General features: G+C 43.5%; 1 protein-coding gene across 1 annotated transcript; it reads right to left on the reverse strand.

Moving 5' to 3' along the window:
* Positions 1-15,683: 15,683 nt before the first annotated feature.
* Positions 15,684-53,541, reverse strand: MED16 (mediator complex subunit 16). The gene is made up of 14 exons (XM_073594055.1): positions 53,188-53,541; positions 49,413-49,520; positions 49,138-49,307; positions 48,580-49,011; positions 42,483-42,588; positions 37,243-37,398; positions 36,902-37,110; positions 35,251-35,457; positions 34,946-35,156; positions 34,728-34,861; positions 22,744-22,936; positions 22,454-22,667; positions 22,270-22,353; positions 15,684-16,104 (listed from the first exon to the last, which is right to left on the reverse strand). Exons 1-14 carry the CDS (start codon positions 53,321-53,323, stop codon positions 15,978-15,980), a joined length of 2,487 nt encoding a protein of 828 aa, XP_073450156.1. The 5' UTR covers positions 53,324-53,541; the 3' UTR covers positions 15,684-15,977.
* Between the last annotated feature and the right edge of the window lie 11,381 nt (positions 53,542-64,922).

A 64,922-nucleotide genomic window follows, 5' to 3' on the forward strand; every position in this document is an offset into this window, starting at 1 on the left:
TAGGTGACTGTATACGATCCTTTGTACCGAGGGGCTGTCAATCTGATACCATTGGTTATTTTGGATTCATTTTGAGGAACATCTACACCCATGTTATGTGTGTTTGTATAATTATCGCTATACGCTGAGATCCAATCCCATGGTTGGCGGCATCTGTGTTTCAAACAGATTCATCTTTTCACATTGTTTAGTCACTTGTTCACAACGGAATTATTATATATTATTTTTTTTATTAGTGACAACATCATTATATAATATATTTTGTATATCCTTAGTTACTAACGCTGGTTTGTTGTTTTAAATGTACATTACTTTGTTTCTAATCTCTTGATTTTTTTTTTTTTTAAATCGTGGCATGATGTGTGGCTTTTTGTGATCTGTTGTTAGCATGCTTTACTTTGTCAGACAGCTTCTATTTCTGCGAGTTCTTGATTCAACATGTCTGGCCGCAGTCAGGCCTGAGTGCGGCAAGTGAAATTTACCTCAGCTTTCCAAAAAATTGTGGTTAAATCACAGTTCATTCATGGTTCAGCATGGGAGGGGGCAATTACTTTTTCACTTAGGGCCAGGCCCGTTTGAACAGCTTTTTTCCCCTTAATAAATGAAATAATTAAAAAAAGGCATCTTGGATTTACTCGGGTTATCTTTGTGTAATATTAAAATTTGTTTGATGATCAGAAACATTTAAAGTGCGAGAAATATGCAAAATAAAAATCAGGAAGGGGCAAATACATTTTCACACAACTGTATGGTGTTGCTCATTGCCAATTCATCAAAGGATGCCTAAAAGTGATGGAGTACATTAAGTATTTAGGGGGATGTTTTTAACAGCTGGGTTCTGGCTCCATGCTCAGTTTTTAAAAGCTATGGGTAGAACATCGAAAACACACCAAAAAAAACACTATTAGGGGTATTAGGGGTCAAGACAGGAAATCTGGACCTTTTGCTTTTTGTTAAAACTACCTGGAATAAAGCAGTAAAGGGAGGGAAAAAAAAAACATTAAAAAAAAATAAAATAAAATTTTGAGAAGCCCTGAACTACGAGACCCTTACGAACACCCTCAAAATAACTCCATCAAGAAAACTAGACCTCCACCCAACATGGTATTTATTAACCACTTACCAACCGGCCCATAGCCGAATGACGGCTGCAGGGCGGTTGGATAACTCTGGGTGGACGTACTATGACGTCCTCCCAGAATACCCGAACACATCCGTGACCGCCGGGTCCAGGGGACCCGGCGCATCACGGATCCCGGTAAATGGCCGCTGATCGCAGCCGTTTACCATGTGATCGAGCCGTCAAATGACGGCGGGATCACATGTAAACAGACCGGCGTCATCTGATGACGCCGGTTCCTCTCCTCCCCTCCTGTGTACCGATCGGTACACTGTGAGCGGGGAGGGGGACGGATGGATGTCTGCAGCGCTGTGGGCTGTATGTGTAGTGCCCACAGCGCTGCACAGAGACATCCATCCATGCTCAGCCATCCCTCACTACTGCAATGCTGTGCAATACTCTGCATTACCCCCACAATACTCTGCAATACCCCCACAATACTCTGCAATACCCCCACAATACTCTGCAATACCCCCACAATACTCTGCAATGCTGTGCAATACTCTGCAATACCCTCACAATACTCTGCAATGCTGTGCAATACTCTGCAATGCCCCCACAATACTCTGCAATGCTGTGCAATACTCTGCAATGCCCCCACAATACTCTGCAATGCCCCCCGCCATACTCTGCCATGCCCCCCGCCATACTCTGCCATGCCCCCCGCCATACTCTGCCATGCCCCCCGCCATACTCTGCCATGCCCCCCGCCATACTCTGCCATGCCCCCCGCCATACTCTGCCATGCCCCCCGCCATACTCCGCCATACCCCGCCATACCCTGCCATGCTGAGCCATGCTCAGCTGTACTCGCCCTCTGTATGTGGCCAGGCTGTGGAAGTCTCACACATGGGGTATCGCCGTACTCAGGAGGAGCAGGAGAATCTATTTTGGGGTGTCATTTTTGGTATGTACATGTTATGTGGTAGAAATATTGTATAAATGGTCAACTTTGTGTTAAAAAAAAAAAGCGTTTTAACCACTTCCCACCCGCCCGCCGTCATACAACGTCCTTGACTTTGTGCGGAGATATCTGAATGATGGTTGCAGCTACAGGCATCATTCAGATATCAGCTTTTTCATCCGGCGATTCCCTACACCATAAGAATGATCATAGCAGCTGTTCCACTGCTTGATCGTTCTTACGGGAGGCGAGAGGGGACGTCCCCCCTTCCCGCCGCCTTGCGGTGCTTCTACCGACTCACCGCTACGATCGAAGCCAGGATCTTTTTTTTTTTTTTTTTAATTTCAGGCTTCCCAGCCTAGAGGTGAGATGTGGGGTCTTATTGACCCCATATATCACTGTAAAGAGGACCTGTCATGCCATATTCCTATTACAAGGATGTTTATATTCCTTGTAATAGAAATAAAAGTGGTCAAAAATTTTTTTTTTTGGGAAAAAAGCATCAAACTAAAATAAATAAAGTAAAATGAACAATAAAAAAAAAAAAAAAAAATTTTTTAAAGCGCCCCTGTCCCTGTGTGCTCGCATGCAGAAGCGAACGCATACGTAAGTCCCGCCCACATATGAAAACGGTGTTCAAACCACACATGTGAGGTATCGCTGCGATCGGTAGAGCGAGAGCAATAATTTTGGCCCTAGACCTCCTCTGTAACTCAAAACATGTAACCAGTAAAAAATTTTAAAGCGTCGCCTATGGGGATTTTTGAGTAGCAAAGTTTGGCGCCATTCCACAAGCGCGTGCAATTTTGAAGGGTGACATGTTGGGTATCTATTTACTCGGCGTAACTTCATCTTTCACATTATGCAAAAACATTGGGCTAACTTTATTATTTTGGTTTTTGTAAAGCACAAAACAGTTTTTTTTCCAAAAAAAACGCGTTAAAAAAATTGCTGCGCAAATACTGTGCGAGATAAAAAGTTGCAACGACCGCCATTGTATTCTCTAGGGTCTTTGCTAAAAAAACATATATAATGTTTTGGGGTTCTAAGTAATTTTCTAGCTAATAAATGATGATTTTTACATGTAGGAGAGAAATGTCAGAATTGGCCTGGGTGCTCCAGAACGCCTGAAGGTGCTCCCCTGCATGTTGGGCCTCTGTATGTGGCCACGCTGTGTAAAAGTCTCACACATGTGGTATCACCGTACTCGGGAGTAATAGCAGAATGTGTTTTGGGGTGTAATTTGTGGTATGCATATGCGGTCTGTGAGAAATACCCTGCTAATATGACAATTTTGTGGAAAAAAAAAAGTAAAAAAAAAACCTTGATTTTGCAAAGAATTGTGGGAAAAAATGACAACTTCAAAAAACTCACCATGCATCTTTCTAAATACCTTGGAATGTCTTCTTTCCAAAAAGGGGTCATTTGGGGGGTATTTGTACTTTTCTGGCATGTTAGGGTCTCAAGAAATTAGATAGGCCGTCAGTAATTCAGGTGTGATCAATTTTCAGATATTCGCACCATAGCTTTTGGACTCTATAACTTTCAAAAAGACCAAATAATATCCACCGATTTGGGTTATTTTTACCAAAGATATGTAGCGGTATAAATTTTGGCCAAAATATATGAAGAAAAATTACTAATTTGCAAAATATTATAACAGAAATGAAGAAAAATGTATTTTTTTACAGATTTTTCGGTCTTTTTTCTTTTACGGCGCAAAAAATAAAGAAACCAGCAGTGATTAAATACCACCAAAAGAAAGCTCTATTTGTGTGAAAAAAAGGACAAAAATTTCATAAAGATACAGTGTTGCATGACTGAGTAATTGTCATTCAAAATGTGAGAGCACCAAAAGCTGAAAATTGGTCTGGTTAGGAAGGGGGTTTAAGTGCCCAGTTGTCAAGTGGTTAAGGTAAAATAGCTGGAGCTTAACTAGAAAACATTGCCATAGTGTAGTTTAATAGATATTCTATAGTTTATTTTGTAAAGGCATCGTAACAAGAGCAGGTATGTGAAAATAATTGATGACTAAAATAGCGTTATTATGTTGTATAGGAAGTCAGTGAGGAGTTGATCGAAGAATCCAACGTACAATAATACACTACCTGTGACTCTCCCTAAGGGGGAAGAAGAAGTCCATTACCTTAGGACACTAACTTAAAACTGAGGCAAACGGAGTGGGGTAGGGTTATAGGGGGATGCACAGGGGGGCATGGAACCGCCTCAAATTGTAGCAGGAACCAGACAAAATTTGAGCGGCGTATAAGCTAAACAAGAGAAACCAACTGTTTTAATGTTTCCACACTTAAAGGGGAGTTCCGGCCACACTTTTTTTTTTTTTTAATTGATCAGAGCATAATAATGCATTATTACATTAAAAAGAAAAGCAATTATAAAAAGTTTAATAGTGGATGTCGCTAAAATATATATTTTATACTCACAAGTTTGTACCTCCTGTTCTGGCCGATGCCATGATAGTGGGCATGTGAAGCCCAATCGATAACTCTTCCAGGATAATCGTTGGAGATGTGCATGCTGGGTAACCAGCATGCACCTCTCGATCTGTGCGATTCACTGACAGCCATAGCGCCGATTGTGTCTAAAGTTGCCATAACGGGAGGCGACGGAAGAAGGTCCCGCCTTCTTGTTATGGCAACTGCCTTAAATTGCGTCATTTCCTGTCGGGAAATAACACGATTTTTGCTCACAATACTGCCCACAGACTCCTGGGAAATGACTACTCACATTTCCCAGGAGCACAGGTGAGGGAGGAAGTGACGAGGAGCTCTGCGGACCAGGAAGTGGCAGATTAGGAGGACTACATAGCAACAGGGCGTTTCTGGTAAGTATATAAAAAAAAAATTTCCTCCAGATGTTTCTTTATAGGTGTCTGATTATGTAAAAAAAAAAAAATTCAGGGTGGAACTCCGCTTTAACAGCCTGGATGGAGAAAACTTCCCCTGCAGGCTACTGTACTCTGATAGCTGCTAACCCACTGGTTTGAACTCTAAATCACCAGTAGGCAGAGATATGCAAGTATGCACTAATTACATTTGCTGGATATCTGATCATGGCCAGGAATTGATTTGTTGAGGTCAGAGACAGTCGGGTGCCTACAATTTTCAGAAGGTGGTCAGGAATGGAACAAGTCACAAAAAGCAAAAAAACAATGACTTACAGAATAAACATATTCATAATAAAAAATATCACGTCACATTCATAAAGCAATAAAAACTAAAAGGTAAAAAATGGGGAAGGAATTTCCGCTAAATATTCAAATGAATTGACAAATGACAAAAGAGAAACAGCTGCTAGCTCAGGTCAATAGATATACCAAATAATAAAAAAAAGGTGCAGCGCTATCATACATGATTGAATTGATATACAGTAGGGACGGAAAGTATTCAGACCCTCTTAAATTTTATACTCTTTGTTAAATGATTGTAGAAAATGGCTGCAATATAAGTTAATTTTGTTTCCTCATTAATGTACACACAGCACCTCATATTGACAGAAAAACACAGAATTGTTGACATTTTTGAAGATTTATTAAAAAAGAAAAACTGAAATATCACATGGTCCTAAGTATTCAGACCCTTTGCTCAGTATTTAGTAGAAGCACTCTTTTGATCTAATACAGCCATGAGTCTTTTTAGGAAAGATGCAACAAGTTTTTCACACCTGGATTTGGGGATCCTCTGCCATTCCTCCTTGCAGATACTCTCCAGTTCTGTCAGGTTGGATGGTAAACGTTGGTGGACAGCCATTTTTAGGTCTCTCCAGAGATGCTCAATTGGGTTCAAGTCAGGGCTCTGGCTGGGCCATTCAAGAACAGTCACGGAGTTGTAAAGCCACTCCTTCGTTATTTTAGCTGTGTGCTTAGGGTCATTGTCTTGTTGGAAGGTAAACCTTCGGCCCAGTCTGAGGTCCTGAGCACTCTGGAGAAGGTTTTCGTCCAGGATATACCTGTACTTCGCCGCATTCATCTTTTCCTCGATTGCAACCAGTCGTCCTGTCCCTGCAGTTGAAAAACACCCCCACAGCATGATGCTGCCACGGCCATGCTTCGCTGTTGGGACTGTATTGGACAGGTGATGAGCAGTGTCTGGTTTTCTCCACACATACCGCTTAGAATTAAGGCCAAAAAGTTCTATCTTGGTCTCATCAGACCAAAGAATCTTATTTCTCACCATCTTGGAGTCCTTAAGGTGTTTTTTTTAGCAAACTCCATGCGAGCTTTCATGTGTCTTGCACTGAGAGGCTTCCGTCAGGTCACTCTGCCATAAAGCCCCAACTGGTGGAGGGCTGCAGTGATGGTTGACTTTCTACAACTTTCTCCCATCTCCCGACTGCATCTCTGGAGCTCAGCCACAGTGATCTTTGGGTTCTTTTTTACCTCTCTCACAAAGGCTCTTCTCCCCCGATAGCTGTTTGGCCGGACGGCCTGCTCTAGGAAGGATTCTGGTCGTCCCAAACGTCTTCCATTTAAGGATTATGGAGGCCACTGTGCTCTTAGGAACCTTAAGTGCAGCAGAACTTTTTTTGTAACCTTGGCCAGATCTGTGCCTTGCCACAATTCTGTCTCTGAGCTCTTCAGGCAGTTCCTTTGCCCTCATGATTCTCATTTGCTCTGACATGCACAGTGAGCTGTAAGGTCTTATAAAGACAGGTGTGTGGCTTTCCTAATCAAGTCCAATCAGTATAATCAAACACAGCTGGACTCAAATGAAGGTGTAGAACCATCTCAAGGATGATCAGAAGAAATGGACAGCACCTGAGTTAAATATATGAGTGTCACAGCAAAGGGTTTGAATACTTAGGACCATGTGGTATTTCAGTTATCTTAATAAATATGCAAAAATGTCAACAATTCTGTGTTTTTCTGTAAATATTGGGTGCTGTGTGTATATGAGGGAACTTAAATGATTTTAGCAAATGGCTGCAATATAACAAAGAGTGAAAAATTTAAGGGGGTCTGAATACTTTCCGCCCCCACTGTATGTAAATGAATGTGGCAATCAAAAAAAATATATTATCTAATTTGGGGAAGCTGGACTTTCTTCCTATGTGCACCCCTGGTTCCTTTCACGTATGGCTGCATGGCTGTCATCCTTCTGGGATGACAGCCATGGAGACCAATTTGATGCAGTGTGCGGTGTATGGTCTGAGCACGGACAGGCTGAACCCCCACCCCTTCAACCTTTTGGAGCAATGCTGGCAGCACTCATATGTCTATTTCCCAAAGACAACCTCTGGATGTGATGCTGAGCATGTGCACTCAACTTCTTTGGTCGACCATGGCGAGGCCTGTTCTGAGTGCAACCTGTCCTGTTAAACCACTGTATGGTCTTGACCACCGTGCTGCAGCTCAGTTTCAGGGTCTTGGCAATCTTCTTCTAGCCTAGGCCATCTTTATGTAGAGCAACAATTATTTTTTTCAGATACAGAATAAATGTATTCATAACAAAAAATATCAATGTCACATTTATAAAGCAATAAAAACGAAACGTAAAAAACGGGGAAGGAATTTGCGCTAAATATTCAAATGAATTGACAAAAAGAGAAACAGTTTCTAGCACAGGTCAATAGATATAACAAATAATAAAAAAGGTGGAGCTCTATCATACATGATTGAATTGATATATCTCTAAATGAATGTGGCAATCAAAAAAAAATATATCATCTAAAAAAGTTAAATAATAAAAAGTCCATAAACCATCAAGGAATATTCAAAAGGAAAGGTGAAGCTAAAATCCAGTGTTTCAATTAAATCCAGCATATAAAAAAGGTGAAAAACATGAAAGGAAGCAGGGGTGCACATAGGAAGAAAGTCCAGCTTCCCCAAATCCTGTGTGTAAATACCTCTCTAGTGACAAGGAAGGATAGCAGTTTACGAGAACAAATTGGCTTCCAACCTAATGGAAAAGCCATTAGCGCAGTAGGGAGGAGTATCCCAATGAATCCACAGAGGTGCTGTCAAGTCCTGGTGTATCTTTCTATCCCAGCCTCTCACAGATGAAATATGCATGAAAACGAAAAGAGGACCATAGCGCGATACTGTATAAGCAATTTAATAGGTAAAAAGGCAAAGTACACTCACATCGTCAATGATGCAAACGAGCATGGAATCAAGCAAATGCTGCAGCAATTGCGAGACAGTGTGTGGAGCGGCCGTAGGAGCAAGGTAGCATCACGTCTGGTCCCACCCACCGCGTTTTGGCATATGGTTGACGTCGTCAGGGGCTAAACCCCACACATTTCTCCTTCACTGCAAAGCCCTGGCATTTTGGAAAAGTTGCTTGCCCGTTTTCAGAGTTCACTGACTGGTTTAGAAAGTTTAGTTTATTTCAGATCAGCAACTCAAAAGTTAACAAACGGCAGACTTCATATTTTGCTTGGTGAAAAAACATCATAAAGCAAAACACCTATGTTTAAGGCTTCTTACAGATGTATTCTATTTAAAGTGGTTCTAAATGCTGGAGGTTTTTTATCCAGCTCCCCAGATTCCCCCCCCCCCCTTCATACTTACCTGAGCTCGATCTCGAACCAGCAATGCGCACAAGAGCAGCGGTCTCTACCTCCTCATTGGCTCAGATACAGCAGCGGGAGCCATTTGCTGTTGCCAATCGCAGGCAGCATACAGGTGTGGGGCAGAGCTGTGCTTTATGTTTCTATGTACTGACTGGTTGCCAGAATTCCTAGCATTTCCTCCAGGCAGAGTCCTTGTAAGTCAAATTCAGGAACTTACACTAGTTGCATTTTAACCACTTCAGCCCCGGAAGGATTTACCCCCTTCCTGACCAGAGCACTTTTTACAAATTGGCACTGCGTCGCTTTAACTGCTAATTGCGCGGTCATGCAATGCTGTAACCAAACGAAATTTGCGTCCTTTTCTTCCCACAAATAGAGCTTTCTTTTGATGGTATTTGATCACCTCTGCCGTTTTTATTTTTTGCGCTATACACGGAAAAAGACCGAAAATTTTGAAAAAAAATGATATTTTCTACTTTTTGTTCTAAAAAAAATCCAATAAACTCAATTTTAGTCATACATTTAGGCCAAAATGTATTTGGCCACATGTCTTTGGTAAAAAAAATGTCAATAAGTGTATATTTATTGGTTTGCGCAAAAGTTATAGCGCCTACAATCTAGGGTACATTTTCTGGAATTTACACAGCCTTTAATTTATGACTGCCTATGTCGTTTCTTGAGGTGCTAAAATGGCAGGGCAGTACAAAACCCCCACAAATGACCCCATTTTGGAAAGTAGACACCCCAAGGAAATTGCTGATAGGCATGTTGAGCCCATTGAATATTCATTTTTTTTGTCCCAAGTGATTGAATAATGACAAAAAAAAAAAAAAAAAAAAAAAATTACAAAAAGTTGTCACTAAATGATATATTGCTCACACAGGCCATGGGCATATGTGGAATTGCACCCCAAAATACATTTAGCTGCTTCTCCTGAGTACGGGGATACCACATGTGTGGGACTTTTTGGGAGCCTAGCCGCATACGGGGCCCCGAAAACCAATCACCGCCTTCAGGATTTCTAAGGGCGTACATTTTTGATTTTACTCCTCACTACCTATCACAGTTTTGAAGGCCATAAAATGCCCAGATGGCACAAACCCCCCCCAAATGACCCCATTTTGGAAAGTAGACACCCCAAGCTATTTGCTGAGAGGCATGTTGAGTCCATGGAATATTTTATATTTTGACACAAGTTGCGGGAAAGTGACAATTTATTTTTATTTTTTTTTTTTTTTGCACAAAGTTGTCACTAAATGATATATTGCTCACACAGGTCATGGGCATATGTGGAATTGCACCCCAAAATACATTCTGCTGCTTCTCCTGAGTATGGGGATACCACATGTGTGGGACTTTTTAGGAGCCTAGCCGCGTACGGGACCCCGAAAACCAATCACCGCCTTCAGGATTTCTAAGGGTGTACATTTTTGATTTCACTCTTCACTGCCTATCACAGTTTCGGAGGTCATGGAATGCCCAGGTGGCACAACCCCCCCCCAAATGACCCCATTTTGGAAAGTAGACACCCCAAGCTATTTGCTGAGAGGCATGGTGAGTATTTTGCAGCTCTCATTTGTTTTTGAAAATGAAGAAAGACAAAAAAAAAAATTTTTTTTTTCTTTTTTTAATTTTCAAAACTTTGTGACAAAAAGTGAGGTCTGCAAAATACTCACTATACCGCTCAGCAAATAGCTTTGGGTGTCTACTTTCCAAAATGGGGTCATTTGGGGGGGGTTTGTGCCACCTGGGCATTCCATGGCCTCCGAGACTGTGATAGGCAGTGAAGAGTGAAATCAAAAATTTACGCCCTTAGAAAGCCTGAAGGCGGTGCTTGGTTTTCGGGGTCCCATAAGCGGCTAGGCTCCCAAAAAGTCTCACACATGTGGTATCCCCGTACTCAGGAGAAGCAGCAGAATGTATTTTGGGGTGTAATTTCACATATTCCCATGGCATGTTTGAGCAATATATAATTTAGTGACAACTTTGTGCAAAAAAAAAAAAAAAAAAATTTGTCTCTTTCCCGCAACTTGTGTCACAATATAAAATATTCCATGGACTCGACATGCCTCTCAGCAAATAGCTTGGGGTGTCTACTTTCCAAAATGGGGTCATTTGGGGGGGGGTTTGAACTGTCCTGGCATTTTATGCACAACATTTAGAAGCTTATGTCACACATCACCCACTCTTCTAACCACTTGAAGACAATGCCCTTTCTGACACTTTTTGATTACATGAAAAAATTATTTTTTTTTGCAAGAAAATTACTTTGAACCCCCACACATTATATATTTTTTTAAAGCAAATGCCCTACAGATTAAAATGGTGGGTGTTTAATTTTTTTTTTTCACACAGTATTTGCGCAGCGATTTTTCAAACGCATTTTTTGGGGAAAAAACACACTTTTTTACATTTTAATGCACTAAAACACACTATATTGCCCAAATGTTTGATGAAATAAAAAAGATGATCTTAGGCCGAGTACATGGATACCAAACATGACATGCTTTACAATTGCGCACAAACGTGCAGTGGCAACAAAATAAATACATTTTTAAAAGCCTTTAAAAGCCTTTACAGGTTACCACTTTAGATTTACAGAGGAGGTCTACTGCTAAAATTACTGCCCTCGATCTAACCGTCGCGGTGATACCTCACATGCATGGTGCAATTGCTGTTTACATTTGACGCCAGACCGACGCTTGCGTTCGCCTTAGCGCGAGAGCAGGGGGGACAGGGGTGCTTTTTTTTTTTTTTTTTTTTTTTTCTTTATTATTTTTTTGCTTTTTTATCTTATTTTAAAACTGTTCCTTTCATTTTTTTTTTTTTTTAATCATTTTTACTGTTATCTCAGGGAATGTAAATATCCCCTATGATAGCAATAGGTAGTGACAGGTACTCTTTTTTGAAAAAATTGGGGTCTATTAGACCCTAGATTTCTCCTCTGCCCTCAAAGCATCTGACCACACCAAGATCGGTGTGATAAAATGCTTCCCCAATTTCCCAATGGCGCTATTTACATCCGGCGAAATCTAAGTCATAAAATGCTCGTAGCTTCCGGTTTCTTAGGCCATAGAGATGTTTGGAGCCACTCTGGTCTCTGATCAGCTCTATGGTCAGCTGGCTGAATCACCGGCTGCATTCTCAGGTTCCCTGTTGAGACAGGAGAGCCAGAGAAAAACACGGAAGACGATGGGGGGGGGGGGGGGGGCATTCTCTCCCACTGCTTGTAAAAGCAGTCTAGAGGCTAATTAGCCGCTAGGATTGCTTTTACATGAAAGCCGACCGCTGGCTGAAAAGAATGATACCAAGATGATACCTAAACCTGCAAGCATCATTTTGGTATAACCACTCAAAGTCGTGAATGCTGTACCTGAAGACAAAAATATGGCTAACAATAAAGCACAGTAAATGGTAAAGTATAAAAAATTGCATACCTGAAAAGCAAACATGATAAAACATAATAACAATAAAACATTGCAGAATAGAATACAGTAAAAAAGAGCAGAACAATAGAGAGAATAGAGAGAGAGAGAATAGAGAGAGAACAATAAAACGACAACTATTACTTTTTATTTTATATTTTTGTTTGTGTTTTTTTTTTTTTTTTTACACTTTTTTTGTAACTGTAACTTTTATAACTGTAACCGGTTCCAGGTTCGGGTCTCTCAAAATGCGATGGCATCTTGGGAGACCCTGTGAAAGTGTGCCTAGTCTGTGCAATGCTGTACCCTACGCTAATACTCAGCTAGTGAATGGTAGCATTCAAAACATTCACCAATGCAAAGACCAGGATTGTCAGGACAGGAGGGACAATAATAGCGGGTGTCACGCCTATATCCGCGCTTACTGCAGACACGACATCTTTTTTGGGGGTTCGTTGGGTAGGGGTACTCGGGGGAGGACATAAAGAAAATGCCTCTCATGCAGCCGACTGCATTTGGTTGGGGATGTGAATGGGGAAAGTACGGGCGCTGCAGAAGTGGTGGGTTCCCAATTAGAATTGGCGAATGCAGCAGGAAGGGCATTATGGGCACGACGGGCCTGTGTTTGTCTTCTTTGTGGCAGCGGGACACTACTTGTGCTTGCCACCTCACCAGCTTGAACTGCACTTATGGGACTCGCCACGTCACCAAGTGTTACTGCAGTGCTGGTTTGACTATGACCGGGGTGTACTAGGCCACTGGCGCTTGCCAGTTCACCAAAACGCTACCAAAAAAACTGTTAACGATCGCAGGGATCAGGCCTGACTCTGCGAACGCTGCAGTTATGCGTTTAGAGTTTTGTAAGTGACAGTGATCGATCGATACTGCACTTGGGTGGGCTGGGCTGGGCCGGGCGGAGGGGCAAAACGCAGGTGCTAGCAGGTATCTGGGCTGATCCCACTAACACTGCGTTTTTGGGAACCCTAAACTGCTGGGGATGCCAGTATAGATCTGATCGGATCAGATCAGATATTGATCAGTTCAGATACTATACCACTAAGGGAGGTGTACGGTGCGTGCGTGGGTGTTAGCGCTACTGGCACTAACCTGACGCTGCCTGGGGCTGGTGCTTGCCAGTTCACCAAAACGCTACCAAAAAAACTGTTAGCGATCGCAGGGATCAGGCCTGACTCTGCGAACGCTGCAGTTATGCGTTTAGTGTTTTGTAAGTGACAGTGATCGATCGATACTGCACTTGGGTGGGCTGGGCTGGGCCGGGCGGAGGGGCAAAACGCAGGTGCTAGCAGGTATCTGGGCTGATCCCGCTAACACTGCGTTTTTAGGAATCCTAAACTGTTGGGGACGCTAGTATAGATCTGATCGGATCAGATATTGATGCGTTCAGATACTATACCACTAAGGGAGGTGTACGGTGCGTGCGTGGGTGTTAGCGCTACTGGCACTAACCTGACGCTGCCTGGGGCTGGTGCTTGCCATTTCACCAAAACGCTACCAAAAAAACTGTTAGCGATCACAGGGATCAGGCCTGACTCTGCGAACGCTGCAGTTATGCGTTTAGTGTTTTGTAAGTGACCGTGATCGATCGATACTGCACTTGGGTGGGCTGGGCCGAGCCGGGCGGAGGGGCAAAACGCAGGTGCTAGCAGGTATCTGGGCTGATCCCGCTAACACTGTGTTTTTGGGAACCCTAAACTGCTGGGGACGCTAGTATAGATCTGATCGGATCAGATATTGATCCGTACAGATACTATACCACTAAGGGAGGCGTATGCTGTGTGCGTGGGTGTTAGCGGTACTGGCGCTAATCTGACGCTGCCTGGGGCGACGCATATCACCGCCGGGCGATCAGGGGGCTAAACCTTTATTCGGTAATAAACGGCGGGTGCCCTGACACTATAAAAAATAAACAAACTAACCTGCGTCACCCGTAACGGTTATACGGTGATCAGTGGTGAAAGGGTTAACTAGGGGGCCATCAAGGGGTTAAAACATTTATTAGGTAGTATATGGGGGTCCCTGTCGCTATAAAACGCTGACGGCGAACCTAAATATTTACCTCACTAACTAGCGTCACCAGCGACACTAATACAGCGATCAGAAAAATGATCGCTTAGCGACACTGGTGACGGGGGGTGATCAAGGGGTTAAAACTTTATTAGGGGGGGTTAGGGGGGTACCCTAGACCTACAGGGGGGTAATACTAACTGTCCTAACACTGTAAATGTCACAAACTGACACCATGCAGTAATCAGAAAAAAAAAAAAAAAAAAAAAAAAACCTGCTGGTGTCAGTTTGTGACAGGGGGGGGGGGGTGATTGGGGGGGGATCGGGGGGCGATCGGGGGGGGGATCGGGGTGTTTTGTGTGCCTGGCATGTTCTACTGTGTGTGTGTGTGTTGTGCACTCACATTGCAGTCTTCTCTCCTCGGCCCGGAACGGAAAATACCGAGCCGAGGAGAGATGACATCATTTCCTCTGCCTCTGTGTACAATACAGAGGCAGGGAAATGATCCCATTGGCTGAGAGCGATCGCGAGGGGGGGGCCACGAATGGATGGCCTCCCCCTCACCTCCGATCGCCGGGGGAGATTTGCCGACCGCCGCTGGCACCGGGGGGGGGTCCGATCGGACCCCCCACCCGCGGGCAGGCAAGGACGTACATGTAAGTCCTTTTGCCTGCCCGTGCCATTCTGCCGACGTATATAGTCGTGCGGCGGTCGGCAAGTGGTTAAAATACTATTTTAATACATTCACAAGTACACCAATTAGTGTTTTTTAATTTTTGTCTGGAGTTCAACTGTATATGAGCACTTTTACATAATAGTCCTTGGGACACAGCTGATCAAAGATCAGGGTACGGGGTAAAGGGCCAATCACAGCGGCTCTTTACCAAGTGATCAGCTGTGTCCAATAATAGCACGATTACCATGTAAACACAAGCCGGTTATCGGCATTCCTTTCCTCACGCTGACAATGTGGGGAGAATATAGCTGGTAACCGACTTGTGTGAAAAGGGGCGTCTACACTGATAACCAGGGCACTGATGATCAGTGACCTGATTGTTAGTGCAGCCACAACAGTGGCCATCAGTGACGCCTATCAGTGCAACCTCATTAGCGCACACCAGTGAAGGAAAAAAAAAATTACCTGTTTGCAACATTTTATAACAAACTCTGAAGTTTTTTTTTTTTTTTTTTTTTAATTTTCCGTCTTCTTTCGTTTATTTAGCAAAAAATAAAAAACCCAGCGGCAATTAAATATCACCAAAAGAAAGCTCTATTTGTGTGAAAAAAATGATAAAAATGTCATGGGTACAGTGTAGCATGACCACGCAATTGTCATTCAAAGTGCGATAGAGCTGAAAATTGGCCTGGGCAGGAAGGGGGTAAAAGTGCTCAGTAGGCAAGTGGTTAAAGATGCACTTTATCCCTCTTTTTTTTTTTTTTTTTAAATGTACCTTCAAACATATATCATTTTTCTGTGCACCCCTCAACTGCTAAATAGGCAAGTGCTGAAAAGACAGGTTAAATCTGTGAGGTGGCATAGGTAGGTTGTAAGAATATATTTGTACCTAAAGTTTCTTACACAGGTGTGTAATGTTGGCCATACAGTAGGCAATTTAGTGGCACAACAAAATGAGGCCAGTTTACCTTTACACTACCTTAATCTGAGCTTCCTTCATTCTTTAGGTTCACAATTTTATTGTTAACAGTTTATTTACAGTACAACTGGCATTTACAGGATGGTGCTCTTTTAGAAAAGAAGAAACAAAAAAATAACCATGGCTGCAGAGGAATATTAGTCTCTGTACAAAAAAGGGTTATCTCAGTTTCTTTGACTGTCATCCCCACTGTAGAAGTAGTTTGGCTAGTAGGCGACACGTACTTTCAAGTAGCGGGGAAAAGGGTGCAGGCTCATATTCCACTTCTCTAGCTTCCCAAACCATTATGAAGGTTGAATTTTGCAAAGGAAATGTCAAGAGTAAGTATGGGGCATCTTTCTCCAAAGTCCGCCACATAGACAGGTTTTAATCCAACGCTGCTCCCACTGCTTCACTGCAGTCGCCTTATTCGGAGACTTCAGCATTGTTACACAGCCACACCTGAGCAAAAAAGGAGACACAATTTCTTCCATAATGGCAATTAAATTACAGTACTAAACATATAACTATATATACACGCACATCCTGAATAATAAAAATGATATGACATAAAAATGAACTCACTTATACATAGAACCTGTACCAAGCTTAAAACAGACCTTTCAAAAAGGGAAAAAGGGGATGCCAGGTTTCAGTTGTTTTGGTATGACTTACAGCTTTAAGTGATGCAAGTGGGCAGTCACACAAATAAAAGTGTATGTTTGTGTGGTTGTGTGTATAGAGCTTCAAAGGATTTTTAAATGTGCAAGTATCTGCCAAAAAACTTTTGCCTGCTCCAGTTAAGCAATATGAATTGGTTGACTGCTCCAGCCTGTGGCTGTAAAGGAGCAGAAACAGACTGATAAGATCAGCATGTTCCTTTTCACAGTATATGCATGCAGCACACCCGACTGGTTCCCAGAATTGCTACCACCTTCTCCAGGCAGAGTCCCTGTAAGTCAAATTCAGGAACTTTGAAATTATTGTTTACACCTCAAGCTATAGATTTAATAAAAATTTGTGATTAATAAAAGCTGCTCCCCTCAAAGTGTAGACAATGCTAACTTAAGTGATTTCATTTATTCATATTAACGTATTAAGCATGGTGCACTTTATTATGCATATCAAGTTGTAATTGCAAAGCCTTATTTGATGTTTGTGACATTTCACCGATTATTGCCAGCACTTTAGCGCCCCCTACCATTGGTAAAAATTCAGGAACTTACACTAGCTGCATTTAAAAATAATACTATTTTAATAAAGTCACAAGTACACCAATAAGTGTTTTACAGAGGAGGTCTAGGGCTAGAATTGTTTCTTTTGCTTTAACGCATGCAGCGATGCCTCACATGTGTGATTTGAACTCCTTTGACATATGTGGGCCCGACTTACGTATGCGTTCCTTTCTGTGCGCGACCATGCTTTAAAATTTTTTTTTCTTCTTTATTTTGATTACATTTTTTTATTTCTACACTTTAAAAAAAAAAAATTTGATCACTTTTATTCCTATTAGAAGAAATGTAAGCACCCCTTGTAATAGGAGGAGTGCGTGACAGATCCTCTTTATGGAGAGATGTGGGGTCAATAAGACCCCACATCTCTCCTCCAGGCTGGAAAGGCCGAGATAAAAAAAAAAGAAACCTCTAAGCCTTTCCAGCCGTGTCCTCGGCTTTATTTACTTCCACCAGCCCGGACGTGATGTCATAATGTTGCGCCAGAAATCTCTATGGCAAACTTCCGGCCGGTGACAAACTCATTCTCCGGTTTACCGATCGCACAGGTGAATCACCGGAGGGCAGTTGGAGGGGTCATCCCCTCTCGCTGCCTGTAGGAACGATCAAGCAGCTGAACTGCCACTACTATTGTTCTTACGGTGCACAGAATCGCCAGCGAAAAAAAAAAAATGATTATCTAGATGATGCCTGTAGCTGCAGGCATTATCCAGATATCCCCAAAGTACATGACATCATATGACCGTCCTACATGTGCCCCCTAGTGGAGCATATATGACCGAACACGCTTTGGATTTCTAAATGGAGAGCTGCAGCTGCAATCTACTGGATTACGTTTTTCTAGACCATTTCCAACTATCGCACAGTAATTAGACAGCCTTTAATCTTGTATAGATATCTGCATTTTTAGTTGAGAAGAGGGAGAGGTCCCAGTTTGTTAGATTCTGGGCATTTGTTCTACTGTGGAACACACAAGGGGTAAGGTAGCCAATGCAAAAACTAAATCCCCAAAAATATAGCTCTTTACTTTGACTTCACAAGCAGTGGTGTCATCTGTCACCTTACGCATTCTTCACAGTAAAAAGCAGAACAGGCCAGAAACCATCACTGCTTGGCATAAAACCAACAATGACAGGTCACAACTATGCCATACACTTACAGGAAAGAATACAAAACTGGGATCTCAAGGAATGTTTCTGGGACATCACTGGGTAAATGTATTTTAACTACTTCCATACCGGGCATTTTCACCCCCTTCCTGCCCAAGCCAATTTTCAGCTTTCAGCACTGTCGCATTTTGAATAACAATTGCGCGGTCATACTACACTGTACCCAAATGAAATTTTTATCATTTTTTCCCCACTAATAGAGCTTTCTTTTGGTGGTATTTGATCACCCCTGCGATTTTTATTTCTTGTGCTATAAACAAAACAAGAGTGACAAGTCTGAAAAAACACAAAATTTTTTGCTATAATAAGTATCCAAATTTTTTTTTTTTTTAAACAAATTCTTTCCTCATTTTAGGCCGATACGTATTCTTCTACATATTTTTGGTAAAAAATATCGCAATAAGCGTATATTTATTGGTTTGCGCAAAAGTTATAGCGTCTACAAAATAAGGGGATAGACTGATAGCATTTTTATTATTATTTTTTTTTTTACTAGTAATGGCGGCGATCTGCGATTTTTATCGTGACTGTGATATTGCGGCGGACACATTGGACAATTTTGACACATTTCTGGGACCATTCACATTTATACAGCGATCCGTGCTATAAAAATGCATTGATTACTGTATAAATGTGACTGGCAATGAAGGGGTTAACCAGGAGGGGGTGCTGTAGGGGTTAATGTGTTGCTAGGGAGTGATTCTAACTGTGGGGGGGAGGGGATTCACAAGGGGAGGAGACCGGTCAGTGTTCCTCTGTACAAGGAACACAACATCAGTCTCCTCCCATCTGACAGGACGTGGATCTGTGTGTTTACACACACAGATCCACGGTCCTGCTCGGTTACCGGGCAATCGCGGCTGCCCGGCGGACATCACGGCCGCCGGGCACGCGCACCGGGACCCAAGTGATGCGGCGCGCGCGCCCCCTGGGCTGCCTGGAGGGCTGCGCTGTCATTAGACGGTGGCCCAGAACAACAGCTGCACCGTCCCTCCGTCATATGACGGTGGGCGGGCAGCAAGTGGTTAAAGAGTATTTCCAGGCAGCCAGTAAATCCGAGAGCTATAAAGCAACCTTTCCTGTGAGACACACGAGTGCTGCAATTTATAATTCCCTTCTAATGATGCTGGTTATCTAGCAAATACACTCATCAAACCTTTGAAGTAAAGTTTGATTTAATGACTAGGAACAAGTATCCACTTTAGGAAAGTCAATATAAAATTAGACATCCTTATCTGACCACATTTCAAGAAAGCAAAATGTATTCAAGAGGAAAACAGGGTGGCCAGAAAAATAGCATGTTCAAAATGTGAAGTAGCAACAGCAGCCTGCATTTCTCTCAGAAAAGTTTTTTTTAAATGCCACTCAGAAATGCAAAAGTCTCATTTTTCTTTAACCCCTTCCCGCTGAGCGTACGCAGATGTGCGTACTCGGCTTTCCGGGGTTATACCGGGATGATGCCCGCAGCTGCAGGCATCATCCCGATACCGTTGTTTAGAGCGGGCGATCAGCTATCAGAGTATAACAACCGATGCGGCTAAAAGCCGCTCCCCCCCCCCTCCCGCCGCTCTTACTGGGCCTCCCGTTCGTTCGGGAGGCCCGGTGACCAATCAGCTGCCTCCGGCGGCTGGGGGCGGGCTGGAACGAAGCCGTGGGTGGCTTCGTTCCAGCCTCCTAATTGTAAACACTGAAGCAACGTCATGAGGTCACTTGCCGTTTACTCGGCTGCCAATAGTGCCGGTTTTAAAAAAAAAAAAAAAAAAAAAAAAAAAAAAACACAGTATTCAGAATCGCCGTTTTCGGCGATCTGAATACTTTGAAGTACAAAGGAGGGATCGGGGGTCTTTTACTCATAAAGAGTACCTGTCATCACCTATTACTGTCACAAGGGATGTTTACATTCCTTGTGACAGCAATAAAAGTCATCAAAAAAAAAATTTTTTTTTTTTTTTTAACCGCTTCCCTACCCAGCCATAGACATATGACGTCCTGGGATGGGATCTCCCATCCTGGGTGGATGTCATATGACGTCCTGGGATTCCCGGCCGTCTAGGGGGCGCGCGCGCGCCCGCCGCGTTGCTCGGGACCCGATGCGTGTGCCCGGCGGCCGCGATGTCTGCCGGGCACACGCGATTGCCCGTTCACCGGGACGGACCGTGGATCTGTGTGTGTAAACACACAGATCCACAGCCTGTCAGGTGAGAGGAGAGCGATCTGTGTTCCCAGAACGGAGGAACACTGATCGGTCTCCTCCCCTTGTATGTCCCCTCCCCCTACAGTTAGAAGCATTCCCTAGGAAACATATTAACCCCTCCCCGCCCCCTAGTGGTTAACCCCTTCACTGCCTGTCACATTTACACAGTAATCAATGCAATTTTATAGCATTGATCGCTGTATAAATGTGAATGGTCCCAAAAATGTGTCAAAAGTGTCCGATGTGTCCGCCATAATGTCGCAGTCACAAAAAAAAAAAATTGTGATCGCCACTAAAAAAATAAAATTTATTTTTTTTTTTTAAATGTCATAAATCTATCCCGTATTTTGTAGACGCTATAACTTTTGCGCAAACCAATCAATATACGCTTATTGCGATTTTTTTTTACCAAAAATATGTAGAAGAATACGTATCGGCTGAAACTGAGGAAAAAATTTGTTTTTTTAAAAAAAAAATTGGGATATTTATTATAGCAAAAAGTAAAAAATATTGTGTTTTTTTTCAAAATTGTCACTCTTCTTTTGTTTATAGCGCAAAAAATAAAAACCGCAGAGGCGATCAAATACCACCAAAAGAAAGCTCTATTTGTGGGGAAAAAAAGGACGTCAATTTTTTTTGGGTACAACGTTGCACGACCGCGCAATTGTCGTTTAAAGTGCGACAGCGCTGAAAACTAAAAATTGGCCAGGGAAGGAAGAGGGTGAAAATGCCCTGTATTGAACCGGTTAAACACAATTTATAAATACATAATTAAATAAAATAAATAAGAAAAAAAAAAAATTTTTTAAAGCGCTCCTGTCCCCGCGAGCTTGCGCAGCAAAGAAAATGCATACGGAAGTCGTGCCCGCATATGTAAACGGTGTTCAAATCACACATGTGAGGTATCGCCGTGATCATCAGAGCGAGAGAAATAATTCTAGCACTAGACCTCTGTAACTCTAACCTGGTAACCGTACAAAAAATTAAAGCGTCGCCTATGGAAATTCTTAGGTACCGTAGTTTGTCGCCATTCCACGAGTGCATGCAATTATAAAGCGTGACATGTTTGGTATATATTTACTCGGCGTAACATCATCTTTCACATTATACAAAAAATTGGGGTAACTTTACTGTTTGGATTTTTTAAAATTCATGAAAGTGTCCCTTTTCCCAAAAATTTGCGTTTAAAAACACAGCTGCACAAATACCATGTGATATAAAATATTTCAAAAATCTCCATTTTATTCTCTAGATTCTCTGCTAAAAAAAAAAAAAAAATTAATAATATATATTATATATATATATATATATATATATATATATATATATATATATATATATATATATATATATATATATCTATATATATATATATATATATATATCTATATATATATATATATCTATATATATATATATATAGATATATATAGATATATATATATATATAATGTTTAGGGGTTCTAAGTCATTTTCTAGCAAAAAATACGGATTTTAACTTGTAAACACCAAATTTCAAAAATAGGCTTAGTCACGAAAGGGTTAAACTGAATTGTGTCTAATACACTCCAGCCAGATTCCAGAGAGCTCCCCAAATGCGGAGTGGATTTACAGATGCAAAGAACTCTTGGCATGCTTAATATATGCAACTAACAAACATTTTAAAACACACATACAGTAAAACCTTGGTTTGAGAGTAACTTGGTTTGAGAGCGTTTTGCAAGACAAGCAAAATGTTTTAATAAATTTTGCCTTGATATACAAGCAATGTCTTGATATAAGAGTAGCGTCATGTCACAACTGAGTATAAAAAAAGAAGAGAGGAGCCTCCAAGTGTAGCAATATGGTTACATTTAATGAAGGTACAACATTTAGCAACTTATTGCTATACTGAGAGGTGCCTCTCTTCTCTTTTATACCCTGTAAAAAAAATGCTTTGATATACAAGTGCTTTGGATTACAAGCTGGAATTAATTATGCTCGCAAACCAAGGTTTTACTGTACTATATTAGAAAGATAATACCGAACTGACCGTGTACAGGATTTGCAAGGCTCTGTAGGAAATGTTCCTAAATGTAATCTTCTCAGATGGTCAATTTTTGGCTGGGAGGGAGACCTGGATAAAATCAAAAGTGTATCAGCAGTTTATAACAAAGTCTGTCTTTATTCCACAAAAGGATAACCTAACTATTTACAACAGAGCTGTTTAGACCTACCTTGTATATGCTTCATACTGTACAGATGCATGGCTGGGTGCCCCAGGAGGTTTTCCAAACTGCAGACGCAGAGGAAGCTTTCCCTGTAGCCGACTGATCAATCCATTCCCCAAAGGCAACCAATCCATGTTCGGGATTAGAAGCTGGCTGGGAAGAAGGCAGCACTCATCGATCAGTGCATCGTCTGGTTCACAGGGGTGATTTTCATCCCGACCTATATGCCAAATACATTACAGTCAGAATAGACTCGGCATTATACAATATATCACAGGGAGAAGAGCAATCCTTACAGCACATCCAGAGGCGGGTGAGCAGACGAAAAAGTAGAGACATGCTATCCTGTGTATCCGATGTGGCTGTGTATACGGGTAGACAGCTGGGTTTCAGAAGGCCCCAAATTCGAATCATCACCATCATTTCCCGTAGTGTACCCATTGAGGCTCCATCACGTAAAAAACTGTGCCCAGGCCGGAATGAAGAGCCCTGTTGAATACAGTACTGGGTAAGGACATTTTAGACTTTCAAAGCAGTAATGTCTTGGTCAATTTGCTATGACACTGGCAAACAAATAAAAAAAATGTGCAATTAGGGTCCTTTCACACTGGGGCGGGGGCGTTGTTGGCGGTAAAGTACTGCTATTGTAAGCGGCGCTTTACCACTGGTATGCGGCTGCTAGCGGGGCGGTTTTACCCCCCCTGCTAGCGGCCGAGAAAGGGTTAAAACCACCGCAAAGCGCCTCTACAGAGGCGCTTTGCCGGCGGTATAGCCGCGCCGTCCCATTGATTTCAATGGGCAGGAGCGGTATACACTCCGCTCCTTCACCGCTCCGAAGATGCTGCTGGCAGGACTTTTTTTTACCGTCCTGCCAGCGCATCGCTCCAGTGTGAAAGCCCTCGGAGCTTTCACACTGGAATTAAAGCAGCGGCTGTTTCGGGTTGGTTTGCAGGCGCTATTATTAGCGCAATAGCGCCTGCAAACCGCCCCAGTGTGAAAGGACCCTTACTTTGTGAATTCTTCCCTCTTACTGTACTTTCAGGGGAATATCCTAGCATGTTGGCAATAAAGAAAAATAGCCTTTTCCTACACCAAAGCAATGAATGGCTGAATGCTAGCTGAACACAGGTATATGCTGTGCTTGTGTAAAATTGTGCATACACATGGGTGTTAATCGGCTTGTGTGTGTTCCACGATTGACACCTGTGTGCAAAATTGCACAAGCGTGGCATATACCTGTGTACAGCTATTTATTATAAGGGATGGCTGTTCACTTCAGCTGTGTCTTCCAGGTACAAGAAAATGCACAAAAGCATGCATGAGACCTAGGAGGTATCCCAAGATGTGAGGTAGCTATTGCATTGATCATAGAGTTTTTGGTCAACTAAAAGACCCCACCCTCCCCTTTAGGACTCTAGCACACGGACTGATGTTTCAGCATCTGTTTTGGACGTCATTTCAGGCGTTTGTTTTGCGCGCACAATACAATCCTAGGGAAAACGTATTCATATTTATGCTCATGTGCACGCACCGGTGCAAAATATTGACCGGGAACGCCGATTTTTCTATTTTTTTTTTTACTCAAGAAAACACACCGCTTGTTTTGTGCACAGGCACTTTGTAAACAATGATATGCATTTTAGATCAATAAAATAATGCTGTAATGAGCTTTTTCAAGCTGCAGTGTGTAAAAGGCCTTAAACCTAACTGGGCTGTGAAGGGCTACAAGTTTAGCCCATTCGGATTTTTTTTAACCAGTGATTTGTGCCCTCCAAAAATAACCTCCAGGAATATGTTTGTAAAGGCTTGTCTGACTACCCTCTTCTGTTTATGACTTAGTAAATAAGTACCTAAAGTAAAACACAAAAGAAAACAAATATATATATATATATATATATATATATATAAAATTCAGTCTGTCAATAGTAATAACATAACATTTATTGTTTAGCTGAGTCCTCCCTGTAACAAAGATTTATTACCCGTTAATCCAACTGATCTTTGATCTTCCCCTTGCTTTAAATGGTGACAAAATTGTTAATTTTACAGTGAAAAACGAACAGCAATTTTATCACCCAGTGGACAGAGTAGTCTTAGATAGACATTTAAGCAAGCAACAATCAAATAAAAGGCTTATCACAGCTAACAATTTTTACAGTTTTTTTCACCATTTGGAGGAAAATGTTAAATATATAAATAAAAGATGACCATTATAAGCACCTCTGGCAGCGTTATATGGTTTGTTTCAACCCCTGTATCTGTATTTGGGCCTGCATGATAGGGTGGCTTCACACATGCACTAAAGATGCAGGAGTTTTGGTGCACTTTTTGAAACTGCACCAAAATCATAGGACCTCAGACAAGTCTATGGGAAAGCGCAGCTAAACCGCATGAAAACCGTGGGTTAGCTTTGCTTTAGCAAAAGCGCGGTGGGGCAGTGTGAAGTCACTCTCAATGTGGAGAAAATACATTAAAAAAAGGATCTGAAAAAAAGAAAAACAGGAATTCATATATTCAAATCTATTAACTTCATACAGTAACAAAAATTAGGAGTTTTGGCTGGCCTGTAAAATCCTTTTCTTTGAGTACATCACAGGACACTGTTTTGTTACTGCTTGGGTTATGCTGCCACCTACGGTTGAATGGACTGTCCAAAACCTAAGAACAGAACAGGGAAGAAACCAAAACTAGGGGACTGCCTAAAGGATCTTCCATCCAAAACTGCTGCCGCAAAAGTGAAAATATCTCCTTGTGCTCTTGTTAGTGTGGCTGGCTGAGTCGGGGCTTTCACGGAAAAAGCTCTAGTACTGGTGAGCGGAGCAAGAAGAGAAGGTTACACTGCAGCCTTGATCACTGCTTCCTGCCCACTGCCCAGCACACTCCAGAGCTCTCCCCGAGTGAAGAAGAGAGGACAGATGGCAGACTGCATCTTCTCCCCATGAGTCCTGACCTTCTCTGCCTTCCACCCTGTACTATGCCATCTGTAAACCTGCCCTGCACCTTGCACTGCAGGTTTACCAAGTGAAAAAGTAGCTTTCTTGAATAGGTTAGGAATATACTGGGACTTCTGAGGTGCTACATAGATGTATTCCATACACACATTGTTTTTAATAAGATAAGGTATCACATGTATGTGGAATACATCTACGTAGCACCTCAGAAGTCCCATTAATTCGTAACCTATCAAAAAATCTAAGTATAAACAGCAATGAACGTGAACAATGAATTGCATAATAGAGTCAAGTCCAGGAAAGTGAAAAAAAAACAAAAAACTCCACCCTTGCAGTGTATGTGTGGGGAGGTAAAGAAATCGCAGCTTGCTCTTACCTTATTCCATGTTCCAGCCAGCTCCAGTGCGCTTCTTGACTTTCAGTCTGTGTGTAGCTCCCGCTGTTAGACAGAAGCCAATCATTAAAAATCAGCTTCTTTCGAACAGGACTGCTGGAAAACCTTGTCAATCAGCAGCTTGCAGCCAATAGGATGCAGCACTAAATCAGTGTATACTGACAGTGGAGAGTCCCCGCTGTCAGAATACAATGTCCCTGCATATTCCTGTATCCACATCACTTGTGTAGATGCAAGAACCTAATCGGACAGCAATCTGAACAAAAAAAACCTGTGCATGTGTACCAACTTGAAGCGTAATTCCACTCGTTTTTGTGTTTGTTAAAAGTCAGCGGCTATAAAAAGTGTAAACTGCAGACTTTTAATAAACACACACTCACCTTTCCCACGGTCCAGCAATGCGGTCGCCCAAATCCTCAGTTCTCTCCCTCACCTCTCCCCGGCATCACAAGTGTGGCCTGAAGAAGGAGCATGCATGCGTCAAATGCGAAGCCGCATCCCCGGCTCCAGACCTGGAAGTGACGCCATCTCCCGAGCCCCCAGCGCTCCCCAAGCTGACACCAGGCAGCCAGTGTAGGACGCCACCTGCATCAGCCGCCAACTGGACACTAGGGGATGCACACAGAGTCGAACAACCCACAGAAACACTGAGCAGGATCACCATGTGATAAAAAGTGCTGTTTTTAGATTTCTTTGTGAGTACCTACCTGTCTTTGGATTTAATTGTTTCCATACTTCTACACTTAGAGGCATTGTGTCCTTCTCCCCTTTGTGTTTGCAGAGTCTTCTAGCTCCTTTACACTGGCTGCCTCTATGGTCATTGAAGTATGCACTACAGCCCAGAGTGCCGATTTAAAACTTTACATACTGAATGTTTAATGATCTTTTTTACTCTCCTAGAGATCCTGACCCTCCAGCCCCATTCATAGGGGGCACCCCCATGCGAGGCTGCGCACCCTCACAGTGTACATTGGGCTTACTACATCTGTACGCACCAGCTTCCTGATACCCGACCATTCTAAATGGTCAGAACCATACAGTACTAAAGCCGATTGTACCATACCTCAGGCAGCGTGTGCAGGAGCCTGACATCACACGCATGGTCTGATGATCATGAGTGCAATACTTTGTAGGCTACCATTTAAAAAAATAAAAATAATAAATGCACATTTTTTGCTGGCAAAAACATGTGCAATTATTGTTTAAATAAAAGGTGAGCCTAGCCTTTAAGCATTTATACCTTAATCCTCTGCCTCTAGACTAAATGAGCATTTAACCCATGCAGTACGGGGGCCCTACTACAAGGGTGGATTTTAAAAAAAAATTTCCTGGGAATTTTTAAACCTTTATTATGAACGATAATGTCAGAGAAGATACTTGGGTCAGGCAGGAAGATAAATGGGTGGCTTTATGTATACTGTAAGTGTGAAATGCCTCACTGGGGGTACTGCGGTGCACATACTTATTTCTGCACTCTGTAGTTTACTCACTGACTTCTGCACTTTGTATATTACATAAACCATATCTGCACACCCTGTACTTTATCCACTCCTGAATGCTGCACTCTGTACATTATTTTTGCTCCTTACCCTTGCACTTTGTAATTTATCGAACTTTGACCTCTGCACACTATGCTCATGCATAAAACGGGGTGGGGGGCGCACCTTGACATGTTCGCCCTGGGTGCTGGATGACCTTGTCCCGGCACCAGTCAGCATACACCTCATTTGGCGTATCCCCTCATATTTCTGCAATTTTTTAAGTGCTGCAAGTTCTGCTTTAATATTTTTCTTGCAATTACAAGTGTGGATGAGAAGACCTACTAACCTTTAGGCCCCATTCACACCTATGCGAAATTAGATGCAGCTTACACCGCATCCAATTCGCAGGACATTTTAAAATGCATTCATTTGGGGGCGTGGCTTAGCGCATGGAGCTGTAGGACGCACATCGCGGCAGCTCCCGGTCCTGACGATCTCCACGGGGCCCTATCTCCCCTACCATCACCCATCCAGCTACCAAGACTGTCCAGATGGGTAAAGGAAAGCCCAGGGACCACTCGAAGCCCGCCGGTGACCGGACACAGGGCGATTTGGGGAACTTTGTGACCCGTTCCTCCGCGGCCTACCAGAGCCAAAGAGCCTCCAAGATGGCGGCGGCGCATCCGTCTCCGGCCCGCTCATCACATGCAGACGCCGAACAGGTACTGTCCAGAGGCCGCTCAGTCTCCCTCATGGATCTGGAGCCACCACTATACCACCCACACAGCCCCCAAAGCCTCTCCCAGGCCTCCCTATGCTCCGGGGACGGATGGGACATGGAGTCGCAGATGCGATCCATGCATGCCTACCTCCGCTCTTTACCTACTAAAACTGACTTTGAACATTATGTCTCCCGCATGGAGAAGTCATATAGGAAAGAGATTGCTGAGCTCAAGAGGGATCTAGGGACTAGAATGGAGGATGTAGAAAATACCACTGACGGTATGTGCAATACATTACAGTCCCATGAAGAGATCCTTAATACCCACACTAACATACTACAACAGCTCATGTACCACCAGGATGACATCGAAAACCGCAGCAGACGGAACAATATTAGAATCCGTGGCATACCAGAAACTATAGATTACAATGATTTACATGGAGCAGTCACTGCCATATTTAACCAAATCCTGCAGCAACCCAAAGATACCCCTATTGAGCTGGACAGAGTCCACAGAACCTCAGGCCCGTGTAGTTCTGATTCCTCTTTTGTTCGGGACACGCTCTGCAGGGTGCACTTTTATAAGGTTAAAGAGGAGATCATGAAAGCAGCCAGCACACAGGACTCCATTTGGCTGAATGACACCCCAGTAATGCTGCTGCCTGACCTGTCGCGTCAAACTCTGGCCATGCGGCGTGCACTTAAACCGATTACATCTGTCCTCCAGGAAAGAAAGATCAAATATCAATGGCGGTTCCCTTTTCAATTACGGGTTCATCATGAAGGCAAAACGGCCCTTTTCCGCACATTAGGAGATCTACCAAGGTTCCTGAGCACCCTGGAGCTACCCCAGATCTCCCTGCCAGACTGGCCCCTTCCTTCTGCTACTCCGGGACTTCCATTTCACACACAATGGCAGAAAGCGAACAAGAACAAGCGACCCAGAAGCTCCCCTCAGAAGTCTCCAGACGGCTGACTGGTCTCTAGGCCCTGCAGACACCACATCTTTACCCTGCCACCGTGACTATTATATTGTTTTCCCGTTTTTTTTTTTTTCTGATCTCTTCTTTCCTTTTTTTTTTTTTTTTTCTTCCCCTCAAGGAAGGAAAGAATAGGAAAGCGGTGCAGGCCGTCTACCCTTGAACCACTTTTAAGTGGTAAAGAACTCCCTGGACTACCTACCTGTCTACTACACTAACAGTGTTACAGATCCAACACCCCCCCCCCTTTTTTTTCTTTTTTACTTTTTTCGCATCATCATTTTTACAGATGCCTTTTTGTCCCCCCACATTATCCTAGTTGGATGTCCTTTTCAGGATGATCCTTTTAAAATGTTTTCTCTATTAATATCTACTTTTTTTTTTTTTGTGTGTTCCTTTTTATTTTTTCTCTTTTGTGGGGACAAGGCTGGGGCGGATGGGTTCTATAATTATGACTTATCCCCCCCACCCATATAGGAACTCGCTCTTAACTACGATTTAATATGCGAAAGCCTTATAGCAATGCTTACATTTTTTTTTTTTTTTTTGATGTGTTTGGGAGGGAGTGGGGGTATACCCGTTATATGTGACAGGTCGTTACTTATCTGTTCTTACCATGTTACCTTATGATAACAAATTGATGGTTATATAATGTTTTCACCAGCTTTTGCTCCCCCCGTGGACCCCGGGACCGGGAGGCACTCTAGGTGCTCACCACATCCCCCCCCTTAGGACTTGTAGTGCCTGTTTGCGCACTTTATTGATGATAGTTTATAAGCACTTTACAGAAATGTTTCTACATTCAAAAGATTACCTAATGCTGCCACCTAGTGGCTTACTTTTTTACCTATTTCTTTTTCTCACTTTCTCCCTCCCTTTTCCTCTCTCCTCTTCCACCTCTTCTTCTTCCCCTACCTACCCACTTACTTCACTCCCCTATCCTTGGGCTGGATGGACCTCGGCACGGACGCTATTAACATATACTGTTACCTCTCCTCATTCCCACTATGTCTTCACTTGAGCATCTAACTCTATCGTCCTATAATTGTAGAGGCTTCAATACCCCCCGAAAAAAGAAGCCAGGTGTTATACCACTTTCATAAGACTAAAACTAAAATCCTGCTCCTACAAGAAACGAATTTCCGGGGTTCAGAGATTCCATCCCTCAAAAACCCTCACTTTCCCCAATGGTTCCACAGTACGAACCCTCATGCAAAATCCAAAGGGGTTTCTATAGCTTTTCATAAATCATTCCACCCAGAAGTCTTAGATTCCCTGATAGACCCGCTAGGGCGTTATTTATTTCTCAAACTTAAATTTAATTCTTCTGTCTTTACAGTGGCTAATGTCTATGGACCAAACCAGGATCAGGGGAACTTTCTGTCCAAGGTTCTAAACAAATTGCTATCATTTGGGGGTCTTTGTGTCATTTTAGGTGGTGACCTCAACACAACTCTTTCTCCAGCCGTGGACACTTCTTCGGGTAAGTCAGCTATGTCCCACACACATAAAATCCCTTTTAAACTCGGCACAGCTCGTAGACATATGGAGGATACAACATCCCCTAGAGAGAGACTACAGTTGTTACTCAGTAGCTCATAAATCCTATAGCCATATCGATTACTTTCTAATCTCCCAATCATTACTAGACATACCACTCAAGGCCTCCATAGGAAATATCCTTTGGTCGGACCACGCACCCGTACACCTCAACCTAGCCCATCCACCAAAATCCCGCACCCGGTCCTCGTGGCGACTTAATGACAATCTACTGACTGACTCGGTATGTGTTGCAGCAGTTGAAAAAACGATTAGTGACTTCATTACAGATCACCGCCAAGATGATACTAATCCCCTTATTAAATGGGAAGCTCTGAAATGTGTAATTAGAGGGACACTAATCCAGCATGGCTCTCGGCTAAAAAAAGCCAGAATGGCCGATATCTCACGTCTCTTATCTCTGATTAAAACGCTTGAAGTTACACATAAGCGAGACTTAGACCCTGCAACATATACCGACCTATCTAATGCCCGTAGAGACCTGCTCCGTCTACTCGATGCTAATTCCCTTATAGCCAGAGATCAAGGACGCAACCGACATTACACTCTAGCTAACAAATGTGGACAACACCTCGCGAGAGTTCTCCATCCTCGCCCCCCACGCCGACCTATACCACAAATCTGTACATCTGACCAACGAAAAATTAATAACCCCAATGGCATTTCTGACGCATTTAAACAATACTACTCAAACTTATACAATCTCCACACTCCAAACAGGACGACCCCTACTAACGACACACACCTATCCTCCATGTAGGACTACATCTCTGACACAGCTCTACCACATCTAAACCCTGAACAGACAGCTACCATGGACGACCCCCTTACAACAGAGGAATTCACGGTCGCTATTACAAGCCTGAAAAATGGTAAATGCCCAGGCCCCGATGGGTTCTCCCCGAGATTCTATAAATCCTTTGCTCAACATCTGACCTCACTACTAACGAACGCGTTTAACTCTATAGACGATACCCATCTTCCCTCCAGAGACCTCCTAGCAGCTAATATCTCAGTAATACCCAAACCTGGTAAAGACCCCTCTCAATGCAGCAGTTATCGCCCCATTTCACTCCTTAACCTGGATATTAAGCTCTACGCCAAAGTCCTGGCTAACCGCCTATCTCCTATTCTACCTTCACTAATACATAAAGACCAGGTGGGATTTGTCCCTGGCCGAGAAGCTAGGGACAATACCACAAAAACCATTCACCTTATTTCCTATATCCGAAAACACAACCTAAAAGCTTGCCTGCTCTCGTTTGATGCCGAGAAGGCCTTTGACCGGGTCAATTGGGACTTTTTACGCCTCTCTTTGCAACAGATTGGCCTTGGCTCCACTTTTGTCTCTAGGGTCATGGCCCTATACTCACGTCCCTCAGCGTCAGTTCTGGTCAATGGTTCCTCCTCCGCTTCATTCCAGATTTCAAACGGGACACGACAGGGATGCCCCCTGTCTCCCCTTCTTTTTGTTTTAGTGATCGAACACCTGGCCCAGGCCATTAGGCAAAACACATCTATAGTAGGAATTCAGACACCCTCATCTCAACATAAACTCTCGCTTTACGCAGATGATTTACTAGTCTACATACAGCAACCTCATACTACCCTGCCCTCCTTGATGTACGAATTTCCTAGATTTGGACAGTTTAGCAACTTCAAACTGAACATGTCTAAGACTGAGGCCTTAAACATATCATTACCCAGTACCACCCTTACCCAACTACAGACTAATTTTCCCTTCCAATGGGGTTCCAGGGGCATCTCTTATCTAGGGATCACGATTCCTGCCAATCTCTCTGATCTCTATGCTTTAAATTATACACCCCTTCTAACCCGGATTAGGAAGGAATTAGATTCATGGAACCCCTCCACATTACCTTGGTTTGGGCGCATTAATACATTGAAAATGGACACCCTACCAAAATTACTATATTTATTTCAAACCGTTCCTATTCTGGTCCCTAAACAATTTTTCACGTCTCTTCGTTCTATGTCCATAAGATTCATATGGCAAAGTGGCATGTCCCGCATTCGTCACAACTTACTCACATATCCCAAAATACAAGGCGGAGTGGGCCTACCTGACTATGAGCTGTACCATAGAGCTGCACTGTTATCCCGGGTCCTAGAATGGTTCCCTCGCCCTTTCCCCAAAGCATCCACCATGGTGGAACAGGATCTAGCCACTTTAGATCTCAGGGCCTTGCTTTGGGGATACGGACGACATTTACATTTACTCTCCTCTACTTCCCCACTGACGATTGCAGCTTTACATTATTGGTACAAGAAAGGCATACAGACTCTCCTATCTTCAGACCCTTCGCCACTCACTTGCCTATTTGACCACCCCGCACTCCCTCAGGATAAAGGCTCTACCACAATCGGCCCATATTCCCGCTCTATGTGGCCCGTAGCGAGATCATTTGTAAACCCTACCTCTGGTGCACCCATCCTCCCAAATACACAAGGTAATTGGCTCACAGCCCTCTGTATATCCTCCTATTGCTCCGACCTGTTCTCCACATCTAAAATCCACAGACCCTTAACGGAATTCGAACAACTGTGTTCCCTCGCGGAAACCCCCAGACACTTTCCACCTTATACACGATACAAATTACACTACTACATAACCGACCCCCTTCATACACCAAGAAGTGGGCCACGGAGCTGGGAAGGGAACTTCATTCAGAGGATTGGCAAAAATCATATTACTTTACGCATAAATCCTCAATCTCCTGTTATACACAGGAAAAAAATTTTAAGCTTCTTTCCCGATGGTACAAGGTCCCCCAATCCCTCAACAAAATTTTCCCTTCGGTCCCATCCTCCTGTTGGAGGTGTGGCTCAGAAGACGGAAGCTACCTACATATATGGTGGGACTGCTCATCTATTCAACCACTTTGGTCCCAGGTTTTCTCCATTTACAGTAGTCTCTATGATCAACCCCTACCACCCTCCCCAGAAATTGCATTACTGTCCATGCTTCCTGGTTCCATCACCTCACAGAAACGCCCTTCTACGCTTTTTTTTTTAAATCGGCTGCCAGGCAGATCATACCCTTATTTTGGAAAACCCCCGCTAGACCCCCACTTACTTTGTGGGTGTAGACAATGAATGACATTATGCGCATGGAGGAGAGGTTGGCCTTGGATAACGATACTTTTGATAAATTCAAAACTCTATGGCTTATCTGAATTGAATACTCAACGTCAGACACCTTGAAAACTTTATTGACCACTCAAGATTAGACACAATTGTTCATCTTTAATACTCCTTGCATATGTTGCCGTGCCGAGGTCTGCTCCACGCCCCTTCCCTTCCCCTGTGTCCTATCCCTCTTTTCCTTTTTCCTTCCGCTTTTCTTTTCTTTCTCCTTGCTTTTCTGAACTCTAATATGACCTCATAGTCAGTGATTACAGTCTCTCCTAGACTAATTTATAGGTCTTTATAGACAGTTCATTACTATATCATATTGCTGGTTGATGATAGTCCCCTTTCACGCAAGATTTAACCAAACATTGTACACTGGACTAAGAAATACTCAATGATGTCTTTGTCATCAATAACTGACTACTAATAGTTGTGTATAAATATTCTTTGATATTGTTAATAAAAATATATTTGACACTAAAATGCATTCATTTGAATGCATCTGGTTCACATATGGGCGTTGCATTCGCACTGCGTATTGCCCAAAAAACGTGTGCGTTTTCTGGGCATTGCGGTGCGAATTACAAGCACATTATCTTCTATGGGAACGCATCTGATTCGCAGATGCATTCTGTTCTGAACACAAATTCTCTCCTCCTCACTAAAACTCAATCCCCCCCCCTCCCTGCTCACTGATCCGCAGCTGCAACGGAGAGGAACAGCTGTTTTTTCTCTTTGCAGAGAAAACGGAGCTGGAATTCGCACCGCATATGTGTGAACCCAGCCTTAGTGAAGGAATAGGACTGAAACTATATTAGTCGAGTAATGGTTAAAGAGGGACAAAAGGCTTTTGTCAGGCTTTCAAACACTTTCATGAACACTTGCAGTATAGGTAATTTAGTTTGTCTAGCCACCTAAGTATATGTTTGTGTAACCATTATAACTAGATCTTAACATACTCTAGAAAAAAAAAAATGGAACTGTAAAATTGACAACAAAAGAAGATACCGAAGGGGCTCAGGGTAAAGAATGGTTACCTGGTTGGGAAGGCTGGCCAGCAGATACAACACAAAGTCACCAATCCACTGAATAAGTTGCTGTAGTGACTGAAGAGTGGGCATGTCCAAAACAAACTCCTCTGTTTTCAGGTTGATCATCACTTTGTCTATATCTAAAAGAAAAATTCTGGATTACAGGGAATACCAAAGCACAGCAAAAACATATTTCTATTTGTACATTTTTGCATTAGATGTACCTGTATCAGGGTACTTATTGCAGATCTCAGTAAGCCTGTCTCCTGGGCTTTTGTCAGGGGTGTTAAGAAAGTGGGGTCGCAGCAAAGACTTCAGAGTGCAGCTGACTGAAATAAGGAACAACTTGGCATGATAGTCACAGACTCGAGTGATGGTGCTGGGTGACAGTTTACAAAGTGATGCTTTCATAGCCAAGATCCGGGTGGAAAGGACCTAAATCATCATTAACAAGGTTATATTTCATATGCTAAACACACTTGCTTTAAATGATGTTGTGCTCATTTTTATGTACCCAACCAGATCTCACCTGCTGCAGCGCTGCATTTTGTTTGGTATACTCCTCATGTAGTTTCTCTACTAAATTGTGTACCATGTTAGGCTGTACATGTAGCAGGATATCCCACCAGTCGTACCCAGTCACCATGCAGTACTCCAACAAGAACAGGAGATGACGAAGTGAAGTAGTCATATCAAGTGCGTGACCCATTGATGGGGAGACTCTGAGCATGCTGAGCTGTTAAGGCAGAGAATTGAAATGACTAATAAATAAGTATATTCTCATTTTACTACAGCATCTAACTGTACACATTTTCACAAACTTGTTAGACATCCTTATAGTAGGTTTATTTTAATCAATTATTTTGCACTAACATTTGCCTATGGTGCCTTACAACACAAACAACTAACATCAGTCCTGATCCACAAAAAGGAACATACACACATTCCCCACTTAAGGTTCAGACTTGAATGACTTAGCCTACCACTGTGTTTTTTTGGGGTGGGAAGAAATTAAATCATCTGGAAGAAACCCATACAAAACATGGGAGTATATACACAGTATCTCACAAAAGTGAGTACACCCCTCACAGTTTTGTAAATATTTTATTATATCTTTTCATGTGACAACACTGAAGAAATGGCACTTTGCTACAATATAAAGAAGTGAGTGTACAGCTTGTATAACAGTGTAAAATTAGTTGTCCCCTCAAAATATCTCACTTTTGTAAGACACTGTAGATACTCCATTTAGTCCTATTTACACAGCAAGTGACTTTTACAGCAATAAGTAGAGACTGCAGGATGGAACATAGAAAGGATATACAGTAGTTGCAGTATATTTCTATCTCTTAATTAGACCTGCACAATTTTGGCTAAAATGAGAATCATAATTTTTTTGCTCAGAATAAAGATCATGATTCTTGCGGCATAACATCATCTTTCACATTATACAAAAAAAAAAAATTGGACTAACTTTACTGTTTATTTTTTTAATTCATTAAAGTGTATTTAAAAAAAAAAAAAAAATATTGCGTTTGAAAGACTGCTGCGCAAATACAGTGTGACATAAAATATTGCAACCACCACCATTTTATTCTCTAGGGCCTCTGCTAGAACATTTATATAATGCTTTGGGATTCTGATTAATTTTCTAGCAATAAATGTTGATTTTAACTTGTAAGCAGCAAGTGTCAGAAAAAAGGTTTAGTGTTTAATAGGTTAAACTTCCCTCACCTACACACAGAATTTAATTCCTTTGATCTAAGAAGAAAAGTTACTTTGTTTACTTATCCTAGATGTTGTGATAAAACTTGGCAGGCTGCCTGGATTTTTTTTTTTTCAGCTGTGTGAACTCTCTGCACTTGTTAGAAAAAAATGGTGACATGCTGTTTTGAAGGTTGGGAAGGGAAAAGAATCGCAATTTCGATTCTTAATGATTAATGTTGCAGCTCTACACTCAATCTGTACAATCACAAATATTCAAGGGAATGTCACCAGTACTCCTCATTGGGAGAATAAATCTAAACTTACATGTGACGCACATATGTGCTCACCGACAAAGGCTACAATGTTTAAGTGACAACAACTGAAAAAATTCTTATATATGTGAATGCTTTTATTTCTATAAATGCTAATACAGGGACAGAAGTCAATAAAATACAGTCTAAAAATGTCTTAACCTTGCCCTGGGTGTCTAATCCAACTAATGCCAATGAGGTCCAGGACATCTGCAGGGCCTTGAAGTGAACACATGGGGTAGGTGAACGCTGACGTTTTAAACTGGGCTCCTCAGAGGAACGCATGGATGAACCAAATAAGACAGCCATTGTCTGCAGTGATAATCTGTGCACAATGTGAACATTACCATCGTGGAACGCCAGTGCTAGACCTGAAAAAAAAAAAAAAAAAAAAAAAATTTAACAAATTCTGATCACTAAACAACATATACTTTCATTTTTGGCCATACACTTCAACTAGCCTGCTCTGGTAACAAAGATACAGAATAATAAATGTATCATACCTAACCCAGGATAAAATTTTGTCTCATTTGCCACTTTGATGTCCGTATTGGTAAGGGAAATTGGCAGTTTGGGTAGAGCTACAGCAGACACACGCTCAAGTTCATTAGTTGCTGACAATATGCGCCACTTCAGTATCATTGGCTGTTTATCACTCACTGAAAAAAAAAAAAAGGCTCAATTAGCAATGTATTTATTTATATAACACAGTTGATATATTCCACAAACGGTTAGAAAGAACCAAGCCATCCACACGAGCACTTGGCCCTTAATTAACTTACAATATGATACTCTTAGCAGAGTCAAACAGGCAGACTCAAACAGAAGGAAAAAAAAAAGTCGAATGTAAATCTAAAGGAAATTGAATAAGAAAATTGTATAATGTATGACCAGCCTTAAATGTTCCTGTTTAAAGTAGGTTTAGCTTCAAATCAGATGCCGACACAAAAAAAAAAAAAAAAATCTATTTTTCTGAGCACAGCTAAACTGACTGCACCTTAATTGAAAGTAAACGCTCTGTGTGAATAGTACCATTGAAAAAATGTATGCATTCATATGCACTTAGAAATCTCCTATAAATGCATATAAAACAGTTTCATTACCTGTCAATCCTGTTAGGAGACCCATTATTTATCACCTTCTTTGACACACCAAGCTGTCCAGAAATAATAGCAGTCACATTTGGGGCAAACTTTATAACAATAACACTGCAGCAAATTCCTTTAAGCCAGCTATTTATTCGTAATACCTTTTTCCAAAAGAAAAAACAAAACAAAAACAAACACACAACAAAAGAAAACCCCCCACACATCGGGGTTGATTTACTAAAACTGGAGAGTGCAAAATCTGGTGCAGCTGTGCATGGTAGCCAATCAGCTTAACTTCAGCTTGTTCAATTAAGCTTTGAAAAAAAATTGAAAAAAACCTGGAAGCTGATTGGTTTTCTATGCAGAGCTGCACCAGATTTTACACTCTCCAGTTTTAGTAAATCAACTAAATAAACCCCATTACTGCCTAAAAGTGTTATCTAGAGTCAGGCTTTAATTTGTTTATCTTTTGCGCGTGGAAGACAATGTTCACGGCACAGGGCCCTGAAGGAATGGCACAGGAGGCTGTTCCCTCAGTGCGCATGCGCAAAGTGATGTCACTGGTTGCATGTACACTAAATATCTCCTGAATGGTGCATGTTTAGGAGATATTTACACTACCTATAAGTATGTGTTATTATAGGCTTACCAATAGGTAAAATTTAACGTTGGAAGTGTACTTCCACTTTAACCGCTTGACGCCCGTTATATGACGGCCAGGCGGCATGGCTCTTGTTCTGGGCGGGCGTCATATGACGTCCGTCCATTTAAACAGGGAATGTGCGCACATCCCTGTTCCTTCGGTGGCGGCGTGTCACGGAGACAACGCTCGCCACCGAGGGGGGTGAACAGCCATTGGGCATGGCTGTTTTCCACATGATCGGCCGTGATGAAGTCATGGATGATCACAGATGGTACTGCCCCTCTTTGCACAGCGCATGATCGAGAGCACGCTGCTCGTTGGTGGCAGCGCGTTCCTGGGAACACTGCTTGTCACCGACGCTGGTAAACAGCCATTGGCCGGCGGCTGTTTACCACGTGATCGGCCGTGATCCTTTCACAGCCGATCACTAAATGTAAATACAGAGCGGTAACGAGATGTTACCGGGTTTCCCTCCTCACACACCAATCGTATGTGAGAAGGAGATTGTGGTAACATCTCGTTACCGCTTACAGTGTACACCAATCACACTGATTTCCGCCCCCCCCCCCCCAATAAAGAGGACCTGTCACCACCCATCAAAGTACCTGTCACAGTTCATCTGAGTACCCGAGTACCTGTCACAGTCCATTGAGCATCCGAGTACCTTTCACAGTCCATATGAGTACCAGAGTACCCGAGTACCTGTCACAGTCCATCAGAGTACCCGAGTACCTGTCTGCAGCTCATCAAGTTACCCGAGTACCTGACTCCTGCCCATCAGAGTACCCGAGTGCCTATCTGCAGCCCATGCCTCATAGAATATACGTTGGGGTGTTTGCTTTCCAAAATGGGGTCATTTTGTGGGTAATTACATTGTTCTGGTGCTCAAGGACCTTCAAAAAAAGTGTGATAGGTAAGAATGAAATGAGATGTGTAATTTATGCTCCTAGAACGCCTGAAGGTACTTCAATGTTGGTCTTCTGTATGTGGCCAGGCTGTGTAAAAGTCTCATGTGGTATGGCCATACTCGGGAAGAGTAGCAGAATGTATTTTGGGGTGTAATTTGTTGTATGCATATGCTGTGTGTGAGAAATAACCTGATAATATGACAATTTTGTAAAAAAAAAAAAAAAATCTATATTTTGCAAAGAATTGTGTGAAAAAAATTACAACTTAAAACAACTCACCATGCTACTTACTTAATACATTGGAATGTCTACTTTCTAAAAAGGGGTCATTTGGGCGGTATTTGTACTTCCCTGACTTGTTAGTGTCTCAAGAAATGAGATTCACCTGATGTACTGAAGGCCTGATCAGATGTGATCAATTTTCAGGGATTGGCACCATAGTTTGTAGACTCTATAACTTTCACAAAGACCAAATAATATACACTAATTTGGGTTATTTTTACCAAAGATATGTAGCAGTAAAGAAAAATTACTAACAAAATTTTATGACAGAAACAAAGAAAAAAGGTATTTTTTTCACAAAATTTACGGTCTTTTTTCATTTATAGCACAAAAAAAAATTAAATAAAAACCACTAGTGATTAAATACCACCAAAAGAAAGCTCTATTTGTGTGACGCAAATTTCATATGGGTACAGTGTTGCATGACTGAGTAATTGTCATTCAAACTGTGAGAGTGCTGAAAGCTGAAAATTGGTCTGGGCAGGAAGGGGGTGTAAAAGCACCGTACTGAGGTGGTTAATGTCCATTCAAAAGTCTACCTAATGCCAGGTACACAAAGGGAAGTTTTTTTTGTTCATCCCAGTGGACTGCATGAAAAAAAAAAGGAAAAACTAGCAGATTGCTGTACTAACACATGCGATGTTAGCACAGTGATCTCCGCTGAGCTATTGTGTCAAGGAAGCCATTGGCAGCAAGCGCTGATTGGATGCTGGTTTTCCAGCATGCCCGTTCGATAAAAGCCAGTATTTGACCAGCTTCTGTCAGACAGGCTGCTGTACACACGGGCCGAATGTCGGCCGATGTCTGTTGAATCAATCGATATTTGGCCCGTGTGTACCAGCCTTAAGACTCTCCTGTCCACAGAGTGACAGCACAGCTGTGCGATTTCACTACATAAGTGTTGTCACCCTAATAAAGGAAGAGTAAACATAACAGACTTACTGGCAGGGGCAACAGATAAAACTATGCTACATGGGAGCAAAAAAAAAAAAAAAAAAAAAAAAAACCCCAAAACAAGCAAAAAAAAAATGTTGTGCTAACAAAAGACAAAAATACTAGTTCTAGTAACAGACTCAATCACATTTATTATTTTGTCCATAATTTTATTTTAAAGGTAATTAGATGTATGCAACAGTACAAAACAGCTTAACTATTTAACTATCTGTTGAAAGAGGAGCTGAACTTTGGAAGATGAGCCTAAAAAAAGGCAGGCAGAGAACAAAGGATTAGTCACCAGTATTGCCTGTGGTCTCCCTACAGCCGATATTTTCTCCATGACTGACATACAATGCTTTGCCCTGCACTGTGTGTGTGCAGGCGCCCATATTGGTATATGCAGGGATTTGTTTCATCATGTCAAAGCCTACAGTAAGGAGAACAGTGAACAGCACATGTGTGACATTACTAAATCTCACTCTGAGATTAGCAGTCTGAGGCAGCAATAACAAATCTCATACCCACAGATTTACAACTATGGGGCAGTAGGCACAATTAACATTTGTAAATTAACCCCCTGAAAAAGGCCTCCAGTTTATGGGAACCCTTGCTAAAAAAACAATTTTATGAGAGTCAGTGGGGAAAATCCACCTTACATTATTGTACGGTAGGAAGAATGCCCCTTACATTGGTGGTCTTTAGAAAGAATGCCCCCCTTATAGTTCTGGTTAGCATGCCACCCTTGAAGACAGCCAAGAGATCATTAGTGTCATGCTGCTAGTTCTTTCATGTGGTGTTGGCCCCAAAACTATGCAGACACTATTAGATGGGAAATCAGTCAAGTCAAACCCCAAGGTAACCTTTGTAGCCTCTGAAGTAACCCCATGGTTCCACAGAGCCAACATTACTTGGCCAAACCAGCAGCCTGGCCCGATTATTTTTTTAGCATTCTATAAGGAGTGGCATTCTGACCACCACTGTAGTGCTGCATTCTTTTTACTAATCACCAACCTAAGGACCACTTTCCCTATTAGTTGGTTTTAGTAAGAATTCTTCAAGACGTGAATATTTTAGGGTTTTCTCTGGGGTAAAAAAAGAATAAGAAAGGCTGATCTAAACACTGATTGCGTGGCAACACATACAGTCCCAATTAACAGGCACTCTGATAAAATGAGGCCAATTTGGCAAAGTGAATTTGGGCAACTAGACGTCATGCAGCATAAAATTTGAAAATGTACCAACCTGATAAAGAAATGGGTTGGAGCAGTAGTCAACTTACAAGATAAAAAGGGGCCTCAAATGTGTTTCCCAGACATCAAAGGACCACATAATATTTAGTGCATGAAATGTTACAGAAAACCATTAGAGATTGCAGAAATGCTACAGTAGATTGTCAGGGATTGTATACATGCTAAAGGCAAATGGTCAGAGATTACAGGCAGGTGACAGGAGTGGTTAGAGACCAAGGGCAAGAGATAATTAGAAACTGGGGATATGTTACATCAGGCTGGCATTACAAAGTAATTTGTGCTCCCTATAAAAATTTTGGCAGCACATTGTGCATTGCTCTTAACATTAACCACCATAAAAAAGTAAGAAAAACGTACATCAAAAAAGAAAAGGGAATGAATAGCAAAGAAAGTGTGAAACCAAACCCTTTAATTAGTGAAGGGGAGTCTAATAAATATATTCCATCACTCGGGCTGAGTGAGCACCTAGGCAGGAAAACTGACTACTGGGGTCCAAGAGAAAGCCACCAGAGAGAAGAACCAAAGAGAAACATTTGACCTTTGTTCTGTAGTTTGGGAAGTTACAATGAGGGCAGGCAGAGGCTGAACCTGTAGACGAGTAGTCCCAATCTAGAGGCTATAATAATGCTACTTTACCTCCAGGAGAAAGTTGCTGAAAGATGTTATTGAGGGGGAGTCCTTCCTTACGCAAGGACCAGCACTCTGCTACACTGGAACACTGATTAGAGGCACATAGGAGAACCTAATTAATGAAAGGAAATAATTTAGTTAGCTACAAGTTAATATACACGTGTTATCAGATAAGAAAAGAAAGAAAAAAAAAAAAAAAACACACACAAACACACACACACACACACACACACACACACACACACACACACACACACACACACACACACACACACCACCTTCCAGGACAGCACACCTGAGAGATGAGGGGCTCCTCCCTACAGGAGAAACAATCAATTGACAGCTTGTTATAAGTCCCCACCCTCCCCCTTGCTCCTCAGTTTGTAATAAAGTACTCCTGAAACCGGTTCACAAGGGCAATCATTCCTCCTAGGTACTCACCACCTAGTGTTCAACAATTTTCCCTTCTCCAATGGGCGGGAAGTAGGCCTGCCATCCTGGAAGGTTCGTAGAAATACCGTTACCGGTAAGTCTAACGCAGGTTTTCTCCTATCACCTTCCACGACAGCACACCTGAGAGGATAATAAAGTAACCACAGGCCTACCTTAGGGTGGGACCCCTGCCTGCAAGGCCTTTCTGCCAAATGCCAGGTTTTGAACTGAGTTTTACCTCCACTCCATAGTGCACGATGAAGGTATCCTAGCTGGATCACGTAACTGATCTGCAGACCTGCTCCACCGATGTCCCTGCCTTCTCTTTGGATGCAGGATCTAGGTGGAATGGGCTCTTAAAGATGGAATCTGAAAGCCTGTGAATTTAAGTTAGAAGGAGCTGCTGCTTAGCACCACTAAAAAGACTAATCAGAGACTTGTTCTGTGAAACAAGGAACTACTTTGGTCAACAAAGAGGATCTGGTTTTAAAACACTAGTCTTTTCAGGAGAATGATTTAGAAAAGGCTCCCTGACAAACAATCCTTGCAGGTCCCCTTTTATTTATTTGCCATAGCCACGGTCAAAAGGAATAACCCACTTAAGGATAATAGATTAAGGGAAGCTTATTCCCTGGGCTCAGAGGACTGGACAGGTATGTACCTAAGCATACCCAACTTCTGGTTTTCCTCCCATCTGAATGCTGACACGTCAGATGTGAAGGTATTCTATATAACCAGGCTCCTTATACCCCTGCAGGTAGATGCGTTAAAATTAAGCAGAAATTAGCCTGGTAAGAACTGATAGTAGCTATTCCATAAATATTAGGTGTCTGAGACCATAATCCACTCCAAACACTAATGGGTGCCTCTTGGTACCAATGAGTGTTAAATTAAGCAGATCCCTAATACAGGGGATTAAGTCTATAGTATGAGTAGAAGATGAATATTGGCTAGCTACATTCAGTTCATCCAAGGGGGTGACATGAAGGACACCTGCCGAGTCGTAAACCTATCGGGTTGGGTAAACAGGTCCTATAACCCTACTGGGTTCAAGCCTAGGGAATGCCTCTGGCATGCCTGAATGTAAGGGACTGAATTTGTTTTGCAGTCAGAACTCCTGTTCCTTCCACGTGCATGGAAAATAAGGTCTGAAATAAAAAAGTGACAAACATAATTAATATCACAGATATACAGGCCATATATTTTGCATTTCTGAAGTGCAGAAGTGCAGCAAGCTCAAGCTTTATAAGGAATACAAGACAGGAAGACACACCCAGCCTTCACTGTCACATTTTCTGATGTACAGTCACCTGTAGAACAGAGAAGACACAAACAAAACCTAAAATGTGTATTTCTAATGCGTATTAAGATACCATCATATAACCTAAGCAAAGAGAAAGGACACAAACTTCAAATGTGTGCTTCTGATGCTCAACAAGTTATGGTCATACGTCCAACAGAAAGGACACTAACAAAACGTCAATGTTGTGTTTTTCTGAGCAACCAATATTAAAAACCGAAGACACAGACACCTTTCACTGCTGTGTTTTTCTGATGTACAGCAAAATAAGGTAATAGATGTAAGACAGAAGGACAAGTACCACTTCAGTGTTGTGTATTCCTGTTACCGAACGCAGTACTGTCACATAACCAGCAGAAATTATACTAACGCATGTTGTGCATTTCTGATGATCAAGAAAGTGCAGTCGTATAGCCAGTATGACAACAGAAAAGACATGCGACCTACAGTGTTGTGTATTGCTGGACCAGGTACAGTCATATAACCGGCAGAGAGTGTCACTAACACACTTCAACATTTCTGATTAACAGCATACAGTCATATAACCAACAGAAATGCTGCTATCAATAACTCAATGTCGTGCATTAGCAACAGTGTACAGTTATACAAACAGAAGTATCACTAACAATTCAATGTTGTGCGTTTCTGATAAGCAACATTGTACAGTCACATAACCCACAGAAATATCACTAATAATTCAATGTTGTGAGCGATAAGATAGTTATATAACAGAAAAGACACAAAAACAAACTTCCAATGCTGTGTATTTCTGATGCTCAACCAGGCACAAACAGAAAAAAGGGCACAGACAACTTATTGTGAATTTCTGATGAGCAGTAAACCAACCAGAAAAGACAAACTTCCACGTTGTGCGTTCCTGATGTGCGGTCAGACAAGCATAATCTATCCTAGGCATAGCCTGAACTCCAGATACTAACCCTTCCCCCACCAGTCAAGGAAAAGGGTAGTTCCAAATAATGGAAGTGTGAGGTGTGTGACTATACCACAATAGTGGTAGTCGTTACCCTACTACTGCATAATTATGAGTCGATGTAGTTAGCCCACACACAGCGAGTCCAAGCCTCCCAAGCATCTAAGGTCTTAAGGAAAAGGTGATCACATTCTTAGCCTGGAGGCAATCAGACACCTGTAAGGCTTCACACTAAATACAGGCTAGTCTATGTAGCTCTAGCATAGATGTTTGCACCAGGAACCCATCAATTAAGGTTGCAGGATAGCATTTTATGCTTCTTGTTCAGCCCACAGGTGGGCTGTAGCCAAACCACAAGAGGTCTTGATTAACTCGTACACACCAATAGATATACATAATATATACACATAGATATACATAATCACACACATAGGTTGGACTTGATGGACTTGTCTTTTTTCAACCTCACCTACTATATAGCAGCAGTGTAAGGAGGAAATAATAGGTTGGTCTTGTTGAGATGTTACACATAATAAGCAACCTCCACAAATATAATAGGTTCACAAGGGTACCCCATACGGTGCCTCCCCACCCTAAGGGTAAAAATTAGGGGGCAGGCCTTTAAGAGCAAAAAAACCTCTAAATGAACCATCTTGGAGCTACCTGCCAGATTCATAGCAGCTGGCCTAAGATTTAGATTACCTGGTGTGCATTTGCTTTGCTGCTGCTAAGCTCCTGTTGTCTTTTTCCACAGCCACAGGGCTTGCTTTCCCAACCTCTGGGTCACACAGGAGGAGAATAGCAGCCAAAATCGCCGCCTTCCAAGTTGGGACTTGGAAGCTGCAAATATAGGCTGTGTGTCTCACACTGCACCAGCAGACACACATCTCTCTTGGGATCCATACTTTTTCAAAGGGAAGGGGGAAAAGCCAGGGGTGGCTAGCAGACAGACTTGCTCTTATGTTGTCCCCTTAGGGTTTTTGAGCTCCCCTCAGGGAAGGCACTTACCAAGCCCCCACTTGCGCTTGCCTGCAGCCACTGGCGATGCCTTACCCTCCATCAGGGGTTGTTTAGGCAGTCACTCACTCCGCTGCACCATTTGCTCACCCACTAGCGATCTGGTGCTTCTTTGAGCTCTCTCTTCAGCTGCCATGCGGGTCGGTGTCTCCTCCAGCGACCGCAGCCGCCCTTCCCTTTGCGGCCCACCCTACCAGAGACTGGCAATCAGGCTCACCTGCAGGAGGAGGAAGATAGGAGACAGAAATTGCTGAGCGGTGTGTAGCATTTTGGGGTGACCTGCGAGAGAGCTGGAGGGTCCAGCTCTAGCAGGTTAGTTCAGCCCCCCGGCCTCCCTATGCCTGCCTCACAGGGGAACCATCCGACCATCCCTGGTCATCTGGTAAAGAAAATAACATGCTGCTTTGTTCGGGAGAAACACAATCAATACTGAGGAGCAAGGGGAAGGGTGGGGACTTATAACAAGCTGTCAATTGATTGTTTCCTGTAGGAAGGAGCTCCTCATCTCTCAGGTGTGTGGCGTCCTGGAAGATTATAGGAGTAAACTTTACCTATATAAAGAGCATTTATACACTCGCAGACCCTTTACTGCCATCGACAGCTCACATAGCTGGACTTGCACTGACAAAGACGATTAGTCAGCTTTAATTCTGGATTGAACCAAGTCAGTCAGTCTCCATAAAATTGTCCTACATACCTATGTATAGCCATTTTTTACAAGCTTAGGATAGGGTAGTGAAGGATTAGACCCCTGTCAGGTTTCTTTGCTGGCCATGTTCCTGCTGAGAAGCACCTTCACTATTTGTCCTGGTGACTCAGACGGGAACGGTAAATTAAAAAAAAAAAAAAAAAAAAAAAAAAAAAAAAAAACACAGCATAGTCACCAGAACAAGAGAAAAGAGTTAATCTTACAATGGTGACATGTGTTTCTATTACACCTGTCCAAAATGTGAATTACTTTCCACTTGTAGAGATTTTCTGCTGCATCTCCAGGACAGAAAGTTTAGAGAAATGTCCCCAACAAGACACAAACAACAAAAACAATCTAACAGGGGTTTTAACCAGTTTCCTACACTATCAAAAAACTATCCTATATGTAAAATATCTGTCATGTCAGGCTGGTTGAACACTGTCATGTAAATTCTGCACAAAAGGTCACCACAGTTAGGAAAACTCTTAGGCCTCATGCACACGAGACGCTGTTAAACGCGCGTTCAGAGGCAGTTGGACACTTTTTTCAACTGCCCCTGAACCCATTCAATGTTATCCTATGTGTCCATGTACACAGTCTCGTTTTTTGGCGTTTTTAGGCAGTTGCGTTTAACCTCGTATTTCCAGAAGCAAAAGTTTTCCACGTTTCAGACGCCAAACGTGGCTAAACGTGGGTAGCGCGTTTAGTCGCGTTTGCGTTTATAAGTGTTTTTAAAGGAACATTTTACAACCCAAATTGGGGGCCCCATATCTTGGGGTGCTAGGAACCCCAAATTTGGTGTGCAAACACAGTGGAACTAGCACTACAACATATCCTAGCTCCAAGTGGTCCCGAGATACAGGGCCCCAAAGTTGGGTTGGAAAATGTCATTCTCTGCTGCAGAAGTGCTTGACAAATTTGGGGTTCCTAGCACCAAGTGGCCCCGAGATATGGGGCCCCAAAGTTGGGTCGCAAAATGTCATTCTCTGCTCTGCAGACGCTTCTAGACGCAAACGTGGTAAAATGCGGCATGCAAACGTGGCAAATGTGCATTTCTAAACACCGGTTTCAGCTTTTAAAAACGTGTTCAGCAGAGTTTGCACCGGCGTCTCGTGTGCATGAGGCCTTACATAGTTAATCTGGTTGAAAAAAATGCACAAGCCCATACAGTTCAACAAAAACGCACACAAATAGAAAACCTCTATATACACACACACACACAATTCATCCAGTGGAAGGCAAAAACAGGCCAATTAAGCATAATCCAATTTGCTCCAGAGAGGAAAAAAATCCTTCCTGATCCCCCAAAGAGGCAATCGAATATTCCCTGGATCATCTTTACATATTATAAATATCTATAAATGTTAGTATCCAGTTAGATTATGTGCATTTAGGAAATAATCCAGGCCTTAATTTTTAACAATCTACTGAGCAGGCCAGAACCAGCTCTTGAGGGAGTCTATTCCAACTTTTCACATCTCTTACTGTGAAGAAACCTTTCTGTATTTGGAGATGAAATCTCTTTTCTTCCAGACAAACAGTGCCCCCTTGTCCTCTGTGATGACCTTAAAGTGAATAACTCAACACCAAGTTCACTATATGGACCACTTATGTATTTATACATGTTGATCATATCCCCTTTAATCCTCCATTTCTCAAGAGAGAATTTCTTTCATTTCAGCTAATCTTTCCTCAGGAAATTAGGAGCAAAAACAGTAACTTTTCCATTTACCTGTTCGGACATGTCTCTGGCAAGAAATTTGAGATGAGTAACAGCAGGAAACTTGTCTTTTCGTGCTGGATCCGTAGTGCAGCGCATGAAGAGTGAAGGCAAGATCTCAGTGTCAATTTTGCACTTTTCACTCACGACAGACACACAGACTTTGTAGAATTGTACAGGGGATGTGCTGCTTCCATCACAGGTGGCTACAACAATGTTTCCACCACCAGTAAAAGCAATGTCAGCCAACGCAACCCGACATCGAAGACGACACAAACTTTCTGTAGCTGTCAGCACTTGTCCATTGGGCTTTAACAAAGACACAGTGACAAGTCCACTGATAGTGACAGCAATCCATCCTTCCATTGGCTTTCCTCCAAATAAGGTAAGAGATGGAGAAAACTTCACACGAGAGAATTTCTCCCCAAAACTGGAGACGCCAGACTATAAGAAAACAGAATGGATAAATGTAAGCAGGAACTACTGCAGATGCAAGCATACTGACCTATACAGACATAAATGGCTGGAAAAGAGTGTATGCAGGTAAGAGAAGGTAAGGTTACTATTTACCTTTTCCACGTGCAGTGCCAGTTTCACCCCATTGTGAAGCCAAGAAAGTGCCACAATTGGGTCTCCATCTACCTCACTGCTTACTATACACTGCCAGCTATTTGCCAAGTGATCCGTCATGCCCCAACACTTAATCCTGCCATCAGCATCAGCTGACAGTAGACGAGATCCTAAAAAAAATAAGATAAAAATAGAACAGTACAGATCTAATTTCAAAATGATTATTTCCAGAGGTCTTTTAAAACATCTTTTCATCTATTATCTACAATGCTTACCAGATTGGTCCCACTCCAAGCTTGTGATGACTTCTTGGTGTCCAGAGTTGATAGAATAGACATCCCAAGGATGCTCTGTGTCCAGGATGTGGATCATATGGGTAAGATCTTTGTTAAAAAAAAAACAAAAAAAAAAAAAAAAAAAAAATCAATTCAGTCCTAAAGCCATGGATTCTTTTGAACTAGAGAGAGTGTGCATCTCCATAGAAAACAATAAAGGATAAAGGGGGGGGGTTCCCCAGTGAGGGTCACTGACAAATAAAAACCAGACAGAAATGTTATCTATTCCCTACCCCATTCATTTTTTTCTTTTTTAAAATTACTGAAGTGGGATTTATCTCTGTAAACCTTCTTTAAAGTAGAATAGGCAACCCCCCCCCCCCCCCCCCCTTTGGATAGAGCAAGGGAGGGTAAAAACCAGGGTGGATAAAAATCGATTAATTAATTTTTAAAAAATTGTATATTTTTTATTTAAAATCGATTAGTGGATTTGTATTGAATTTGTTTGAATAAAATGCTTTTTAAGTAAAAAGCTATCTAAAGATAATTTTCTATTTAAGATACATTAATTTAGTTTATTCAGTATGAGGCTGTATATTTTACAATACTTAAATTTTTGGTAAACTCATTCAATGAATCCAAGCTCACACAATTTCACAGTAACAATGAGATGATATTATTCTAAAAAGAAAACCTTCATTTTGTTTGCAAGTATTTTAACTAATGATAAATGATTCACTAAAACCTGCCCTTACCTCAAGTGAAATCAAATATTTATTATTATTTTTTGCACTATTTGAATTTAAGCAGCAGCTGTCAGTGAGGGGTAGATCTGTGAGCGCAGCGTTTGGCACATAGGAGGGGGCGGTGATCCTGTGGACCATATTAAGTGACTGAAGTATTTTAACTACCAGCAAGAATAAGTCCATAATTTAAAGAGCACCTGTCATTTATATCCATCATGGCAGCGCCTGTTAGCGGGCATCCACTCACCTGCTTCCGCCACGTCCCTCACCTGTCACTGCAGCATCACCAGCCGTCCCATTAAAGCGAATAGGACTGTCGGTGAGTCAACAGCAGGTCAGAGGAGGAGCCACTGCGAGACAGAGATGACAGTTGCTCTTTAAAAATTATGATTTAAATTTAGTTGATTTAAGTCAAGCCTTTTTACTAGTGATTTAAATCAACTTGCTTTAAATCAAATCCACCATGGTTATAACCCCTGCCAGGTTTTTTTTTTTTTGCCATCTCTGTCCCATTGCTGAGCTTTCCCTTCACTTCCTGTCCCATAGCCAAACAAGAAGCGAGAGGAAATTCCTGCAAATTAGGAGAATTCCTTAGAGACCACCAGGTCACTAGAACTAGTGTCCCCATTGGAAGATTTCCCCTTTAGGCTGGGTTCACACTGGAGAACGCATCGGCTCACAGCTGGGGTCCGGTGCTTCCCCATTCACAATTTCAGGTCCGATTTCAGTCGGAATTTGTTGCTGAATTCGGACTTGAAATGGACCAAAAGACGCACAGGCAGATGCAGAGCACTGCAATGCAGAAAAATGCAATGTGTACAATTTTCCGCATCGCATTGCGGCTCTCTGCACACCTTTGGTTTCTATGCACTGCAGCCGGGCTAGAAGCCCATTCACCAGCCCTAAGGCTGCATTCACATCTAGTGTTAGCCATGCGTTTTTTTGTTTTGTTTTTGGAACGTTGTTGCGCATCATGCACAGGGCAACTTATTCATTTCAAAGTAGCTCATGTCGCTTTGTTTATGCTGTGTTTTGTCGTATTTGTTGTGTGCAGCAAAACACGTGTCTGCTTGCTGCCTTTGGGGTGCCATTCACAATAAATAACATGACACGTTGTTTTACTGCAATTCATCGATGTGTGCAAATACGCAGGATTTTGTGCATTTACAAAACGCTAATTATCAAGGAGAAGAAAAGGCGCTGCTCACCAATCCAGTGCATTAGTATGTAGATGAACGTAGCTTCAATGGATCAATGAATGAGGCCACATTCATCTAAATACTAATACACTGGGTTGGTGAGTGGCGCCTTTTCGTCTCCTTGATAATGCTCTTACACCTCTCAATAGAGCAATGATGCCAATTCCCTTTACTTCAACCGGTGGGGAGATCTCTGTCAGCTTAGAGCGGCACCTCAAGTTTCATGTGAAGCTGTGAATGGAGACTGACAGGGAACAGAACACTTTCCTGTGTGGTTAGCACGAACATGTCCTCAGTCACTTAGCAGGCCTCATTTGGGTTAATTTGCTAACTGTCTTCTACCCCTTCATTCCACCATTTAAAGTGGATCTTCACCCTCTGAATAGGCTTCCCTCTAATCTAACCCTGCGCTACATGAATAACACTGATTTTTATTTACTTTTTTTTAGTGGAAAATGTACAGTGCCGCCTAGGCGAATTACAAGCACAGTGTTCGCTGTGCCTCTTGGGATATGCACGTCACATTCAGATAGGGGGGGGGGGGGGTGCCTAGTGCTGCTGTTCTGTCAAAGTAGCCAACTTGTCAGAAACTCCAACCATTTTACTTCTGGTTTCTTTAAACCATCAGTAGCTGGAGATTTTGACGAACTGCTGTTTAGACACAACACCGGCAACCGAATACAGTCCGGTGCACGATAGTATGGGCGAAGATTGTTACTCCGCTCCGATACTAGCCAACAAAATGGCCAAAATTAGTCCAAATCTCCAATTACTGATGATTTAAATCAGGGATATGCAATTAGTGGACCTCCAGCTGTTGCAAAACTACAAGTCCCATCAAGCCTCTGCGTCTGGGTGTCATGCTTGTGGCTGTCAGACTTGCTATGCCTCATGGGACTTGTAGTTCTGCAACAGCTGGAGGTCCACTAATTGCATCTCCCTGGTTTAAATAAACTGGAAGTGACATGATTGGAGTTTTTGACGAGTTGGCTAATTTGACAGAACACCGCATCATCAGGAGTAAGGATGAGCTCAGGCGTGTTCGCAAACAGCATGTGCAGAGCCCTGCACAGCGCTAATCACAGGCAGTGAGACATTTTCCTGATGCACAGCTGCAGAGATCAGGAAATGTCTCACTGCCTGTGATTAGCGCTCCCCAGCCGACTCTGCACATGCTGTTTGCAAACACGCCTGAGCTCATCCTTAATCAGGAAGCATGTTGGCTGACCCCTCAACGACATTACAAGCAACATGGCGATGCGGGACTGAGTGATGACAGAAGACAAGAAGGGCTCAGTGGGACAACTGTGGGTGGGTATTTGAAACGTACACAACGAATCACGAAGTGGGGGGGGGGGGTGCCAAAATCCGCTTTGATAGCGACAATCTCAGCTGTGTTCAGATTCTAGTCTGAACCCACCAGGAAGTGGTCACCCTACTGGACCAGTCATCTGCAGTTAGGGCATTCCCACCTTATCAGTATACATGGTGCTGCAGGATCAGAGAACGCCTTGGCTGCTCACGATCGTCCCAGTACAAGTGAGCACTTCCTGGCGGTGCTTGCCCGGGTGGGTTCGGTACTAGGATCCCAATATACCCGAGTCCATCTCTACTACTGAATACAGGACCAGCCCTGACAGATGAATGAATGAAAAACCTCCCGATTACTGCAGCGTCCAGTAGGTTATAATAATGTCTTTTGTTCCATTCTGCCACACCACTAAGTGATATGCAGCACATGAACAGTAATCTGGATAAAGAACTTCATTGTGAATGTTACCATCCGGAAATTCTAAGAAGATAACAGGTGATATGGGGACAGAAGAGTACCTTTCTCATCCTCGCTCCTCTGGTCTGACGTGAAGGCGATCAGGTTACGGCAGGACCAGGCGCACACCGGCGGACTGGAGGGACAGTGACTGCTCCGGGGCTTCCTGTCCCACTCACAGATGTAGGCCACGTCCATGGCGACCCCCTTCCCGGGCCTTATTACACCAGAGAACCGAGAGCCAGAGGAGCCGAGCTCACCCTCTAATGATTATCACACCGGAAGCTCCAAGATGCCATTCATGTATACAGTACCCAGGAAGTACAAATCACACAGCATAACAAAACACACACTCCGTCTCATGCTACTCGGGAGAGTCGCCTTCTAATGACGTCACGTCTGAATCCTCCTATAGTGCACCGCAAACAAAACCTAACTATAGTTAATGAAAATGAACACTGCAGGGGACTTATGAAACATAATGAAGTTTCAATTAAAAAAAAAAAAAAAAAAATTAACATCTTCATCAATAGACATGTGTATAAATATTATTTCGTCCCCGCAAAGTGGCCTTTCTTTCACTTTGAATTATATATTATTTCTCCTCGTTCTTGTCACTACTTTGAAATTTATCTAAACCCAAGAAGGAAAATTGGTAGTATTGTAGCTCACCAGTCCTTAGATAGGGTTGCCAATAGCTCCCAACTGTCCCTGATTTGGAGCACTGTCCCTCTGTCCCTCATTTTGGTCTGATCTATATAGATGTATATAAAATGCACTTATCTTTCAAAAAGTGTTTTCCAGTGCTAAACCTTTCATCTGATTTCTAAATTGCTGCATTTGTAAATTCCAAAAGCCAACATGAAGGAATAGTAGTGCTAAAAAAGCATTTGAGCGTTTAACAAGTCTTGTTTTTTTTTGTGCAATTCTCCTTTAAGGGGGCGTGGCAAGGGGCGTGTCTTATACCTACATACTTTTGCTGATAGGCGTCCCTCATTCCCATCTCAAAAAGTTGGAAGGTATGGGGTTGCCACCTGCCTGGGATTCACCCAGACAGTCCGGGTTTTGAATCATGTGTCCAGGTTTCAGTCCACCTGAAAACCGGACACATTATTCAGATAGGAATGTGGCTCAGAAACAGGGCTTGACAGGAGGGTGAGGGGGCACTATGTGTGCCGTATTATTATTCTGCTTGGAGTTCCCAAAGGTGTCTCAGGTCTGTTAAAATCCTTTAGTGTATATTAAAAAAAATAAATAAAAAATTGCTGCTCGCCGCTAAAGTGTTTGGGGTTGGCTTGAAGAAAAAGTGGCAACCCTATCCTTAGATGGGGTGGCTGCAGTAGTTTTCTCTTTTGTCACACTTTTTTTCCCTTTATCTTACTCTGGTGATCCCATCATTCAGCCCAGGTTCAAATTAAGGGCGGGTTTGAAATCGTGCGAGTTCAGCTGAACTCGCACAATTTCAAACCGGCAATGCAGTCCGACTTCAGGAGCAAGTTGACAGACATTTGTGTGGGTTCATGCTAGACTTGCTACCTCATCCCTTTAAACCCGAACACATATGAATTACACAGGTTCTGAGGCCAATTTAATGCAGATAAGGCACCAAGTGAGTTTAATTACCACCTTAATCAGCCACAGAACCTGTGAAATGAATATGTGTTCGGTTTTAAAGAAATGGGGTGGCGACCCTAGTTCATGCACAGATGTCTATTCAAATCTCCCCAGAAGTCGCCAAAAGTAGTATACAAATTACTTTTGGGAATTGGTGCGGCATCGCACCAATTCAGGCGGTGCCGTTTCCGGCAACAGCCGGCGATTTGACATGTCAAATCGCATGTCAAAACGGCCCGATGTGAACATGAGCTAAGGGCCCTTTTACACTTATGTGCTTAAAAACACATATCACATTTTTAATGCATTTTTAACCACTTGCCTACCGGGCACCTTCACCTCCTCCCTGCCCAGGCCAATTTTCAGCTTTCAGCACTGTCACACTTTGAAGGACTATTGAGCGGTCATGCTACGCTACCCATATGACATTTTTTATCATTTTTTCACACAAATAGCGCTTTTTCGGTGGTATTTAATCACCACTGAGTTTTTTATACATTGCTAAACCAAATAAAATGTTTTAGTAGTTTTTTATAAAATTTTGCATACAAGTAATTTTTCTCCTTCACTGATGTGAGCTGATGAGGCTGCCCTGCGTTGTCACCAGTGATGAGCTCAGGCATGTTCGGACTAGGATCCAAACCCACATGTGTCAGCCCTCCAGGAAGCTGTCACCTTTATGGGCAACCATCTATGGCCAGAGCATTTCCCACCTTGCAGCCACACATATATACAAGGTGTGAGTATTTGTGTGGCTAGAGGGAAGGGGTTCCCCAGGCCACAGATGATTGGCCCATACAGGTAGCAAAAAGGTAGCAGCTTTAGGGCTCTTTCACACCTATGGACCGTACAGGTCCGCCTGTCAGTTTTTCAGGCGGACCTGAACGGACGCTCAATGTACTCCTATGGAGCAACGGATGTCAGCGGTGACATGTCTGCTGACATCCGATCCGCTCCCCTAAATCCAGACGGATGGAAACCCTATTTTCCATCCATCTGGCGGATCAGACCAAATGAAAACGAACAGGCGGATCCGTTTTCATCCGAATCCCCCATAGTAGAGAGCGAAGATCTGACAGGTCCATCTCTGCACAGTGTGCAGAGACAAACCTGTTATCCGCCGGCTCAGCAGGGATCAACGGAGCGATCCCTGCTGAGCAAGTGGAGTCCGTGAAAACAGACATTAAAGTGTGAAAGGGGCCTTATGGTGAGCTCACACATGGGTTCAGAAGCAAATCCAAACATGTCTGAGCTCATCACTGGTGACAAAAATGCTGCTTCAAAGCAGAACGGTTGTCAGCATAGGATAGGGAATGTGGATGACATAACACCTCCCTCTCTGCTTCATAACAGGGAGGTGTTTTGTTGTCCATGGAGATAGCAGAGAACAATGGTAACTGATAACAGTCTTAAGACAGAGAATACAGGAAGTTATCAGCTCACTAGATTTCTGGCTGGATGAACAGCAACTTTTATTGTACTTGTCGAACAGATATAATAAAACGCTTTCAACTGTATATTTAACGGCTTCTTATTTGGCCATTGCACATAAATGGCCAGACAGGTGCTTCTTTGATGCTGCTCGTGCTAGGCTGCTAGGGCACGCAGCAGTGCACCCTGAGAAAGGACACAGCAGATCACAGGTCAGGCTACAAGGCTAATGAAACAATGTGATCGCTCTGTCCAGCCATCAGTTCTGTTTCCCCACACTGAGAGTGAGACGGAGCCGGTGCTAGTTATCTGTGCATGTAATCAGTGTTGTTTAACAGTGTTCTACACAAAAAAAAACAGTGCAGCCAGCTACAATGTCACTGACTGCTAGCCACACCAGTGTGAAGCATCAGTAAACAAGTGCAGACAGTCACAGTGGGGAAAATTTACTAAAACTGGAGCACTCAGAATAGGGTTGCCACCTACCCAGGATTCACCCGGACAGTTCGGGTTTGGAATCATGCATCCGGGTTTCAGACTGCCTGAAACCCGGACACATTATTTAGACTGGACTATGGCTTCCCAGCAGGGTTGCTGGCTGCAGTTGTCTAAGCTGAGAGTGTCTGTTACACTCTTTCACACTGCCCAAAGCCAGCACTAACAATCCCCCCTCCCCAAACACACACAGACGGGAGAGGAGAGAGGGCTTGAGCTGCACCTCTTCCCCCCACCCCTACCCCTCTCATAGTTGCCAACACTGTAAAAAAAAAATGTGTGACACTTTTGTGGCTGTAGGCGGAGCTGTACAATAATTCGGGGGCGGGGCATTCGTTTGTAGGCGTGGTTTAGGAAAAACACACAAGTGCGGCGTGGTTTATGCGACGTAGTGGGCGTGGCTCAAATGGGCGTGGCTCAAGAGGGTGTGGTTAGAGTCTGAGATGAATGAGGGATGGAGAGGGAGAGAGGGAGAGGGGGAGAGGGAAATGACGGGACAGCAGCTACAGATCCTACACAATAAAAATATGTGTATTCTAGAAAGTTTAACAATCAGCAGATAAAGATACTCCAAGCACCTGGTGTTAACGCTCCAATCATCCCAGCACCATGGTTGTTATGGTGTCAGGATGATTGAAGTGCATTATTTCTATTATTACATTGTAAAATAAAATGAAATCATTCAACTCACCATAATGCAGAATCAGTGGGAGCCCTGAGCGTGTCACTAGCCACGTCGCCTGCCACCAGCCGTCCGTCCTTGCGTCAGATGTCCCAGCAGAGTCCGTCCTTGCATCAGGTGTCCCAGCAGAGTCCGTCCTTGCATCAGGTGCCCCCAGCAGAGTCCGTCCTTGCATCAGGTGACCCCGGCGGAGCCCCCCCTTACATCAGATGTCCCCAGCGGAGCCCCCCTCACACCAGGAGTCCCCGGCGGAGCCCCCCTCACACCAGGAGTCCCCGGCAGAGCCCCCCCTCACACCAGGAGTCCCCGGTGGAGCCCCTCCTCAGACCAGGAGTCCCCGGCAGAGCCCCCCCGCACACCACGAGTCCTCGGCGGAGCCCCCCTCACACCAGGTGTCCCCGGCCGAGCCCCCTCTCACATCAGGTGTCCCCGGCGGAGCTCCCCCTCACATCAGGTGTCCCCGGCGGAGCTCCCCCTCACATCAGGTGTCCCCGGCGGAGCTCCCCCTCACATCAGGTGTCCCCGGCAGAGCTCCCCCTCACATCAGGTGTCCCCAGCAGAGCCCCCTCTCACATCAGGTGTCCCCGGCAGAGCTCCCCCTCACATCAGGTGTCCCCGGCAGAGCCCCCCCTCACATCAGGTGTCCCCGGCAGAGCCCCCCCTCACAGGTGTTCCCAGCAGAGCCCCCCCTCACATCAGGTGTCCACGGCAGAGCCCCCCCTCACATTAGGTGTCCCCAGTGGAGCCCCCCCCCCTCACATTAGGTGTCCCCAGTGGAGCCTCCCTCACATTAGGTGTCCCCAGTCAGTGGAGCCCCCCCTCACATCAGGTGTCCCCGGCGGAGCTCCCCCTCACATCAGGTGTCCCCAGCAGAGCTCCCCCTCACATCAGGTGTCCCCGGCAGAGCTCCCCCTCACATCAGGTGTCCCCAGCAGAGCCCCCTCTCACATCAGGTGTCCCCGGCAGAGCCCCCCCTCACATCAGGTGTCCCCGGCAGAGCCCCCCCTCACATCAGGTGTCCCCGGCAGAGCCCCCCCTCACAGGTGTTCCCAGCAGAGCCCCCCCTCACATCAGGTGTCCGCGGCAGAGCCCCCCCTCACATTAGGTGTCCCCAGTGGAGCCCCCCCCCTCACATTAGGTGTCCCCAGTGGAGCCCCCCTCACATTAGGTGTCCCCAGTCAGTGGAGCCCCCCCTCACATCAGGTGTCCCCGGCGGAGCCCCCCCTCACATCAGGTGTCCCCAGTGGAGCCCCCCTTACATCAGATTCCCACAGCGGTGGTGCGCCCCCCCCCCCCCACCGCAGAGGTGTCCTTGTGTCTGCCGGCAGCATGGCTAGAACCCCGCCCCTTTCCATAACAGACTGGCTGGCAGCGGGGCGGGGGGTAGGCGGGGCGAGGCGGAGCGGGGCGGAGGGTGGGCAGCGACACAGGAGCTCCGCCTAGCCCCTCCCCAGCTGTCTTCCTGAACTTCTCTAAGATGGCGACCAGAGGCCACAGTGTTTCCCCTTACATCGGAGTCTTCTCCGTACATCAGAATTCTCAGTGTTCCCCCTTAATTCAAGGTTCCCAGAGCATCCCTTATGTTAAAGGCCCCAGAGTTCTCCCTTACATCAGAGTCTGCAGAGTCCCCCCTTATAGTGAAAGGGAACTCTGCAAGTTCAGATGTAAAAGGGGAACTCTGTGGACTCTGATGTAAAGGGGGACTCTTGTTATTAACTTCATATGATTAGAAATGTTATTTAACCGCTTGTAGACCGCCTCCTGTAGATATACGTCGGCAGAATAGCACAGCTGGGCAAAGTAACGTACCTGTACGTTACTTTGAATTTCCCACCGTGCGCGCATGTCCCTGCCGCAAGCTCCGTGACCTCTCAGTGTCGTGTCACTGCTAGCCCATCCCCCAGACAGTTAGAATCACTCCCTAGGATACACTTAACCCCTTCCCCGCCCCCTAGTAGTTAACCCCTTCACTGCCAGTGAAATTTTTGCAGTAATCAATGCAATTTTATAGCATTGATTTCTGTATTAATGCCAATGGTCCCAAAAATGTGTCAAAATTGTCCGATGTGTCCACCATGTCGCAGTCACAATAAAAAAATCGCTGATCACCGCCATTACTAGTAAAAAAAAAAATAATAAAAATGCCATGAAACTATCCCCTATTTTGTAGACTTAATATGACTTTTGCGCAAACCAATCAATAAACGCTTATTGCGACTTTGTTTACAAAAAATATGCCGAAGAATACGTATCGGCCTCAACTGAGGAAAAAACTTTTTTTTATATATTTTTTGGGGATATTTATTATAGCAAAAAGTAAAAAAATTGCGTTTTTTTCAAAATTGTCGCTCTTTTTTTGTTTATAGCGCAAAAAATAAAAACCGCCGAGGTGATCAAATACAACCACAAGAAAGCTCTATTTGTGGGGGAAAGAAGTACGTCAATTTTGTTTGGGAGCCACGTCGCACAACCGCGCAATTGTCAGTTAAAGCGACGCAGTGCCGAATCGCAAAAAGCGCTCTGGTTTTTGACCAGCCAAATGGTCCGGGGCTTAAGTGATTAATAGCAAAATATATGTATAGTTTATACTATAAAAAAAAAATTGGCGTGCGCCGCTAAAGTGTTCGGGTTCGACTTGAAGAAAAGGTGGCAACCCTAACTCAGAATCTGGTACAACTGTGCATGCCGGTAGCCAATTAGCTTTTACATTTAGCTTGTTCAATTAAGCTTTGACGATAAAACCTGGAAGCTGGTTTCTATGCAGAGCTGCACCAGATTTTGCATGTTCGAATTATAGTAAATCTCCCGCAGTGTCCCTTACCACTAGTCACACCAGTCTCAGTGTCACCAGTGCAGCCAGCAACAGTAGTCACACACTCACCAGACCAGTGCAGCCAGCCAGTGTCCCTGATTGCTGTCATACCCATGTCAGTGACATCAGACCAGTGTAGACCAGCAACAGTGTTCCTGATCACTGTCACACCTGTGTAGATGCCACCAGCCACAGCGTTTCTGATCGCAGGGTTAGGGATGGTAGACCAGTGTACTCTAGCAACAGCATACCTGATTGCAGGGTTAGTGGTTTCAGACTAGTTTACGCTAGCAATATATTCCTGATCATTAACACACCAGTGTAAGCATCGCCAGCAACAGTGTTCCTAATCCTTGCCACGCCAGGTCTAGGATCACCACACCAGTACAGCCAGGAACAGTATTCCTGTTTGACACCACACCGTCACAGTGTCATCAGACCAACATAAGCTATTACCAGTGTCCTAATTGCCCTTACACAAGTGCCAGTGTAGTCAGCAATACTATTCTGTTCATTAGTCACACCTAGGTTTGCCAAACCCAAACATTTTAGCGACGTCAATTTTTTTTGTAGTACATGCTAGCTATAGGATTGTAAAAGACCTGGGACACCTTTGGGTTACCCAAAGAGAGAAGTAATGAGGCGCGCATAGTGCGCTGCGGTGAACAGTGGCTGTGGCCAAATTGCATTAACAGTGGAGGGAAATTAAAGGGGCATGGTTAAATAAAACAAAAGTACCTATAAAATATCATTAGATTAATAAAAATAAATTTCAATTAAAATATAAACCTAGCCTACCTTAAAAGTGGACACTGTCAGTCAGTAGAGCAGTGGACAGTGTCAGTAGATCAGTGGACAGTGTCAGCAGGGCAGAATATGGTGTCAGTAGAGCAGTGGACAGTGTCAGTAGGGCAGAATACGGTGTCAGTAGGGCAGAATACAGTGTCAGTAGGGCAGAATGTGTGACAGTAGGGCAGAATATGGTGTCAGTAGAACAGTGGACGTGACAGTAGGGCAGTGGATGGTGTCAGTAGAGCAGTGGACAGTGTCAGTAGGGCAGAATGTGTGACAGTAGGGCAGAATATGGTGTCAGTAGAACAGTGGACGTGACAGTAGGGCAGTGGATGGTGTCAGTAGGGCAGTGGATGGTGTCAGTAGGGCAGTGGATGGTGTCAGTAGGGCAGAATACGGTGTCAGCAGGGCAGAATACGGTGTCAGTAGGGCAGAATGTGGTGTCAGTAGAACAGTGGACGTGACAGTAGGGCAGTGGATGGTGTCAGTAGAGCAGTGGATGGTGTCAGTAGAGCAGTGGACAGTGTCAGTAGGGCTGAATATGGTGTCAGTAGAGCAGTGGACGTGACTGTAGGGCAGTGGACAGTGACAATAGAGCAGTGGACGGTGTCAGCAGGGCAGAATATGGTGTCAGTAGAGCAGTGGATGTGACAGTAGGGCAGAATATGGTGTCAGTAGAGCAGTGGACAGTGTCATTAGGGCAGAATACGGTGTCAGTAGGGCAGAATACAGTGTCAGTAGTGCAGAATGTGTGACAGTAGGGCAGAATATGGTGTCAGTAGAACAGTGGACTTGACAGTAGGGCAGTGGATGGTGTCAGTAGAGCAGTGGATATTGTCAGTATGGCAGAATATGGTGTTAGTAGAGCAGTGGACTTGACAGTAGGGAAGTGGACGGCGTTAGTAGGGCAGAATATGGTGTCAGTAGGGCAGAATACGGTGTCAGTAAGGCAGTGGATGTAACAGTAGGGCAGTGGACAGTGTCAGTAGGGAAGATAATGGTGTCAGTAGGGCAGTGTACCTCCATCCAAAAACCTGAATCAGCTCTACTGAACCCAACCCCATACAAACTGTTCACAAAGCGGCACTGTGCATTCTACAACCCTTTCAAGCACCTTTTAATTACAAAAAAAGCCCAAAAAATTCAAAGCAATCCACAGGCACCCCACAAATAGAGAAGAAAATATTAGATAAAGGCTACTGAGTGAGCACAGGACAATATAGTAAATATGCCAGGATGGGACTGTAGGGGGTACTAGACTGCGGTCTTCAATCAGCAGCCATGTCCCTGGAAAGACCAGCATGACAAATCCCACACCGGAAGCTTGTGGACTGTGAACTGCTGGAAAGTAAAGCAATGAGGACCAGCGGTCGTGTCCTCTTAGCTTGCGCGGCAGGCAGGCTCTGTCTATACACCGGCTCTGTGTCTGTGCCACCCACACTCCGGACAAGTCACCTACTCCAGGTCACCTACTCGGCTTGCAGAGGGGAAGAGCCTGGGGCTGTGTCTGCAGACTCTGCACTGAGCAGGCACTGGCACACTTCTCCCCTCTCACAGCACCGCAAAATCACAGTGCCGGGGACTCGGGCTGAGTGCCGATTAGCGCATGCAGGGGAGGGAGACACCTGCATGGGAAACCCCATCACAGAGTCCCCCATAATACGGGACTCCTCAGCCGGGTCTGAATAATGTGTCCGGGGTTCGGGCAGACTGATACCTGGACACATGATTCAAAACCCGTACTGTCCGGGTGAATCCCAGAGAGGCGACAACCCTAGTCACACCAGTGCTAATGTCATCAGTGTCAGTCATGCCAGTGATCATTGCCACAACAGTACAGTGTCACCAGCTAGAACCAGTATCCTGAACGCTAACCACTGTTAAACACGTCCAAAAAATAGGTTCACAAATGAGATTCTGAGCATGACAGATGAGAGTTATGGGGAAAAGCTTTTACTGTCAGATTCTGATTCAGAATATGAACCTGTGGAGAGTAGTAGTTTAATAATGGCCATCACTGAATTCAGAGGATGAAAGGGTCCCTACAAAAACTATCAGGCATACTGAACATCCTATGAAACTGCAGGAAGCAAACATCAGCAGTGCATTTTAATCACATGTCCCTGTGCCCTTCCCAAAGTCACCCCAAATACATCAGGCTTTACAAGATGACACCACTTATTAATTTTTTTTTTCCAAAAAAACTTTCCGAAATATATAAGACTACGCATGCTCAGAAACAGAAGAATGCATACAAAACTATTCAATACATTACATCACTTCTTATGTTGTATTCTGTCGTCCGAAAGTGTTCGTATTGTGAGTAACCTCTTCACTTTTGACATGAGACTAGAATGCCACAAAAAACGGCGGTTCAGTTGTCCGAAAATCTAAGTAGAGTAGTGTAGAGTGGTGAGGAATGTGCCAAATTTCATATACCTGTCTAGAACTCATACTTGAATTTGGCTCATGCTGTACCACTTTTAGATTGCACAAGAGACTTTTCACAAAAATTGTCATTTAATATGAGGTCAAACCCTAAAGCGCTGTATGCCCGACCAAAAAAACCTGTAATGCCATGTACACACGGCCGGACTTCCCGACAGAAAAAGACATTTTCTGTCGGCATTTCCGACAGAAAAACAGACAGACTCAAACATGTTCTAAATATTTCCGTCGGAAATGCCGACGGAGTTTAGCCCGTTGGCAATTCCGGCCGTGTGTACGCGGCATAAGGCAAATGCATAATGAGCTAGTATGCATTGCATACTAGCTCATTATGAAATACTTACTTTAGTACAAAGCCCCTGTACTACCTCCTGGTCACCGCTGAGAGAGCTGACATGTTCCCTCTGCGTTTCTTCCGGGTTCGCAGCTCCGGCGCTGTGAGCTGGGAGTGGCTGGAGCCGCGTTAATGTCACGCGGGAGCTCAGAAGCAAAAGAATACATACAAAAATATTCAACACATTACGTCACTTCTGACGTTGTATTCTGTCGTCTGAAAATGTTCGTATGGTGAGTAACCTCTTCATTTTCAACATGAGTAACCTCTTCACTTTCGACATGAGTAACCTCTTCACCTTCGACATGAGACTAGCATGCCACAAAAAACGGCGGTTCGGTCGTACGAAAATCTAAGCGTGTGTAGAGGGGCGAGGAATGTGCCAAATTTCATATACCTGTCTAGAACTTAAACTTGAATTTGGCTCATGCTGCACCACTCTTATGCCCTGTACACACAGTGGGATTTTCCAACGGAAAATGTGTGATAGGACCTTGTTGTCGGAAATTCTGACAGTGTGTGGGCTCCATCACACATTTTCCATCGGAATTTCCTACACACAAATTTTGAGAGCTTGCTATAAAATTTTCTGACAACAAAATCTTTTGACGGAAATTCCGATCGTGTGTACACAAATCCGACACACAAAGTGCCACGCATGCTCAGAATAAATAAAGAGATGAAAGCTATTGGCTACTGCCCCGTTTATAGTCCCGACGTACGTGTTTTACGTCACCGCGTTCAGAACGATCGGATTTTCCGACAACTTTGTGTGACCGTGTGTATGCAAGACAAGTTTGAGCCAACATCCATCGAAAAAATCCATGGATTTTGTTGTTGGAATGTCCGATCAATGTCCGACCACGTGTACAGGGCATTAGATTACATAAAAGAATCTTTCGCAAAAACTGTCATATAATATGAGGTCAAACCTTAAAGCGGTTAGATGCGTGACCAAAAAAAAAACAAGTAAGGCAACAGGCATAATGAGCTAGTATGCATTGCATACTAGCTCATTACGAAATACTTACCTTAGAACAAAGCCCCCGTACCACCTCCCAGTCACTGCTGAGGGAGCTGACATGTTCCCTCAGCGATGACGTCACGCGGGAGTCATCTGTTCCGGCAAGGAGCTCTGATTTTCTGGCAGCATCCGCCGGACCTTCAGAACGCATGCGCCGCTGACGTC

This window comes from Aquarana catesbeiana, linkage group LG01 (genome assembly GCF_042186555.1).
Source record: "Aquarana catesbeiana isolate 2022-GZ linkage group LG01, ASM4218655v1, whole genome shotgun sequence".
NCBI lineage: Eukaryota > Metazoa > Chordata > Amphibia > Anura > Ranidae > Aquarana > Aquarana catesbeiana.

What these genes read in the sequence shown, in the direction of transcription:
- MED16 (XM_073594055.1), bottom strand. Translation starts at nt 53,323, where the DNA reads ATGGACGTGGCCTACATCTGTGAGTGGGACAGGAAGCCCCGGAGCAGT. An exon ending in TGGCACTGCACGTGGAAAAG is followed by an intron (nt 49,012 to 49,137) that starts GTAAATAGTAAC and finishes GTTTTCTTATAG; the next exon opens with TCTGGCGTCTCCAGTTTTGG. An exon ending in TGGCCAGCCTTCCCAACCAG is followed by an intron (nt 22,937 to 34,727) that starts GTAACCATTCTT and finishes TGTATTCAACAG; the next exon opens with GGCTCTTCATTCCGGCCTGG.